The sequence below is a fragment of the Cervus elaphus genome, chromosome 6 (assembly GCF_910594005.1).
Source record: "Cervus elaphus chromosome 6, mCerEla1.1, whole genome shotgun sequence".
NCBI classification, from domain to species: Eukaryota; Metazoa; Chordata; class Mammalia; order Artiodactyla; family Cervidae; genus Cervus; species Cervus elaphus.
The window spans coordinates 37,743,462-37,815,550 of NC_057820.1; the positions used below are offsets into that span (position 1 = coordinate 37,743,462).

Genomic DNA, 72,089 nt, shown 5'->3' on the forward strand with positions numbered 1-72,089 from the left:
ACTACTTGGAAGGACTGATGCTGAAGCTGAAACTCCAGTATTTTGGTCATCTGATATGAACAGGTGACTCATTGGAAAAGTCTCTGATTCTGGGAAAGACTGAGGCAGAAGGAGAAGAGGGCATCAGAGGATGAGATGGCTGAATGGCATCACCAATGCAATGGACATGAACTTGGGTGAACTTCAGGAGATGGTGAGGGACAGGGAGGCCTGCTGTGCTGCAGTCCATGGGGTCACAAAGAGTCAGAGACGACTGGGCAATTGAACAACAAGTAGCTATTGATATATGTACATATTTGGACTGAACATGAGATTGAGTACCAAAGCTCTTTCTTGTTAGATTGTCAATGAAGAAAATGTTTTTGCAAAACAATGATATTTTCTAGATAAGAAATGTTCTAAATGTATATATTAATGCAACAATGATAACATAATTTTACCATTTACTGAGTCCCTGCAATTCCACCAAGAACTCTACAAGAGAGGATCTGTTAGCTTGAACTTTACAAGAGTGAATTTTTCAGCTTGATTTAACAGATGAAGAACCAGAGGGCTTCATTTTGTGACATAACATATGCTTTCCAAACATTACCATAAAACTAATATAAAAGATAATCAAACTGAAACAGCTTGCACAGATTTTTTCCTGATAAATATAAAAAGCAATAATGCACACTTATGACTATATAAGGGAATTCATAGTTCATCACAATCTGTGCACAGATTCAGTATGGTACCTGAAATGGTGTTATCATATTTAGTAAATTTTAGATGATTTGTTTATGATGTAATGTTCTAATTGAAAAGTAATTGGCAGCATATGTATGTTTTGCTGTCCTCTCTACTCCAAATAGGGTAATTTGTGGGGTTCATTGGCTACCTCCTTCATCGGAAATATTCTATTCTAAATCTGATTATAGTCCAGAAGTACTAACTACTCAAGTACAAGAAGATTAGATGCCAGCTTAATTTAGAAAAACAAGGATCTTAGGAAACTAACCTAAACTCTAAGTACCAAAAGTAAGGAGATTTGAAAGCTTATCACATCCATGAAAAATATATCAAGAAAATATATGTGTCAGGAGTTAGGCAAAGAGAAAAACAGACATTCTCAATCCTTCTGCAATTCAAAGGTCTTCCGAACAGAATACATTACACTTGTAAGAGATGAGCATCACTAAGATAAATTAAATTTAAAAACCTGCATATGAAATGGTACTGTGAAAAATGTATATGTACACTTAAGGAAATATTTTAGGTCCTAGAATATAAAGCCATGTGCATCTTATTTAAAAGTTTATGGATATCCACTGTAACTGTTGTTTTAGCAAAAAGATTTTTACTAAATATATCTTAATGCTTCTGAAATCACAGATTTCTAAAAGCAAAATAAAATGAATGCTGTTGCTGCTGTTTAGTTGCTAAGTTATGTCCAGCTCTTTGCAACCGTTGGATTGTAACCCACCAGGACCCCTTGTTCATGGGATTTCCCAGACAAGAAAACTGGAGGGGTGGGTTGCCATTTCCTTCTCCAGGGGATCTTCCCAATCCAGGGATTGAACCTGCCTCTCTTGCTTGGCAAGCAAATTCTTTACCACTGAGGTATCTGGGAAGCCTAGAATAATAAGAACTATAGACTAAGTCCCTTTATATTTCTACTTAAAATATATAGCAAATGAGTTTTTGCCAGGACATTAATGAAATTGTTTTATTTTAATTCCATAAATAATGAAGCAGATGTTGTATTCCTCAAGGCAGAAACAAGTTTTCATAGGTTGTGTCATTCCTATGACATCACAGGTGGTCTGAACTGTATATGGAGGTGAACCAAATGTTTCCCATTTAAAGCTGGCCACAGTAAAGATTTCAGCTCCATCCATGTCATATAAACATGCCTTGGGCAACAGCTCAACAAAAACTTGTAAAAGAGACACCTGTGGTTTTTACATTACGCCCATTTGGTGTAATTAACCAGCTTTATTTTTCATAAGTCAACTTTTTTCATTGTTTTTTAAACTGTCCCTGTAGTGGTCATAAACACCAGGCAGTTTTAATGGGGTAGGATTTTGTTTCTTACAACCCCAGGCAATTTGAAATCAAATCCGTCAGGCCACTTCTAACAAGAAAAAAAGAAATTGAGGGCTCTGGTTAACGCAGCTCTAGTTGTAGGCCAATTCAATCCAAATAAAATAGACGGACATTAGTGAAGTTCCATCTTATACAGTCTCAGTAGATTTACCTTTCCCTTGGAGGTTAATCCCCAGCGTGGCTATTGTTTTGTTTTGTTTTATTTTTTTGCAATATGGTTGGTTCATAACATGCTTTTTTTTGCATGATTATCCTTTAAAAATAACTGTGCATCCAAAACAAAATATAGCTTGAAATAAAATCTCAAAGAATTTCATAAAATTTATGTGGTTATTTTAAAATGTTTATAATATGTTTAAGAATAGCCAATACCATTTTTAATCAGCACAGCACAGTTGCAGATATGATATATATTTAGGAACTTTTTAGCATTATTTAAGGTTTCATCTGATTCCAAGTATATTTTACATTTATTGCTCTGCTTAGTTCTAGTCAGAGCAGAAATGTGTGACTCTTTGGTACATTAGAACAAGACACAAAAAATGTTTGACATGAACCTTTTTTCTTGAACAAAAGACACTCCTAGAAAGTGTGTATAATTTTTCAAAAAGTTTTCAGGAACAGTCTATAATATAAATATAAATTTATATTAATTATATTATATATATATATTATTTATATATATTATAAAATTATATTAACAGTCTATAATATAAATACAGTCTATAATGAAAAGCATTTCAACTATCCTAGGAAACATCCTTATTTATAAGAAATAGCATATATTCTTAAGGAAATAAATAAATAATACATATGATTCTGCCAAATCAATTTCTTCTTCAATGCTATTGTACCACACACAGACTTCCAGTAACAGCACTATGCCTCACAAAGGGGCAAGGGAATAAAGATATATGCAAAGTGTCCCAAATAAGAGTGTATTTAAACACAAAAATTACATCAAGAACCTCAAAAATTATCAACTGTTGACCAAAATGGTTTCAACTTTTCAGAAAAATAATTTCAAATCTAAGAGTTTGCTATAGGGAAAGAAACAGAAACCTGGGCACAGTATGCAAAGTTCACAAAGAAATTCATTGTAGCATCATATGTAATCATAAAGAAAGGAAAACGATCTACATTCCAAACTAGAGGAATGGATACACAAACCACACATAATCTATTCAAGTAAAAAGTTTCCAATCGTGATTTGGTTTGCAGAATCCATTTTGGAAATAGTTTGGCATTCCTTGGGCTTCCCTGGTGGTTCAGCTGGTAGAGAATCTGCCTGCAATGCAGGAGACCCAGGTTTGATCCCTGGGTTGGGAAGATTCCGTGGAGAAGGAAATGGCAGCCCACGCCAGTATTCTTGCCTGGAGAATCCCATGGACAGAGGAGCCTGGCAGGTGACCCAGGGGGTCACAAAGAGTTGAATACGACTGAGCAACACACACACACACACACACACACACACACACACACACACACACATACAAGAATGATCACAAGAGTGTGGTTTATGACAGCAAAGTACTGAAAATAACCCACATGTCATTCATAATAGAATAAAATATTTCTGATAGAGTCAAAAATCATCACTATTGTATGTACCTATAAAAATACTAGCTATAGCTTCCATGTAATACAATGGATTACATATTTAAGAAAATGTTGGGGTAAAAAAGCAGGATACTAACTAATAATACAGTATGATTTCATGATATAAAGATCAAGAAAGCAAAACTATACCATATTATTCAGGGAAATACACATGGGTGATAAGGGTTTCCAAGTTGGCACTAGTGATAAAGAACCTGCCTGCCAATGCAGGAGATGTAAGAGACATGGGTTCAATCCCTGGGTCAGGAAGATCCCCTGGAGGAGGGCATGGCAACCACTCCAGTATTCTTGCCTGCAGAATGCCATAGACAGAGGAGTCTGGTGGGACAGTCCACTGGGTTGCAAAGAGTGAGACATGACTGAAGCCATTTAGCACACAGCACACATATAGGTGATAAAGTGTACATAGAAGTAAGAAAATACTTTTATAAAAGCACGTTTATAAAGACATCTTGGGGAGGGACCTAAGATGGCGGAGGAATAGGACGGGGAGACCACTTTCTCCCCTACAAATTCATCGAAAGAACATTTGAACGCTGAGCAAACTCCACAAACCAACTTCTGATCGCTAGCAGAGGACATCAGACACCCAGAAAAACAGCCCATTGTCTTAGAAAGGAGGTAGGACAAAATATAAAAGATAAAAAGAGAGACAATAGAGTTAGGGATGGAGATCTGTCCCGGAAAAGGAGTCGTAATAAAGGAAGTTTCCAAACACCAGAAAACCCTCTCACTGGCGGGTCTGGGGGAAGTTTTTGAATCTCGAAGGGCAACCTAATTGGGAGGAAAAATAAATAAAACCCACAGATTACATGCCTAAAAGCAACTCCCAGCAGAAAAGTACCCCAGACGCTCGCATCCACCACCAGCAAGTGGGGGCAGAACGGAGAGGAGCGGGCGCAGTGGTTAGGGTAAGGACCGGGCCTGAGTGCCCTGAGGGCAATCGGAGGGAGCTAACATAGCAACTTAAACTGCGGGAAAGAAAGAGAGAGAGAATTAAGTTGGGAAAAGCCCTAAACTTAGGCACTACCCACTGGTTCCCAGAAGGAAGGACTGAGCAAATACCAGAGAAGAGCTAGCCGGCGGACCGACCCATCCCCCACCGGAGGCAGGAGGCAGGGGGAAGGGGAAAGGGGCAAACTCGGCCCCAGAGACGGCATCCCCTACCAAACTGCAAACAGGCTTCCAGTCTCTAACCAAAGACTACCTGAGATTCTGGATGGTCAGCATCCACCGGCTGGGTCACAGCTAGAGTCCAGCTCCCCAGAACAGAAACAAAGCGCACCTCAACAGCGCGCCAGGAAACTGAGGCTGGGACCGCGGAGGGAAGGCGCCCTGCACCCGGGGAGAGTGCGCTCGTCAAGCTCCTGGCTGCCTGAGCTGCTCGGGCGGGGAAGGCACAGAACGCAGGCCCAACCGAGTCTGTGCTTTTGTGGAGGACCCGAAAACCTGAACCTGAGTGGCTTAGGCCTGGGAAGTGCACGCAACGCAGGGCCCGCTCCCTGGAGAGCAGCCTGGAGCCTGAGCAGTGTAGACAGGGTGAAAACACACACCCTCCCCGAACGGGGGCAAACCCAGTGTGGCCGGAACACCGCAAGTGCTCCCCACACACACCAGTGAGATTTGTCTGCAGCGTCCCCCCTCCCCGCAGCAGGACTGAACAAGCGAACCAAAACAAGAGACCACCTCTGCCCGCCTGTGTCAGGGCGGAAATTAGACACTGAAGAGACCTGCAAACAGAAGCCAAATAAACAAAGGGAACCGCTTCAGAAGTGGCAGGTGCAACAGATTAAAATCCCTGTAGTTAACACCGACTACACCGGAAGGGGCCTATAGATGGCAAGAAGTGTAAGCTCAAACAAGGAGTTATCTGAAACTGAACCGAACCCACACTGCCCGCAACAGCTCCAGAGAAATTCCTAGATATATTTTTACTACTATTTTTTAAATTTTTAATTAAAAAATTTTTTTTCTATTTCTTTTTTTACTTTTTCTTTTTCTTTTTTTTAAAGTCCTCTATTACACCTCTATTACTCCTTAATTTTCATTTTTATAACCCACTATAACCTGGCAAAAAAAAAAAAAAAAGACCCTATTTTTAAAGCGAACTCCATATATATTTCTTAAATTTTTTGTGTTTTTGTGGTTTTCTACTATTGTATTTTTAAGAATCTAACCTCTACTCTAGATTTTTAATCTTTGTTTTTCAGTATTTGATATCAATTTTGGACATTTAAGAACCCAAACTTCAGTACCCATTTTTACTCAGGAGTGTGATTACTGGCTTGATCACTCTCTCCCCCTTTTGATTCTCCTTTTTCTCCCCCAAATCACCTCTATTTCCTCCCTCCCCCTTCTCTTCTCAATCCAATTCTGTGAATCTCTGTGGGTATTCTGGGCTGTGGAGAACACTTAGGGAGCAAAGTACAACCTAGATCTATCTCTCCTCTCTTGAATCCCCCTTTTTCTCCTTCCGCTCACCTCTATCTCCTTCCTCCCTCTCCTCTTCTTCATGTAACTCTGTGAACCTCTCTGGGTGTGCCTCACTATGGAGAATCCTTTCACCATTAACCTAGAAGTTTTACCATCAGTGCTGTATGGAGGGAGAAGTCTTGAGACTACTTAAAGAATAAGACTGAAATCCAGAGGCAAGAGGCTTAAGCCCCAAACCTGAGAACACCAGAGCACTCCTGACTACAGGATCTCTTACATTAAGTAAGAGATCATCCAAAAGCCTCCATACCTACACTGAAACCAACCACCACCCAAGAGTCAATAAGTTCCAAAGCAAGACATACCACGCAAATTCTCCAGCAACGCAGGAACATAGCTCTGAGCGTCAATATACAGGCTGCCCAAAGTCACACCAAACCCATAGATCCATCTCAAAACTCACTACTGGACAGTCCATTGCACTCCAGAGAGAAGAAATACAGCTACACCCACCAGAACACTGACACAAGCTTCTCTAACCAGCAAACCTCAACAAGCCAAACACCCAGCCCCACCCACTGGGAGAAACCTCCACAATAAAAAGGAACCACAGACTACCAGAATACAGAAAGGCCACCCCAAACCCAGCAATATAAATAAGATGAAAAGGCAGAGAAATACCCAGCAGGTAAAGGAACATGAAAAATGCCCACCAAGTCAAACAAAAGAGGAGGAGATAGCGAATCTGCCTGAAAAAGAATTTAGAATAATGATAATAAAAATGATCCAAAATCTTAAAAACAAAATGGAGCTACAGATAAATAACCTAGAGACAAGGATTGAAAATATGCAAGATATGTTTAACAAGGACCTAGAAGAAATAAAAAAGAGTCAATTAAAAATGAATAATGCAATAAATGAGATCAAAAACACTCTGGAGGGAACCAAGAGTAGAATAATGGAGACAGAAGATAGGATAAGTGAGGTAGAAGATAAATGGTGGAAATAAATGAAGCAGAGAGGAAAAAAGAAAAAAAAAAATCAAAAGAAATGAGGACAACCTCAGGGACCTCTGGGACAATGTGAAACGCCCCAACATTCAAATCATAGGAGTCCCAGAAGAAGAAGACAAAAAGAAAGGCCATGAGAAAATACTTGAGGAGATAATAGCTGAAAACTTCCCTAAAATGGGGAAGGAAATAGCCACCCAAGTACAAGAAACGCAGAGAGTCCCAAACAGGATAAACCCAAGGCAAAACACCCCAAGACACATGTTAGTCAAATTAACAAAGATCAAACACAAAGAACAAATATTAAAAGCAGCAAGGGAGAAACAACAAATAACACACAAAGGGATTCCCAACAGGATAACAGCTGATCTTTCAGTAGAAACTCTTCAGGCCAGAAGTGAATGGCAGGACATACTTAAAGTTATGAAAGAGAATAACCTACAACTCAGATTACTGTACCCAGCAAGGATTTCATTCGGATGTGAAGGAGAATTTAAAAGCTTTACAGACAAGCAAAAGCTGAGAGAATTCAGCATCACCAAACCACCTCTTCAACAGATGCTAAAGGATCTTCTCTAGACAGGAACCACAGAAACGTTGTATGAACATGAACCCAAAACAACAAAGCAAATGGCAACGGGACCATTCTTATCAATAATTACCTTAAACGTAAATGGGTTGAATGCACCAACCAAAAGACAAAGACTGGCTGAATGGATACAAAAGCAATACCCCTATATATGCTGTCTACAAGAAACTGACCTCAAAGCAAGGGACACATACAGACTGAAAGTGAAGGGCTGGAAAAAAATATTCCATGCAAACGGAGACCAAAAGAAAGCAGGCGTCGCAATACTTATATCAGATAAAATAGACTTCAAAATAAAGGCTGTGAAAAGAGACAAAAAAGGACACTACATAATGATCAAAGGATCAATCCAAGAAGAAGATATAACAATTATAAATATATATGCACCCAACATAGGAGCACTGCAATATGTAAGGCAAATGCTAACAAGAATGAAGGGGGAAATTAACAATAACACAATAATAGTGGGAGACTTTAATACCCCACTCACGCCTATGGACAGATCAACTAAACAGAAAATTAACAAGGAAACACAAATTTTAAATGACACAATGGTCCAGCTAGACCTAATTGATATCTATAGGACATTTCACCCCAAAACAATCAATTTCACCTTTTTCTCAAGTGCACACAGAACCTTCTCCAGAATAGATCACATCCTGGGCCATAAATCTAGCCTTGGTAAATTCAAAAAATTGAAATCATTCCAGTCATCTTTTCTGACCACAATGCAGTAAGATTAGATCTCAATTACAGGAAAAATAACTATTAAAAATTCCAACATATGGAGGCTAAATAAAACGCTTCTGAATAATGAAAAAATCATAGAAGAAATCAAAAAAGAAATCAAAACATGCATAGAAACGAATGAAAATGAAAACACAACAACCCAAAACCTATGGGACACTGTTAAAGCAGTGCTAAGGGGAAGGTTCATAACAATACAGGCTTACCTCAAGAAACAAGAAAAAACTCTACACCTAAAACAACTAGAGAAGGAAGAAATGAAGAACCCCAGGGTTAGTAGAAGGAAAGAAATCTTAAAAATTAGAACAGAAATAAATGCAAAAGAAACAAAAGAGACCATAGCAAAAATCAACAAAGCTAAATGTTGGCTTTTTGAAAAGGTAAATAAAATTGACAAGTCGCTAGCCAGACTCATAAAGAAACAAAGGGAGAAGAACCAAATCAACAAAATTAGAAATGAAAATGGAGAGAGCACAACAGACAACTCTGAAAAACAAAGGATCATGAGAGACTACTACCAGCAGCTCTATGCCAATAAAATGGACAACTTGGAAGAAATGGACAAATTCTTAGAAAAGCATAACTTTCCAAAACTGAACCAGCAAGAAATAGAAGATCTTTACAGACCCATCATAAACACGGAAATCGAAACTGTAATCAGAAATCTTCCAGTAAACAAAAGCCCAGGACCAGATGGCTCCACAGCTGAATTCTACCAAAAATTTAGAGAAGAGCTAACACCTATCTTATTCAAACTCTTCCAGAAAATTGCAGAAGGCAAACTTCCAAACTCATTCTATGAGGCCACCATCACCCTAATACCAAAACCAGACAAGGATGCCACAAAAAAAGACAACTACAGACCAATATCACTGATGAGCATAGATGCAAAAATCCTTAACAAAATTCTAGCAAACAGAATCTAACAACATATTTAAAAGATCATAAATCATGACCAAGTGGGCTTTATCCCAGGAATGCAAGGATTCCTGAATATCTGCAAATCAATCAATGTAATACACCACATTAACAAATTAAAAGATAAAAACCATATGATTATCTCAATAGATGCAGAAAAAGCCTTTGACAAAATTCAACATCCATTTATGATAAAAACTCACCAGAAAGCAGGCATAGAAGGAACATACCTCAACATAATAAAAGCTATATATGACAAACCCACAGCAAACATTATTCTCAATGGTGAAAAATTAAAAGCATTTCCCAAAAAGTCAGGAACAAGACAAGGGTGTCCACTCTCACCACTACTATTCAACATAGTTTTGGAAGTGTTGGCCATAGCAATCAGAGCAGAAAAAGAAATAATAGGAATCCAGATAGGAAATAAGTAAAACTCTCACTGTTTGCAGACGACATGATCCTCTACATAGAAAACCTTAAAGACTCTACCAGAAAATTACTACAGCTAATCAATGAATATAGTAATGTTGCAGGATATAAAGTTAACACACAGAAATCCCTTGCATTCCTATACGGTAACAATGAGAAAACAGAAAGAGAAATTAAGGAAACAATACCATTAACCATTGCAACAAAAAGAATAAAATACTTAGGAGTATATCTACCTAAACAAATGAAAGACCTATATATAGAAAACTATAAAACACTGCTGAAAGAAATCAAAGAGGACACAAATAGATGGAGAAATATACCGTGTTCATGGATTGGAAGACAAAATTGTGAAAATGGCTATACTATCCAAAGCAATCTATAGATTCAATGCAATCCCTATCAGGCTACCAACGGTATTCTTCACAGAACTAGAACAAATAATTTATACGGAAACACAAAAAACCTCGAATAGCCAAAGCCATCTTGAGAAAGAAGAATGGAACTGGAGGAATCAACCTGCCTGACTTCAGGCTCTACTACAAAGCCACAGTCATCAAGACAGTATGGTACTGGCACAAAGACAGAAATATAGATCAATGGAACAGAATAGAAAGCCCAGAGATAAATCCACGTACCTATGAACACCTTATCTTCGACAAAGGAGGCAAGGATATACAATGGAAAAAAGACAACCTCTTTAACAAGTGGTGCTGGGAAAACTGGTCAACCACTTGTAAAAGAATGAAACTAGAACACTTTCTAACACCATACACAAAAATAAACTCAAAATGGATTAAAGATCTAAGTGTAAGACCAGAAACTATAAAACTCCTAGAGGAGAACATAGGCAAAACACTCTCCGACATAAATCACAGCAAGATCCTCTATGACCCACCTCCCAGAATACCAGAAATAAAAGCAAAAATAAACAAATGGGACCTAATTAAATTTAAAAGCTTTTGCACTGCAAAGTAAACTATAAGCAAGGTGAAAAGACAGCCCTCAGATTGGGAGAAAATAATAGCAAATGAAGAAACAGACAAAGGATCAATCTCAAAAATATACAAGCAACTCCTGCAGCTCAATTCCAGAAAAATAAATGACCCAATCAAAAAATGGGCCAAAGAACTAAACAGACATTTCTCCAAAGAAGACATACAGATGGCTAACAAACACATGAAAAGATGCCCAACATCACTCATTATCAGAGAAATGCAAATCAAAACCACAATGAGGTACCATTACACGCCAGTCAGGATGGCTGCTATCCAAAAGTCTACAAGCAATCAATGCTGGAGAGGGTGTGGAGAAAAGGGAACCCTCTTACACTGTTGGTGGGAATGCAAACTAGTACAGCCACTATGGAGAGCAGTGTGGAGATTTCTTAAAAAAACTGGAAATAGAACTGCCATATGACCCAGCAATCCCACTTCTGGGCATACACACCAAGGAAACCAGAACTGAAAGAGACACGTGCACCCCAATGTTCATCGCAGCACTGTTTATAATAGCCAGGACATGGAAGTAACCTAGATGCCCATCAGCAGACGAATGGATAAGGAAGCTGTGGTACATATACACCATGGAATATTACTCAGCCATTAAAAAGAATTCATTTGAATCAGTTCTAATGAGATGGATGAAACTGGAGCCCATTATACAGAGTGAAGTAAGCCAGAAAGATAAAGACCATTACAGTATACTAACACATATATATGGAATTTAAAAAGTTGGTAACGATAACCCTATATGCAAGACAGAAAAAGAGACACAGATGTACAGAACAGACTTTGGGACTCTGTGGGAGAAGGTGAGGGTGGGATGTTCTGAGAGAATAGCATTAAAACAAGTATACTATCAAGGGTGAAACAGACAACCAGCCCAGGTTGGATGCATGAGACAAGTGCTTGGGGCTGGTGCACTGGGAAGACCCAGAGGGATGGGATGGGGAGCGAGGTGGGAGGGGGGAATTGGGATGGGGAACATATGTAAATCCATGGCTGATTCATGTCAATGTATGGCAAAAACCACTACAATATTATAAAGTAATTAGCCTCCAACTAATAAAAATAAATTTAAAAAAAAAAAAAAAACGAACATCTTGGTGTAATGAGAGGATTATGACTGAGAAGGAATATATAGTAGGCTTCTGAAGTGTGAATTTATTCATAAATGTATAGGCATTTATATTTCACAATACAAACATAATGTTTGTAAGTGCATAATTTCAAACAACTCTTGAAGAAATAATTATGTTGTAATATTAGACAGAGTAGCAGGATTCTTTTGCATTTGTGTATGTTTGTGTGCATTCACATATATGCTTATGTAAGTACTATATTTTAATAGATGTATAAATATTTACATACATATTTTAAACTTTGCTATGTAATGGAGCTTAAAAATTACTTATACCAAAAATTAGATGATCAGAAATAATATAAATCTTTAATAATGAATGTGATCTTCCCAGGTCCCTATCCTTAATGGAGCAGGTAAAACTGTATTTACTTAGCTCCAACTCACTTTTTAGTCAAACCAAATATTTTTAAAATGTAATGAATCAGTCTTTCAATTCAGCAACAACTCAGTTTCTCTTATTTCTATTTCTTACCAAATTCCTGTTCCTAGTCAAGATAATGTTTAGTTAGATAACTGTGGGCAACCAGGTGACCTCACTGGCTATGAGAAGCATGTCATTGCATCTATATGTGGATTTAATTTTGATAAATATATTAGAAAAAATTTTGGAGATTTGTGTCAATTTGAAAAAACTCAAAAATGAACTGTATAGCCTAGGTAATTTTTTAAATTAAGAAAAACTTAGGTATGTTATGAATGCACAAAATATGTATCATTACTAGTCCACCATTACATAGGCATAAGGTGAGTGATATTTAATAAAAAATTAATAATTTTATGATTTTATTATTGTTCTGAACTTTGCTTTCATAGAAGTATATTACCATACGTTATGTCTCTCTTTTGTAACTGGAGCCTATCATCACATGTGCTTTTAATGTAACAATGCTTCCAATACTGTACTATGAATATGACTGCAATTATGTATGTCAAAGATTTTGTAATACCCATTCATTAGTCTATAGGTTAGGCTACCATAAAGCAATTATATTGTTGCTAGTTTTTATCAATGCACACATCATTATACTTGTAAATAAAAGTTACTTTTTTTCATATCTTTTCATTTTTGATGTCTAGAATTAGCATCTACAGTATGTTCATCATCATATGAGAAAATATTCATCTATTTACTGATGGAAGATTCATCTTATAAACAGACAACACAAACTTACAGTATGAATAAGTATAGTACAGGATTGTAAATGCATTTTCTCCTTACAATTTTATTAATAGCATTCTCTTTTCTCTAGCTTACTTTATTGTAGGAACACAGTTTACCAGTAGGAGTTTCCTGTATGGCACAGGCAGCTCAACCCATTCTTGACAACCTAGAGGGGTGGGAGATGGGAGGGAGGTTCAAGACTGGGGAGATATGTGTATACCTATGACTGATTCATGCCTATGTATGGTAGAAACTAGCACAATATTGTAAAACAACTGTCCTCCAATTAAAAAATAAATTAAAAAAAGAAAAAGAAAATCAAGGCAAGTAGAACAGTTAATACAATTTTCAAAAAGAATAAAGTGAGAGAATTAAGAAAAGAATACAGCTTATAAAACATATATCACAAAAAATGTTGATTGACTGCTTATGTTATCAGTAAAGCTAAAGTTATATGTGGATTTTTGAATGCATGGGGGTTGGCCCCTAACCTCCCATGTTGTACAAGAGTTAACTGCAGTTTTAAATCAATGCCTTCCTCCCCTCCTCCACTGTCTTCCCCACCCATTTTGAGCTCAGCCCCTGGCTTCTGGCTTGAACTGACCATGATTTAGTCACTGAGTTGTGTCCGATTCTTGAGACCCCATGGGACTGTACCCTGCCAGGCTCTTCTGTCCATGGGATTCTCCAGGCAAGAATACTGGAGTGGATTGCCATTTCCTTCTCCAGGGGATCTTCCCAACCCAGGGAAGATCGAACCCAGGTCTCCTGCATTGCAGGCAGACTCTTTACATTTGAACCACTAGGGTAGCACCAGTTAAGGTAGGAAGATTCTAAACAATTTGTCCTGTAATAGAACAATTAAACAGAATAATAAATTGTTCATGCTTTTCTTTTTAAAAAACAATGAGACAATCAATGTTCTAAGTCCTGGAATCAACATAATATAAAACATACATATTAAAACATGAGAGCTAGCTTCAAAACAAATTAGAGAAATATAATTTAAATCACTAGAATTCATCTCAACCTAACAACCCCTCTAACTCTGTCTTTACTTGTGGTTAAGCCTGTAGCACTTGAAATCCTGTGTTTTTTCCTTTCTAATGTGTCATCATTAGAAATACAATCACCAAAAAAAAAAAAAAAAAGACATCTCTGTTCAACATAGCCTTAATTATCTCAGTGTAAAAGCAACAACAAAAAATAGCTAACCAACAAAAAAATCTAATTTAAAATCAATCAAGGAAAGAAAATACAGTCTTTACCCTAGCTCAGAAGGTTTTTTCCATTATTTCCTAAATTTCAGATATAGCTTTGTTTAGGATAGACCACTTTTTTTAGGTATAATTTGCATTTTTGATGTTGAAAGAACTTATTCAAAATTTAAGTATTATCATATTTATAAATATAAAACTAAATAGATCAATGCTAAAAAGAGAGGAGGTAGAGTATTAACATGATCATTATCTGTAATTAAGCAGTTGTTTTTAACCCTCACAAACAGATTCACATGAGGGCAGTAGACCACAATGAAGCCTGGAATATAGAAAGTCACACAAAGATACACCAATAGGAAATGCATATTCAATGCTGGAAACTTTTCCCTTGGCAAGAGACACAGCCTCGTATTTTAGAAACCACAAGTAACCTGGGTTACTGGTATCTTCCTCATGAACAGTAAATCTTTTCTTTTTATATTTCAACATGCCAGTAGGAAAAGACTGTTTTCTCTTTTCCTCCCCTATAACAATTCATAAAGGATCTAGTCTCATAGAACTCTCAAAGTAAGCAAGATTCTAGTTCCACTACTTTCCTATATATATTGACTAAGATGAAAGATACCCCCGGTTAAATGAAAACTCCTGATGTGGAGAGACAGGAAATGGAGTAGACTATCAATTTAAATTTACCATTTTTAAAGCATTTGGATAGAGTTAGTCACTCAGTCGTGTCTGACTCTGTGCGAACCCCTGGACTGCAGCCCGCCAGGCTCCTCTGTCCCTGGGATTCTCCAGGTAGAAATACTGGAGTGGGTTGACATTTCCATCTCCGCTTTGTCGTTGTTGTTCAGTTGCTCAGTCACATCCAGCTCTTTGCTATCCCATGGACTTCAGCATGCCAGTCTTCCCTGTCCTTTACTATCTCCCGGAGCTTGCCCAGACTCACGTCCTTTGAGTCAGTGATGGCGTTCAACCATCCTGTTCTCTGTCATCCCCTTCTCCTGCCTTCAGTCTTTCCCAGCATCAGGGTCTTTTCCAATGAGTCGGCTCTTTGCATGAGGTGGCCAAAGTATTAGAGCTTCAGCTTCAGCATCAGTCCTTCCAAAGAATCCTCAGGGTTGATTTCCTTTAGAGTTGACTTGTTTGATCTCCTTGCTGTCCAAGGGACTCTCAAGAGACTTCTCCAGCACCACAGTTCCAAAGCATCAATTCTTCAGCTCTCAGTCTTTTTTATGGTCCAACTTTCACCTCCATACATGACTACTGGAAAAACCATAGCCTTGACTATATGGACATTTGTTGGCAAAGTAATGTCTCCACTTTAAGGAATGACAACTCATTTACTTAAACATTAAGAGAGAAAAAAGGTAGAAATAAACCATTTTAAATATCAGGCTTCTGAATAATCTGAGAAAAAAGATTTTTGAAGTATTTATATATGTCTCCATTATTGTCAGGACTTGAAGTGATAGAAATTTTACCACTTACTTGCCCTTGCCTCTTCCATAGTCCATATATGATCTTCAGCACATCATCAATATTTGTTTTCTATTACTGTTGTAACAGATTACTACAACTTGGCTGTTTACAACAGCACACAATTTTTTTTTTCCTCACAGTTTCTGTAGGGTCAGAAATCTGAGAAAGGTCTCACTGGATGGAAACCAAGATGTCAACAGGAATCTGTTCCTTATTGCAGGCTCTGGAGAAGAATCCAGTCTAAGCTCGTTCATATTGCTGTCCAATTTCAGTCCATAAAGTTGTAAGATTAATTCCCTTTCTTTGCTTCTGTCAGCCAGAGACACCTTAACTCCTAGAAACCTCTCTTTAGCCCTCGTTGATGGGACTGTTACATCTCAAAACCAGAAACAGCACAGTGAATCCCTCTCATCTCAGGCTTGGGACCTCTCTGTTTTCACCTCGTGTTGTATCCCATTTACCTTTTGCTGCTGTTGCATCTTCGATTCCAACCAAGGAAATTTTTCTCTCTCAAGAGCTTACAGGATAAGATTGGATCCACCCAGATAATCTGAGATAATTTATCTATTCTGAAATTCATTTATCTATTCTGAAATCTAAATTATATTTGCAAAGTCCCTTTTGCCATGTAAGAACATTTTCAAAAGTTTCAGTTTGGACGTGGGCATCTTTGGGGAGTTATTATTAAGCCTGTCACCTCATTTGACTGAGAGGAGGCCCTGAAGGGAAAAGGGAAACATGAAAACAACAACAACAAAAGGAATAGACTATAAAGTGATTTTTAAATTTTTTTCTGAGGCTATTTTCATCAATTTCCTTAATGTGCCTTATGTGTTACAAGCTCATTGCTGCATGAATGTTTTTACTCATGCTCTTTGCTTAGCTGCACACCTCTTTTACGCACTGCCTATCCAAAAAAGGAGAAGAGGGTGTCAGAGGATGAGATGATTGGATGCCATCACAGATGCAATGAATGGACATGAACCTGAGCAAACTTCAGGAGATGGTGAGGGACAGGGAGGCCTGCAGTGCTGCAGTCCATGGGGTAGCACAGAGTTGGACACAACTGGGCGACTGAACAACATTCAAAGCATAATCTATCCTCAGTTTTTAAGAAGACCCTTCTTCCTACAAGAGAGTACCAATATTTATTCAAAGTATTATTGACTTTTTTATTTTTCAGAATCCCTAAGCTTTTAAAAACTGAACCATTAGCATGTACTAATGATGGACTACTATAAATCTCACCACCTCCAAGTAATGTATGTTATGGTTAAGAGCATGGGTTCTATAGCAGAGTGCTTAGATCATATGCCAGATTATTTCCCAGATCTACCACTTAATAGCTGTATACGCTTAAGCAAGTTAATAAATCCCCTTGTGCCTCAGTTTCCTTCTCTGTAAAATAGGAATAATAATAGCAACAGCATGGGTTTAAGTGAGTTACTATACATAGAGTGCTTAGAATAAGTGTCTAGCATATAGCAGGTACTCAGTATATGTTAACTTTGATAACTATTGGAGAAGGAACTGGCAATCCACTCCAGTATTCTTGCCTGGAGAATCCCTCAGATAGAGGAAACTGGTGGGCTACAGTCCATGGGGTTGCAGAATCTAACACAACTGAATTGACTTAGGAGGAGTTGATTACTATTGTTAATACCTGTTTAAGTGATTTGAAAATATATCTAATTTTTAGGTTATATTCAATAAGGCTCCAAGATCCTTAGCTATATATAATTTTCCCCTATATGATTTTGTGTATATGCCAGTAAAATATAGGTGAAAATTAATAAAGGTCACACACATATTGATGTTAATAATAGTCATTGTGTGTGTGTGTATTAATCGCTCAGTCATGTCCAACTCTTTGCAACCCCATGGACTGTAGCCTGCTCAGCTCTTCTGTCCACGGAATTTTCCAGGTAAGAATACTGGAGTGGGTTGTCATTATATACATTTAAACTTATCACAATAAAATGTTCTCTGTGCATTAATTACACTTTGAATGAGAAGTTATACTTACTTGTTTTAAAGTGAGGAAATTTTAATTGATTGTCCTAGACTTCTATTTTCAAACAAAATAAGTGAGCATACACAGATTTTATTTTGGCTTAAATCATTAAAATCACTGCAGCAAAAGATAGGTGACTAGTAGCTGCAATGTAAGGCAGTGTAGAAAGTCCACGAGAAAATAGAAGGAATGTAGATCATACCCTCCCAGGAATCTTAGGTTCGTGAACATTTTAACAACTTTATCTACATTTGTAATAACTGTTTTTTAAGTGATGTGTTCTAAAATGAATTTTATTTCATTCTATTTAGAAAGCTAAACTTTAAGCAAAATATCATTATTAGGAACAATGGCAGAATATGCCACTTGCTCATACATTCAACTATTACATATTGAGTTTAGAGATAGTACCGAAAAAAAAAAAAAAAAAACCTCATATTTTATGGCAAGACAAAAAAATTAAACAGCTTTCTCTGCCCTGTGGCCTCCTCTCTCATGACACTATGCACTGTGTATTCACAGTATGCATCGACCAAATCTCCCCCATTGGCAGAAATACCTGCTCAACCATAAAGCAAACACTCCCCTAGCACCAACAAAACAACTTCTTAAAAAATAGCATTCCTTCTTGATCTTATGAGGACCACATAACACTTAGATCTGGATTGTGTAAACAGTCAATAACACATCATTTAATGTACAGCCCTCTGTCTCAAAAACCTTCAGAACTGTGCCTTGACTTCAAATTGGCACAACAGTTCTTAGAGGTTTCTGAGATGCTCTTCCTTAGTTATTGCTCTCAATCTGGCTGGAATAAAATTTTCCATTTCTCTCATAGATTGATTGATTAATTTTTCATTGAGGTAACTTCAAACACTAATCTTGGAGGCAATGTTAGGGGTGAAACGATTTTATCCTTGTTTTTCAGAGACTCTAAGTGTTGTCCTAAAGGCCACACAGCTTGCTATTGATAACATCCAGATTACAACTCTGTTTTGACACACTTCACCGCCCATAGGGTTTCAGTATAAGGTACTGTTGCTCACTAACTGTCCTAATTTGTTCAGCATCCCCCATCCAGTGTCTAATAAATATTTGTTTCACTTTTTGAGCTTAAGAAACTTGTGTTGAATAACTGAATACATGAAACATATTGTTTATTAGATTATTAGACTATTCATTTGAGAGCGTCCAAAGAAAGAATTTGATAAAATCATGCATTTTAACTAGAACAGTAGCCCTAAAATGCTTTTGGCTTCAAGTAACATAACTACCATCAGTGACATAAACATATGGTTTTATTAATAAATCTTGAAGGACAAGAAGATCAGAGGTTAATTCAGTAGCTCAACCACATCGGACCTCTCAATCGTTTATGATTCTCCTATCTCTTTCCTCACGATCATCCAAAGCTGCTGCAAATCTCAGTCAAAAATAACTGTGTTGAAAGGCAAAGGTGGGAAGGAAATGAAGGGCCCCCTTATGCACCATCCTTTTTAATTAGAGAGGAAATTTTTGTCTAAAGTCCCTCAGCTGTGTTATTCTTACTTTTTTTTTTTTAGCCAGAACAGGGTCACATGCTCAATCCTAAACCAGGTGAAGAAGTATAGGATTTGTATAACTGACTATATCAATTACTAGCCATGCTCTGTGCAGCACACAGCCTTCCCCTAAATGTGAATAAAATCATCATCCTGTTTGCAAAAATGAGAAGAATGGCTAATTGGTAGGTATCCAACAGCTGCAGGTGCTATTTTCTTAGTGTTCTCTCTCTGCCACATACTAGGCAGACTGCTGTACATTTTTTGAACATCTTAGAGATGAAACACACTTTCAATAATGCAATTGCATAGACATCATGAAAAAATACATAACAATGATAATAAGAATTCACACAAGACAATGTAATAGGTATTTTTGTTTTACCCATTCATCAATGAATAAAATAAGATTTAATTACCTCACCTGATATCAGCAAATCTCAGCAGAAAAGCTGGGACTCAAGCTTATGTCTTTCTGACTCTGAAATTGGAGTTCTTAATATCTAAGATACACTATCTAAATGTCACTGGAGGACTGCCATTTATAATAATTGAGATGAATTCTTGTTCCATGCATTTCCCTTCTTTACTTTGTAACAGTTTTAATATCAGCTGCTGCTCCTTTGGAATCAGAATTAATATCTATAAGAACATAATGTTGTGCAAAGTATTCGTGCATTATAAACACCAACATCTAGTTTCTGCCTTCTTGGAGATAGCAAGTCTAACGGGAAAAGACAGCAGGGTGGGTGGGGGTAGGGTGGAGCATTTCACTTTCAAAGTCAAAAGGAAAAAAGAACTGAGCAATATAATTCTCCCTCCCTGTGTCTCTCTCTCCCTCCTTCCATAACTCTCCTTCTCTCTCTTCCCTTTTTCAGACATATACACACACACACAGCTGTATGCATGTGACCTTGACCCATAGACAGCCTTCATAAAATCTAAACATAATGTATGAATCATTGTCTTAGAAATGAATAAACACCCATCTCTCTAGGCTAAAACTATAAATATACTAGTTTTATTAATATCAGCAAATGCCTAGAAAGTGTCTAATAAAAACAAGGTATCTTTCAATCAATGATAGATTAATTAAATTTAATATGGTAGGATTGGAAAAGTCACGGTAACTAATTGCCCTTACAGTCAGTGAATGCCTCTGACTGTGATATATAGTATCACACTTCAGTATTTTAGCTAAGGCTTTTGTTATTAAATTACCTTGAAACCTCAATGTTGGAGGTTATAGAGCTCATTTACTATTTATCTGTATTCTAAGATAGAGGGTCACCTTGTCTTTTAACATTTAGTTCTTATATTTTGCATGTGTCTGCAGCTAATGATATCAACCTTAAAATAATGCAATGATGTTACCTAATGGAACAATAGTAATCAATCCCTACAAATACCTGGAGAAATTAAAAATATGCCCCAAAATTGATTGATTGCCCAAGCTACATCTTATCACCCAGTAGCTAGTAAGCATAATTTAACTACATGATGAGTGCTACCTATCATCTCCTTTCTGGTTTCAAATTTAGCAGTCTAAGAAGAAGCATTGTTCATTTGTTTGTAAAATGTCACTGACATAAACATTAGCCCTTATATAAGGATAAAAAAATCCATCCATCTTCTAAAAGCTCTGTGACTTTCACAGAGAGTCATTATTTACCATCTTCCCCTAAAAGCACTTCTAATGCTGAAGAATTATGCTTGTCCCACACAGATGTGGTTGTGTACAGTTCTCTCTATGCCAGTTCATTGCTGGGATAATATCAAGCATTTATATTAGGGCTTCACAAATATCTTGATGTATCCAGAGGTGAAAAGAAGGACAAAAACCAAAGAGGTAGAAAGCATATCTAATATGTACAAAGTGAAGTACTATCTTAGAGTCTTCAACAAAGTCTATGTTATAAATGAGATCATCTCAGAATAGGAGTATTGGGATGGCAGTAATAGTTTCATGGTATCAGAGGTAAATAAAAACAATTACCAAAAATACTACTGTAATTATTGAATGTCTATTATATGCCAGGCACAGGTACACCAGACATGCAAATCACTTTAAGATAGAAGTGGGCTATCTGCTTCCATAAACAGACAGGATGTGCACATGCTTAGCAGCTCAGCTGTGTCCGAGAAAGCAGAGGAATTGAAGAAAAACAACTACTTCTGCTTCACTGACTATGCTAAAGCCTTTGACTATGTGGATCACAACAAACCATGAAAAATTTTTAAAGAGACAGGAGGACCAGACCATCTTACCTATTTTCTGAGAAAGTTCTAAGGGGGCCAAAAAGCAACAGTTAGAGTGGGACATGGAATAATTGACTGGTTCAAAACTGGGAAAAGAGTACAAAGCTGTATATTGTCACCCTGCTTATTAACTTCTATGAAAAGTATATCACGTGAAATGCTAGGCTGGAGGAATCACATCAAGATTGCCAGGAGAAATAACAGCCCCAGACACACAGATGATACCACTGTAATGGCAGAGACTGAAGAGGAACTAAAGAACCTCTTGATGAGGGTGAAAGAAGAGAGTGAAAATGCTGGCTTGAAAGTCAATATTAAAAAAAAAAAAAACTAAGATCATAGCATTTGGTCCCCTCACTTCATGTCAAATAGAAGGGGCAAAAGTGGAAGCAGTGACAGATTTTCTTTTCTTAGGTTCCAAAATCACTGTGGACAGTGACTGCAGCCATGAAACTATAAGACACTTGTTCCTTGGAAGGAAAGCTATGACAAACCTAGACAGTGTATTAAAAAGCAGAGTGTATTAAAAAGCACTTTGCCAACAAAGATGCATATAGTCAAAGCTATGGTTTTTCCAGTAGTCATGTCTGGATCTGAGAACTGGACCACAAAGAAGGCTGAGAGCCAACTAATTGAAGCTTTTGTACTATGGTGCTAGAGAAGACTCTTGAGAGTCCCTTGGACAGCAAGGACATCAAACTAGGCAATCCTAAAGGAAATCAGCCCTGAATATTCATTGGAAGGACTGACACTGAAGTTGAAGCTCCAATCCTGTGTCCACCTTATGAGAAGAGCTGACTCATTTGAAAAGATACTGATGCTGGAAAAGACTGAAGGCAAAAAAAGAAGAGAGTGGCAGAAAATGAGATGGTTAGATAGTATCACTGATTCAATGGACATGAATTTGAGCAAACTCTGGGAGATAGTAAAGGACAGGGAAGCCTAGCATGCTGCATTCCATGGGGTTGAAAAGAGTCAGATACAACTTAGCAACTGAACAACAATGAGAAAATAATTGTAGCCTGTCATTCTCCTCTGTCCATGGGATTTTCTAGGCAAGAATCCTGGAGTGGGTTGCCATTTCCTACTCCATGGGATCTTCCTGACCAAGGGATGGAACCACCCACATCTCATGTCTCCTGCATTGGCAGGCAGTTTCTTTACCACTGAGACGCTTAGGAAGACCCCAATATGGTGGATAGTAACTACTTGATCCTAGAGTAGGAAATGTCAACCCATTCCAGAATTCCATGGGCAGAGGAGCCTGAGGGCTACCATCCATGGAGTTGCAAAGAGTTGAACATTACTGAGCATGTGAGACCACAACCACCACTAACCACTTTATATTCTGTGGCCATACCATATGGTCTTTATCTCAACTGCTTTTTTTCTACCCTTGTAAAGGGAAGCAACCAGTCGCTACAAATGGGTATGACTGTATTCAAAGAACTTGGTATTGGGCCAAAATTTACGTTACATTTTCATTTACACAAGTTTGAAATATTTCATAAATTCAATTGTGATTCCTTCATTAACCTATGTATTTAGAACTAGCTGTGTTATTTGTAAATGTTTTGAGGTTTTCCAAGTCATCTTATTGATTTCTAATTCCTATGGGATAAGAGAACATACTGTATATGATTTGAAATTATTTTTATTATATGTGTCAAGTGTATAGCATTTTAATTCAACACCTGTATATATCACAAAATGATCATTACCACAAGACTAGTTACCACCTATCACCATTCAGCTGACCCCTTTAACCCACTTCACCCAATCTCAAATCCCTTCTCCCTGACAATCACTAATCTATTCTCTGTATCTATGGATTTGGTTTCATCTTGTTTATTCATTTGTATTATTTATTTTTTTATTCTACATATGAGTGAAATAATATGCTGTTTGTATTTTTTTCAATGAACATATTTCACTTAGCCTAATACTTTCAAGTTATCTATGTTGCCCACTATGGTTGGATTTCATTTTATAAACAACTGAACAGTATCCCATTGTATACAGATTTTTTTTTTTTCCTTTCATCACTTTAACTACATCCTGATACTCCTTTCTGGCCTGCAGAAGTTCTGCTGAAAGATCAGTTGTTAACCTTATGGGGATTCCCTTTTATGTTATTTGTTGATTTCCATTGCTGCTGTAAAATTTTTTTTCTTTGTGTTTAATTTTTGCTACTTTGCTTAATATGTGTCTTGACATGTTACTTTGGGCTTACACTGTATAGAACTCTCTGGGCTTCCTGGAGTTGGATACCTACTTCCTTTCCCATGTTAGGGAATTTTTCAAATAAAATCTCTTCAAATAGTTTCTCATACCCTTTATTTTTCTCTTCTTCTTCAGATGCCTATAATTTGAATGTTGGTGCATTTAATGTTGCAGTGGTCTCTGAGACAATCTGCATTTATTTTCACTTTTTTTCTTTATTCTGCTCTGCTCCAGTTATTTCTACCATTATAAATTTCAGCTCACTTATCTACTCTTCTGCCTCAGTTATTTTGCTATTGGTTCCCTCTAGTGTATTTTTCATTTGAGTTACATTGTTCATTGTTGACTGTTCCTTAGTTCTTCTTGGTCCTTGTTAAATATTTCTTGTATCTTCTCAATTCTTGCTTCCATTTAATTTATCTGTGCCTCCATTTTATCCCTTAGGTTTTGAATCATCTTTACTACCATGACTCTGAATTCTTCTTCAGGTAGACTTTCCATTTTCTTTTTGCTTGTTCTGATGGTTTTCTTTTATTTTTTTAACCACACTCCTTCATTTGCTGCATGTTTCTCTGTATTTTCCTTTTGTTTAATTTATTGTTTTGGGGGTCTCCTTTCTGCAGACTGCAAGGTCATAGCTCCTCTTACTTATGGAGTTTGTTCCCCGTGGGTAGGGTTGGACAGTTTTCCTGGTAGCTAGGATCGGTACCTATGTTCTGGCTGCTGGAGCTAGCTCTTATCTTTCTAAAAGGCAGTATCACACCCAGTGTTATGTTATGGGGTGTCTGTGAGCTTGGTATGACTTTCAGCAGCCTGTATGCTAATGGGTAGGCTTGTGTTCATGTTCTGCTAGTTGTTTGGTGTGAGACATCAAGCATAGGAGATTGCTGACGTTTGGGTGGGGCCAGGTCTTAGTGAGTGTTGAAATGGAGGCCTTTGAGAGAGCTTTTGCTGATGAGTATTCTATGAGGTCAGGAGTTCTCTGGTGTTTCAATATCCTGTACTCTGATCTTCCACCTTAGAGCTTCAGGCCTGATCACTTTCTGGAGCACCAAGTCTCCATAAGCCACACAGCATAGAAGGGGAAAAGAAAGAAATAAAAAAGAAAACAAGATAAATAAATAAATAAGAAAGAGAAAAAATTCAAACAAACATACAAACAAAAACAACCAACAGAAAAGCCCCAAGACAAATGGTAAAAACAATATTAATCAGACAGGAACACATAAAGAAACACAAACTTACACTCACAAGAAGAAGAAAAGAAGAAAAAATAAAGAGAGGAAGTAAAACAGAAGACAGCAATCAAACCAATAAATCCATAAATGAAAATAAACACTAAAAACTAGAGTAGCAAAAACAAAACTAGAAACATGGGAGGAAATGCAATATAATGGAAAGTTAGTGTAGAAATAGGAGAAAATAAATAAAATTAATTTAAAAATAAAGGGATTAAAAAGAAGAAAAAGTAAGTAAAATAAAAATTAAAGGATTAATAAAATGCAGCAACAATTTAACAAAACAAAAAAGCATGTATGTATAGAGTGGTAGGAAGAATATTTGCCTGTGACATCAGTTGTCCTTGTCACACAGTGAGCTCTAACCAATCTGCCTACTCAGAAAGTCCTCCAGTGCTTTTCAGAAGGTCTCTGGGCTTGCTGTGGGCACCTTGGGGTCAGTTCTGAATCAGATCTGGCCTTAGTCCAGCTTGTGAAAGTGAAAGTGGCTCAATTGTATACAACTCTTTGCGACACCATGGACTATACAGTCCATGGAATTCTCCAGGCCATAATATTGTAGTGGGTAGCCTTTCTCTTCTCCAGGGGATCTTGGACTTGCTTCCAAAGTTCACATTTGCTCCCAAGGTCCACAGTCTTAAGCTAATTGCAGGGACTTAATCTGCTGCGCCTGCAGTTGCAGGAGTGGATTCCGTTCCTCTTCTTTGGTCATGCAGCCCTTGGTACTTCACTTTGGTTTTGGCCCTGCCTCTGCTTGTAGGCCATCCTTCAGCATTTGTTCCCTGCCCATACCAGAGGAGGTGAAGGCCGAGGCTTATTAGAGCTCACTTGCTCAGTGGCACTGGGGAGAGGAAGGGTATGGCAGCCACAGTTGGGATGGGCAGTGGCTATATAGACTTCTGGAAGTCCCTACAGTCAGAGGTGGGCCGTGTACTCCCCCAGGCTGTGGGTTCCTTGGAAGAGCCAAGCTGCAGAGGCTCCCAGGAAGTTGTAGGTGGTGACCTGTGCCTGTTCACAGCTTCATGGCCACTGCAGCAGCCATCACACCCACCTCTGGGGTCACAGACCCCAGGCCCACCTCCCCCCCAATTTCTGGCATTTGTGTCAGCCTTGGCTGTGGCACGTCCACAAGCAGCCAGACCATCCTTCCTATGGCACTCGTGAAGGCAGGGTCTGCAGAGTTAGAGGGTCCCCACGACAATGGTCTCTTGCCTTTCTGGCAAGTCCAGGCTTTTCCCTGGCCTCCCTCAGCTGTGTTATACTAGCCTGTTCAGAATACTTTCATGTCAGTCAATCTCAGTCCTCTCCCTAGGGTCTGGCCCCCAAAGCCTGAGACTCAGCACCCAGACCTCACTCGCCATGGAAGACCTGCACACCACATCTTGACTGAAGTGCTGGTTGGCAACAATATCTACGATGAATTCTCTCCATTTTGCAGTTTGCCTTCCGAGAACCTGTTGCTGCATTCCCTTCTGAGGTTCCGAAGCTCCCCACTGTCCTCACCCTGATGGGGTGTCTGAGTGTGCAAAAACTTTGCCTCCTTCATAGCTCCTTCCTTGAGATGTACCACCCGTCTGGTTTCCTTTGTCTCCACTCCCTCCTGCCCCCCTCCGTTTTTCTTACTGCTCTTTCCCTACTGCTTTATATGGAGATTATCTTGCCTTTTTTGGAAGTCTGAGGTCTTCTGACAGCATTCAACAGGTATTCTGTAGAAGTTGTTCCACATGCAGCTGTATTTTTTATGTATTATGGGAAGAAGATGACCCTCATGTCTTACTCCTCTGCCATCTTCAACTCTTCCTCTGTTCTACATATAAACCACATTTTCTTATCCATTCATCCATTGACAGATGATTAGGTTGTTTCTATATTTTGACTAGTGCAAATTATGCTGCAATGAAGATAGAGGTGTATCTATCTTTTGAATTGGTGTTTTTTTATTCCTTTGAAATATACCCAGAAGTGGAATAGCTGGGCCATATGGTACTTAAATTTCTAATATTTTGAGGAAATTTTGTACTGTTTTTAAAAGTGACTGCACCAATTTACAGTCCCACCAACATCATTTGAGGGTTTCCTTTTCTCCACATTCTTGTTTTTGTTTTGTTTTGTGTTTGTCTAGAACTTATTATATCTCTAGGAAGTTCCTGTCCAATAGGAGCATTCATGATCATAAAAAGTGCAAAGTTGCCCAATTTTTGGAATGTGAATTCAGGGCTCTACATTTACCTTACTTTATTTTATTTTACTGGTTTTGGGCCATTGTTTAGTAACTTTTTCTAAATACATATCAAAATGCCTAGGAGTCATCAATAAAATGACTAAACTTACATTGTATGAATGAGATAATTTCAAATATTGTTTTTTAACATTCACTATTTTCCCTCCTAATTGTATTCCTATAGAAGAAATAGCTTATAATTATACTCACGACCAAAATTATCTATAGAAAATTAGTAGTTTAGACCAAGACATACCAATTCAGACTTTTTCCTAGGTTGTCACTAATTCTTGTCATATTATTTAAGCATTGCTGCAAAATACATACCTTGTCTCTCTTTTTCTAAGTTATGTGTGTGTGCATGTATGTGTATTTTCATTGAATAAATATATATATGTAGGGTCATTGAGTATATATATATATATAATATATAATATGTCTACTATGCCTTGCTGTACACTAGAGATTAATAACCTAAAAGTTAAATTTTTAATAACCTAGTGACAAAACTGATAGCTCAGTTTGTAAAGAATCCACTTGCAATGCAGGAGACCCTGGTTTGATTCCTAGGTCGGGAAGATCCACTGGAGAAGGGATAGGCTACCCACTTCAGTATTCTTGGGCTTCCCTGTGGCTCAGCTGGTAAAGAATCAGCCTGCAATGTGGGAGACCTGGGTTCAGTCCCTGGGTTGTGAAGATCCCTTGGAGAAGGAAAGGCTACCCACTCCAGTATTCTGGCCTGGAGAATTCCATGGACTGTATAATCCACGGGGTTGCAAAGAGTCGGACACGACTGAGTGACTTTCACTTTCACAAAACAAGAATTATATGATTCCACTCATAAGAGGTGACTAACGTAGTCAAATTCATAGAAACACAATGTAGAATGGTAGTTTACCAAGTGCTGGGTGGAGGGAGTAGAAAGGGAGTTGTTGTCTAACAGATATAGAGTTTCAGTTTTGCAAGACGATAAAGTTCTGAAAATCTGTCTCGTAACTACATGAATAAACTTAGCACCAAGGAACTGAAAACTCAAAAACTAGTTAACATGGTAAAAAACAAATAATAGGGTAAATATATGTGCATATAAACATGGACAATAACCATATAAATAAATCCCATTGAGGGTGGGCATTTTTTTCTGTTTTGTTCACTAATGTAGGATCCACATCCAGAAAAGCACAAAGATACGGTAGGGGCTCAATAAATAAATTTTGAGTTATAAACATATTTCTTAGCACCAAAAAAGGTACAAAATAATATATGCCAATCTTTATTTAGCTTGTGTGAGTGTATCTGTGTTTGTATTTGTATAAATGCACACACACATACATAGACTACTCTATTATAATCAGAATAGAATAGATTATGCTGCTGTAACATTCATAAATAAAAGGTGTTATTTCTAAAAAAAAAAAAAAGTTATGTTTTCTAGAATTTTTGTGTAGCTCAGGGTTCCTCACCTCCAGAAGTGTGAGAAATAAATATTTGTGTTTTAAGCCACACAATCTGTGGTATTTTATTATCACAGCCTGAACTAAGACATATGGCAAGCTACCTAAGATCTTGTTTCAAAACGTCATTAAGAATCACACCGATGATATTCTTGAAAAATTACCATGGTGGCTTCTCCAGTGTAGACCATGGCTAAAAATGGGAGATAATGTCATTGCAATGAGTTCCATGAGAATCATGAAGTCCAGAGCTGACACCAAATAGCCACACCTAGCAGGCAAGATAATGAAGCTACTGGTGTCATAACGGAGAGCAAGGGTAGAGCAGTAATCAGAACTCTGTTGGTAGGCAGGCATGTCTGGTGGTTTCTAAAATCAACCTAGATAAAAAGCTCAAGAATGTTTCACTGTTTCAATATATATGAAAAACCTATAGATCAGATCAACAAGGCCTGATTTCAGCAATCAAAATAGAGAACTAGAACCTTTAAGTCAGTTCAAAGACTCAGAGCTCCTTGAATGAAGAAAACGGGCACCCTTCAGAAAGAAATAAGCAATAACATCACAAGTGCTTGCTATAAGTTTTGTTTGACAAAAGACCTTGCTGCTATTAACCAAGAAAGCTGTGGATTTAGAAAAGAGAAATGTCCAGACTTTTCAGGATTTACTTGAACCAGGCTCTGTATTACTTTTATATTGCCACCATAACAAGTTATACGAACTTACGATTTTAGAAGTCAGAAGTCTGAAATGGGTCTTATTGGGCTAAAATCAAGATGTAAGTGGAACTTCCTACTTTTTTGGAAGCTCTGGGGAGAATATGATTTCTTGTCTTTGCAGCTTCTAGAAGCTGCCTACACTTCTTGGTTCCTGGGCCCACTTCTGTACCTTCAAAACCAACAAAATTGGTCAAGTGGTTCATACCACTCTCACACAACTGTCTGATTCTTTCCTCTGCTTATTATTCTATTACTTCTACTATTTTCCTATTTCTACTTAGGACCCATGTGATTACATTGGGCCCTCTGGATATTCCAGTATAATCTTCCTGTATCAAGGTCAGTTAATTAGAAACCTTTATTCTGTCTACAATGTTATTTATTTTTTTTTAACACATTCAAAGGTTCTAGAAAGACATGAGCAACTTTTTAAAATTTTTTTGGCAGTGGAGGAAGAGGGGGGAACATTATTCTACCACCAAGTTGTAAACTAACCATTTCTGGCCACATCAAATATTATGGTGATCCAGCAGTGGATGTGGGAATTTATGAAGGTCAGTAATAGAGTCTGGTCTTAAAGTGATCTTAGCAGACCAGCTAAGTCATGACACTGGTTTCCTAACCCATGAAGTATGTGTTATCTGAAAAGAAAAGGGAGTTTGGGATTGATATATTCATACTGGTATATTTAAAATAGATAACCAACAAGCACTTACTGTATTGTATACAGAACTGTGTCCAATATTCTGTAATAACTCAATGGGAAAAGAATTTGAAAAAGAATAGATGCATGTATATGGATAACTGAATCAATTTGCTTTTCACCCAAACTCATATGACATTGTTAATCAACTATACTCCAATATAAAATAAAAGTTAAAGAAAAAATGAAAACTTCTGAAACTATACTTCCAAACCCAAGTAATAATGAAAAACAATGCCCCATTTTTGGGAGAACTATAAAGATTAGAGTTAACATTAAGGACTTGAAAGATGCACAGGTGAAATAACCTCTTATGTCCATTATTTAATGTGCTTCTTTGATCTAAGGAAAGAAGAAAAGGGCCTTACATTTGCTGGTTCAAATTTAGTCTCTACTGAAACAAAGCAACACATGCTTTGGTTCAATTAAAACAGACATACACATACACATTTACTTTACATATATTTGATTTACATTTATATACATGACAGTCAACACAAATTAAATAATATGTAGAATAGACACATTTTTCTTTTCTTTTTTTTTTTTCTTTTTTTTTTTTTTTTTTTTTGGTGTTAGTAAACATTATAGTTTCATCCAGGCATTACTGGATATCAACACCAGGTTACGAAGATGGAACTTCTACATTTCACCCACTGAAGTTGTCAGCCATTTATTCCAATTTAGAATTTAAAAAAAAAAAAAAAGTCCAAAGCAAAGTAATTCCTCAGAGTTCTGAATACACTGGATATACTAAGTAGATTTAGCTCTCTATGTAAGTTACAAAGTGAAGTCAGGACTTACACAGTTGTCTCTTTTTCCCCAGTGGTTCTAGAAGACTCTTGGGGATGGGGCTGGGAAAGAATTTCCATTCAAAGTGGAAATATAAATTTAAACTCTTAGTTATATCATTTAACTCTCCTTTCATGTAAGATTTTGAAACCAAAACATCTTATTGCTGATAGAAACTCATCAATTGGTTTCACAGTTTGGGCTCCTGAGACAAACAACTCATGATTAAATGGTGTGAGCATTTTCCTTGTAATGTTAAATAAAACAATTCCAGCAATGAAATTAGCAACATTTGTCAGTAGTTTGCATGAGACTATTCTTCTTGCATGTATAAAAAGTGGAAACAGTAGTAAAATTACAGGGCAAACCATAGCTTGAGAACAGCTTAACATAACCACAGTTTTAACAGTTATTAATACAAGTGTTAGGGCATAATATAAGCAAAGATTTGATGCCCAAAAGGCATTCTTACAATAATATTTAATATCTGCCTGGGGTTAAAATAAAGTGATATAGAGTATTAGATTTATTATTCCCCAAAACATCAACTGCCAGAGGATGTTTACCAAAGAAATTGTCCACTCTTAAATCTTGAAGTTGTAGAACAAATAAACCCCTAGGATGACAGAATAAGATCATTTCACATATGCAGTTTTCAAAGATTTCTTTATACTTTTGAATGTCTAAGATAAATATTCCAGTATTTCTCACCTTACATTGTTTCACTTTTCCCATAAACATTTTACAGATGCTAATGTGATTGATAGTCACCCTTAAAATAAATGTTGAATTTCAAAAAGGCTACATCATAAGAATGATGTAACTCAAAATAATCACAAATATCTGGAAGTGGACTTCAGTGTATTAGCACAACACACTCCCACTTTGAGACAACCATTTCAATTGTGTCTAAAAGTCTTTTTAAAAAGAAATCTAAGTTTACAAAGGGGAGCTTAAAATTTGCAAACTATTTTGATAGCACTAAGACTTAAATTTATTTAAATAAAATATATGTAACTAGTAACACTTCGCTTTTGTTCACCTTGCTTACCTCCGGGCATGAAACCAACTTTTGGTAAAAATAAAAAATGCATAGCCTAGAGAAATGCATATTGTGCAGTCAAAGAGGATTAAGACAGATAAGAACTATCCTGGCTCCTAAGGTCTACCTTCCTCACTTGTAGCAGCCAGAGGGAAAGAAATGTAAAGCTATCATCAATGACTACTGTGACTTTCATATAGTTTGTTGGTACTGTTCCTGCCTACCTAGGGCCACTATTTAGCTCCAATCATTAGGCTGAGCAATGCAGTTCTGAACCTACAATAAGCAAACTAGAAATATCTGGTTGTCTCTAGCTGGATACAGAGCCCAGAAAAATTCTACTCTGAGGTGATACAGGTTTAAACATTTGAGAAGGCAAGTTTGGAAAGGTGAGAAAATTTACAGAATGGAACATATGGCTACAGATTAGATGAAGACTTGGCTTGGTAATAGAGACTGCATTTATGAACCAGCCCTAAGTGAATATAGTTCAGGTCTTTTGCTTTATTGGCACTAGATGGCTAAACACCTTGTTTTTCCTCCAATACCCATCACTATCAGATAACAGTAAAACCACCTTAAAGTTAAATTTTTAGAATGAGATAATTCTTCACTATTGCTTTGATCAGGTTTGGAAGTAACTCCCCCTTCTTAATTTGGACCTGAACAAGTGACTTAAACTTCTAAACTTCTAATTCCTCACATGGACGGATAATAGTTATCTAAGGATTAAAATAACATCTACCATCTGCCTTGCACAGTGTTTGGTATATGTGCATTCCATATGGGGTAATTATCTTTATCACCTGCACACATAATTTTATTAAAGTAATGGCACTTGTGGTTTAATATATGTCATTAGTGGTAACTCAGTCAATCAAACTGCATATAACTTCCTTCCTACACATTATGTTCTTTAGCATCTCATCCTTTAGCAAATCTACTGCCAACTACAAACTGGCACTTACCAATGGCACTGCCTTTGAACAAAGGTATGTGCCATGAACCCAATGCTGCTATAGCCTTTGACCTTCAACAACCCCTGAGGGGGTTAAGGGTGGAGTGAGGCACTCTGTGCTGCAGGGAATCTGGTGGAACAGGTCTTTAGATAGTTGGATGTTTTTAGGAACAGATTTTATGACCTCCTCCTTGCATCTTCTCATATCTAGAGAAGCACTAAATCCCTTCATGGTGACATCAGATCCTTAGGACTAATAAAAAAAAAAAAAAAAAAAAACTTTTGTAAAATGAGTACTTCATGGTATTGAAACTTCCTTCACCAAAACCTTAAATATTGACCTTAACTACCGCTGCTTTGGGTTTCCCTCGTAACTCAGTCGGTAAAGAATCTGCCTGCAATGCAGGAGACCTTGATTCAATTCCTGCGTTGGGAAGATCCCCTAGAGAAGGAAATGGCGATCCACTCCAGTATCCTTGCCTGGAAAATCCCATGGACAGAGGAGCCTGGCGGGCTACAGTCCACAGAGTTGCAAGAGTCAGACACGACTTAGCGACTAAACCACAACCATTGCTGCTTTGGAGCAGTCTCTCAGAGCTATCTGAGATGCTGCCTCCCGGGCTGCAGCCCTCACTGTGCCACAAATAAAACTTAACTCACAACTCTAAAGTTGTACATCTGTTTTGAGTCATCATAAGCATTCAGTTAAGTAGTCTCTCAGTTGTGTCTGACTCTTTGTGGCAAGCCAGGCTTCCTTGTCCATTGCCAACTCCTGGAGATTGCTCAAACTCATGTCCATTGAGTCAGTGATGCCATCCAATCATCTCATCCTCTGTCATCCCCTTCTCATCCTGCCTTCAATCTTTCTCAGCCTCAGTCTTTTCCAAGGAGTCAGTTCTTCATATCAGGTGGCCAAAGTATTGGAGCTTCAGTATCAGTCCTTCAAATGAATATTCAGGACTTACTTCCATTAGGATTGACTGGTTGGATCTTCTTGCAGTCCAAAAAACTCTTAAGAGTCTTCTCCAACCCTACTTTTTGAAAGCATCACTTCTTCGACACTCAGCTTTCTTTATGGTCCAACACTCATATCCATACATGACTACTGAAAAATCCATAGCTTTGAATAGACGGACCTTTGTTGGCAAATTGATGTCTCTGGTTTTCAATATGCTGTCTAGGTCGGTCATAGCTTTTCTTCCAAGGAGTAAGTGTCTTTTCATTTCATGGCTACAGTCATCATCTGCAGTGACTTTGGAGCCCAAGAAAATAAGGTCTGTCACTGTTTCCATTGTTTCCCCATATCTGCTTGCCATGAAGTGATGGGACCAGAGGCCATGATCTTTGTTTATTGAATGTTGAGTTTTAAGCCAGCTTTTTCACTCTCCTCTTTCACTTTCATCAAGAGGATCTTCAGTCCCTCTTTGCTTTCTGCCATAAGGGTTATTGATCTCCAGAGGAGGGAAATTCAATTCAGGGCATATCTGAGGTTATTGATATTTCTCCCAGAAATCTTGATTCCAGCTTATGCCTCAGCCACCCTGGCATTTTGCATGATGTACTCTGCATAGAAGTTAAATAACCAGGGTGACAATATATGCCGTTGATGTACCCCTTTCCCAATTTGGAACCATTCTGTTGATCCATGTCCAGTTCTAACTGTTGCTTCTTGATGTGCATACAAATTTCTCAAGAGAAATCTGGTATTCCCATCTCTTGAAGAATTTTCCACACTTTGTTGTGATCTACACAGTTGAAGTCTTTGGCTTTGTCAATAAAGCAGAAGTCAATAAACCACAAATGGTAGAACAATTATACCAAAGAAATTCTCTTTGGTTAAGAAAGTTCTAGGACCCACAACAGATTTCCCTACCTGGGGATCTGTCAAAGGGACTGAGAACCCCCAGGGGATTTGACTTTGGAGGCCAGTGGAATTTGATTACAGAAATTCCACAGGACTGGGGAAACAGACTCTTGGAGGGCACAAACAAAACCTTGTGCGCCCCAGGAGCCAGGAGAAAGGAGCAGTGTCCTCATAAGAGACTGAGTCAGACTTGCCTGTGAAAGGTTGTTGCTGAGCCATGAAAGAAGCCAGGATTTTTGGCCTCCAGAGGAGAGGGATTCAATTCAGGGCCAGTGACAAGGCTTGATCACTCAGAGCTTTTGTGTAATAAAGTTTCATTAAGGTATAAAAGAGATAGATAAAGCTTCTTACATAGACATCAGAATGGGGCAGAAAGAGTGCACCCCTGCTAGTCTTTAGCAGGAAGTTATATACCTACTAGTAGGCTGCTAATGAGAGAAAGGAAATGTCTCAAAACTCAGAGAGTGACCAGGCCCCTCACACACAGCATGCATTTTGAGTTAACATTGGCACAAGGTGAGTCATCTGGGCCATAAAATGATTGACATTAATCTTTAAGAAAGACAGGTTTCCAAGCAAATACATAGCCTCATTAACTTAGGTTAAGAGAACATCTGTGTGAGTAAAACATACTGGTTTGCTGAGTAAGACATACTGGTTTGTCAAGTTAGTCATGTATGGATGTGAGAGTTTGTCTATAAAGAAAGCTGAGTGCTGAAGAATTGATGCTTTTAAACTGTGGTGTAGGAGAAGACTCTTGAGAGTCCCTGGGACTGCAAGGAGATCCAACCAGTCCATCATAAAGGAAATCCAACCTAAATATTCATTGGAAGGACTGACACTGAAGCTGAAGTTCCAATACTTTGGTCACCTGATGTGAAGAGTTGACTCATTGGAAAAGACCCTGATGCTGGGAAAGATTAAAGACAGGAGAAGAAGGGGAGGACAGACAATGAGATGATTGGATGGCATCACCGACTCCATGGACATGTGTTTGAACAAGCTAAGGAGTTGATGATGGACAGGGAAGCCTGGCACGCTGCAGTCCATGATGTCACAAAAAGTCAGACTCTAATTGAGCAACTGAACTGAACTGATTGGGCTTGGAAAGTCATTACTAAGATCTGATAGAAATTAATAATGAGGAAATCATCCCAAGGCAGAAATCATAATGGAAAAAATTATCAAACTGAAAACAGTAACATAAAAATCATAATACATTACATCCAAACTTAAATAATTCCAGGAATGTGAAGTTGGACTGTTAATTTTTTTATGATCTCAATACATTTAGAAATATTTAATAAAATTCAAATTTTGGTAAACTGAAATGGAAGGAAACTGCTTAATCTGATTAAATTTCTATACAAGTAAAATCCTATAGAAAATATCATAAAAAAATCATAAAAATTAGTGTTTCTCTTGAGATCTAGAAAAAAGCAAGGCTACTCTATACATTACTATTTTTAGTTAATTTAGTTTTGTGGGTTCTAAGCAGTAAAATAAAATGAGAAAGATAAATAAAAGTTGTTGAGCTTGAAAGACAAAGCAAAGTATCTTACTATTCACAGATAAAATGATTGTATACATTGACAATCTAGAAAAATATTTAGACTATTAGTATTCCTAAGATTTAGAAAAATGCAGGATATATTTAAATATAACATAAAATCAACTATATTTGTATATACCAGAAAAAACACAATGTTGTCTTTAAATGATTTAAATAAGATAAAATGTCAAGTATCTAGGAATAAACATAACAGAAGATGCAGAAAGCTCTATTAAGAAAACTATAAACCTATATAGATAGAAATAAAAGAAGCCCCTAGAACAGTAGGTTACAGTATGTTCATGTATATTAGACCTAATTTTTTAAAGCTGCCCATTCCCCCCCCCCCCCAGGTTTTACAGATATAATATATTTCCCAATAGCATAGTGTGTGTGTGTGTGTGCGCGCGCACGTGTGTGTGTGTGTGTTTGAAGAACAGGAGAAGCTAAATCTGACTTTTAAATAGAAAGTTTCAGAGCCAAAACCTGCAAAGAAATCCTTGGGGGAAAAAAACAAACAAGTAGTACAAATTACATTTCCAGATATTGAGACTTATAAAGCTATATAAGTAAGTGTGCTATTGGAACAGGTATAAAAGAATGGAATAGAATGGAATAGAATACAACATAACATAATAAACAGAATAGAATAGAACATAGCCTAGATAATGAGTCTTGGGAATATTTAAACGAACATTAGTTTTAATAACAGCAGCACTGCAGGGTAATGGAGACAGGATAGTATTTTTAACATGTGATTCTGGGAAATTAGTTATTCTAAAATAGAAAAAAAATTGAACCTTTACTTCACAGTCTACATAAAAATTTCCATGGAGATTATGAATATTATATTATGAATAAGACAGAAGTGATAAAATCCTTCAGAAAAGTAATATGAAAAAAACTTCATATTCTTGTATAGGAAATAGTTTTTAAAATAAGTTACAGAAAGCACTGACTATAAGGGGGGAAAAGATAAATGGATCATGTTAAAAATAACCTAAATCAAATCTCTAATGATTATACAGTGGAAGTGAGAAACAGATTTAAGGGACTAGATCTGATAGACACAGTTCCTGATGAACTATGTACAGAGCTTCATGACATTGTACAGGAGACAGGGAGCAAGACCATTCCCAAGAAAAAGAAATGCAAAAAAGCAAAATGGCTGTCTGAGGAGGCCTTACAAATAGCTTGGAAAAGAAGAGAAGCAAAAAGCAAAGGAGAAAAGGAAGGATATATACATTTGAATGCAGAGTTCCAAAGAATAGCAAGGAGAGATGAGAAAGCCATCCTCAGTGATCAGTGCAAAGAAATAGAGGAAAACAATAGAATGGGAAAGACTAGAGATCTCATCAAGAAAATTAGAGATACCGAGGGAACATTCCATGCAAAGATGGGCTTGATAAAGGACAGAAATGGTATGGACCTAACAGAAGCAGAAGATATTAAGAAGAGGTGGCAAGAATATACAGAAAATCTGTACAAAAAAAGATCTTCACAACCCATATAATCACAGTGGTGTGATCACTCACCTAGAGCCAGGCATCCTGGAATGTGAAGCCAAGTGGGCCTTGGGAAACATGACTAAGAACAAAGCTAGTGGAGATGATGGAATTCCAGTTGAGCTATTTCAAATCCTGAAAGATGATGCTGTGAAAGTGCTGCACTCAATATGCCAGCAAATTTGGAAACCTCAGCAGTGGCCACAGGATTGGAAAAGGTCAGTTTTCATCCCAATCCCAAAGAAAGGCAACGCCAAAGAATGCTTAAACTACCACACAACTGCACTCATCTCACATGCTAGTAAAGTAACGCTCAAAATTCTCCAAGGCAGGCTTCAACAATACGTGATCTGTGAACTTCCAGATGTTCATACTGGTTTTTGAAAAGGCAGAGGAACCAGAGATCAAATTGCCAACATCCACTGGATCATCGAAAAAGCAAGAGAGTCCTAGAAAAACATCTCTTTCTGCTTTATTGACTATGCCAAAACCTTTGACTGTGTGGATCACAAGAAACTGCGGAAAATTCTGAAAGAGATGGGAATACCAGACCACCTGACCTGCCTCTTGAGAAACCTGTATGCAGGTCAGGAAGCAACAGTTAGAACTGGACATGGAACAACAGACTGGTTCCAAATAGGAAAAGGAGTACGTCAAGCTGTATATTGTTACCCTGCTTATTTAACTTCTATGCAGAGTGCATCATGAGAAACCCTGGGCTGGAGGAAGCACAAGCTGGAATCAAGATTGCCAGGAGGAATATCAGTAACCTCAGATATGCAGATGACATCACCCTTATGGCAGAAAGTGAAGAAGAACTAAAGAGCTTCTTCATGAAAGTGAAAGAGGAGAGTGAAAATGTTGGCTTCAAGTTCAACATCAGAAAACAAAGATCATGGCATCTGGTCCGATTACTTCATGGCAAATAGATGGGGAAACAGTGGCATACTTTATTTTGGGGGCTCCAAAATCACTGCAGATGGTGACTTCAGCCATGAAATTATGAGACACTTATTCCTTGGAAGAAAAGTTATGACCAACCTAGACAGCATATTAAAAAGCAGAGACATTACTTTGTCAACAGCGGTCATATAGTCAAGGCCATGGTTTTTCCACTAGTCATGTGTAGATGTGAGAGTTGGACTATAAAGAAAGCTGAGCGCCGAAGAATTGATGCTTTTGAACTGTGGTGTTGGAAAAGACTCTTGAGAGTCCCTTGGACTGCAAGGAGATCCAACCAGTCCATCCTGAAGGAAATCAGTCCTGAATAATCATTGGAAGGACTGATGCTTATGCTGAAACTCCAATACTTTGGCCACCTGATGGGAAGAACTGACTCATTGGAAAAAATCCCAGATGCTGGGAAAGATTGAAGGCATGAGGAGAAGGGGATGACAAAGGATGAGATGGCTGGATGGCATCACCAATTCGATGGACATGAGTTTGGGTAGACTCTGGGAGTTGGGGATGGACAGGGAGGCCTGGTGTGCTGCAGTCCATGGGGTTGCAAAGATTCGGACACGACTGAGCGACTGAACTGAACTGAACTGAAAAATAAGAACATCAGTTCATCAAATGACTTTTTGAAAACTAATTAAAGTAATGGGATATCAAACCATAGAATGCAAGTGTATATATCTGCAATCCAAAAATTTTTAAAGGGCTAACATTCAGAATACAAAGAGCTTTATTAATATAAATCTGTTAGAAAAATACACAAAATTAAGCAGCTACAAATCACATGAGGGAATGACCTACACAAGAAAACATCAGAAGACAAAAAGCAGAAAGGCATGTACTCTTTAAGAACTGAGTCCCTTCCTCTGAGGCCCCTGGTTCCCCAAATCCTCTGGTTCCTGGCTGTCTGGATACTGGATGCTCTGATCCTCCAGCTCGCTAAAGTCTATAATGTGGCAGAGGTGGTTAGTGCTCAGTATTTTGTGTGTTGGGCTTCCCTGGTGGATAAACTGGTAAAGAATCTGCCTGCAATGTGGGAGACCTGGGTTCAATCCCTGGGTTGGGAAGATCCCCTGGAGGAGGGCATGGCAAACCAATCCAGTATTCTTGCCTAGAGAATCCCCATGGACAGAGGAGCCTGGAGGGCTACAGTCCATGGAGTCACAAAGAGTTGGACATGACTGAGCAACTAAGCACATTTGTGTGTTTGTTTGCTTTCCCCAGTCTTTTCCTATAGTTAAGTTGCAGCTATTTAACCTGTTCTGGTCAATGAACCATAAGCAGAAAAATGAATGTTCTTTTCTTCCCAAGGCAGTTCATCACTGGTATTCCTCTTCTTCCTTTCTACAGCATCTAAAGTGCCAATTATACCCTACAATGAAAAAAAGGCTGCTTGACTTGTATCTAACTTTGCATAAGAAAAAAATAACTGTAATTTTGTAGTTTAAGTTTTTCTGTGGTAAGCCCGAGTGGATATCTGCCATAATTTATATGCCAAAAAACATATAATACATTTGTTGGATATAAATATGAGTATATAATCTTATATCATGTAGTCTTTTAATGCTTCCTGCAAAATAAAGGAGGGTTCTTTTCCTTAAATATATCAAAGGAAATAAAAATAGTCTAGTCCAAAGACAAAAACAAAATATTTATTTTCTGTGAAAATATTTATCAGAATCTCATTACTTTCACAGACCAGTTCTAGTTGATCTTGTTGCTGTGCCGACTAATCCGAAAATACAAATGTCTTCATCTCACTATTATACATTTATGAGAAATGAAAAACTCCTGCCTAACTCTCAGACAATAGAAACATAAGTCCTTTGATTTAAGCAATGATAGTACAGTTTGTTGTCAACCACAATGCACATCTCAAAAGATAAACTAGAAATGTAGGATGAAAGTATAAATCAAAATTTAAAAACTACTTGAAAGACTTTGCCTCTCTTGTATGTTAAAGCAGATCTCATTTTGGGGACTACGATTTTCATCAGAAAACTTAAGTTTCCATATATTTCCTAACAGCATTTTATTCTCAAAAATGGTACAACAAAAATGATTCTACAAATAATAAGTTCTAGAGAAGACATGGAGAAAAAGGAACCCTCCTACACTGTTGGTGGGAATATAAGTTGGTGCAGCCACTATGGAAAAGCAATATGGAGGTTCCTTAAAAATCTAGAGTTACCGTATGATTTAGCAATGCCAACTTGGACCTATATCTGGAGGAAACCCTACTTTGAAAAGATACATGTTCACCAACGTTAACTGCACTACTATTCACAGCAACCAAGTCCTGGAAACAATCTAAATGTCCACTGACAGATGACTGGATAAAGAAGGGATATATATGTGTGTGTGTGTACATATATATACACACACACACATATAGGTATATACCTATCTCAATGATTCCTGAAATCTGTAAAAACTGTCTACCTCTCCAGTGGGTCACTATCCTTGTCTAGACTTACCTGGACCACTGAAAGCTTTGTTCTCTGCATCTGTTTTCAGCTGTGCCTTCATCTTACACATTCTCCACAATGAATCAAAGTTTTCTCTGCAAATCCAAAGTCTGATCATGCCTGGCCTTCAATAACTATCCATAGGTTTCTATTATTAAAATTCAAGTATATATCATTGCCTGATAGATTAGCTATGTTTCTGTTCTTACTTCTTATTCCCTTAGGATTCTATCAAAGCAGACTTCTTTTAGTTATTAAGCATATTATCCTTATTATACATCTTTGCACTTACTGCTAATTTTACCAAGAACTTTAATCCTTTGTCCCCTCTCTTTTGGGCTTCCCAGGTAGTGTTAGTGCTAAAGAACCTGCCTACCAATGCAGGAGGCATAAGAGACTCAGTTTCCATCCCTGAGTCAGAAAGATCCTCTGGAGGAGGGCATGGCAACCCACTCCAGTGTTATTGCCTGGAGAACTCCATGCACAGAGGAGCCTGGAGAGCTACAGTCCAAAGGGTTGCAAAGAGTCGGGCACAACTGAAGTGACTTAGCACACACACACCCCTCTCTTTTAGCATAGCTCCCAGCCTTTTTTCAACAACTTCATGTCATGTACTTATCTCTCCCAGGAAAAATTTTCTGATCTTCAAGCTTGAGTTAAAATAACTTTCTAAAATACACCTATAGCTCTTATAGTTCCCCTCCATTATCCTTACCATGGAATACTGTAATTGGCAGTGGCCTCACTGTCTTATTCAACTATCTCCATTGCTTCATAAAGATACAGACACTTGCAATATTTAATTAGAAGATTAATGAGGTCAAAACTTTTGTCAGTCTACAATTGAGAACTATCTGTATAATAAAAGGAAATGCAAAACCACCTTTTTTTTTTCTAAAACTCTTTGTAAAAGTAATTCTCAATTAAAATCTCCATTACCTTGAATAAGGAAGCTATGATTCAATTTTTCCCAACTTTTTCATTCTAGATGTTTAATAAAGGACACAGAAACTAATGTTAACAATATTCTAAGCATGATTAGTAGCAATGTTGTGAAACTCTATATGATTCTATTAGCATTATTTGGCAACATTGCCCCTGATGGACAAGCTATTATCTATTGTAGCCCAAGTTGTCTCATTTTGAATGCCTATCTTTATCCAATTGCTAGAGCCAAATCTTTTTTTATTGTTGTCTCCCTTATAGGGTGATTTGATAGCTTAGTTGCAAATACAATTTCTTCCCAAGTTATCCTATCCATTCTTATTCCTTTCTATTATCTTGAGACTCCAAAAGACTAAGCAAAAAGGTGAGGTGCAAAATTCACTGTAACTTTTAGAAACAATGAGTCACATTGTTAAATCTTTTGGTGGAACTTTGGAAATGTATCTGTCTTTCCAATTAACTCTGATTGAAGCCTGATTGATGAAGGATGTGGTGAGAATCTGTCAATGACATCTCATGTAAATACACATGTAAGTGTTTAAGATGTGTCACTTGAAATTTTCCGGCAGAGTCTCAAAGTTTATCTTCTAAATTGTTTTGTATCATTTATTACCATTGTATGAAATGAACCCACAGTTTGCTTTAGGGCTCAAGGACAACTGTATAAACACTCATGTAATCAAAGCACACTGCATCAGTTGGTTTTAGTTAAAGAGAGACAAAACATTCAATGATTAAGGAAGTTAAGTATACAATACAGTAAAGATTTTAATAAGCTAAGTGATCTCTTTGAAATTAAATACCTTTTAGTACATTCCAGGAATCAGTAATTTGCTTAGATTTGTACCTTTATATTCTACTTTATTTCTACTCTGAAATCTCATTGATGGTGCTTTACATATATGCTGCTAAGAGCATATTCTCTACCTTTTGTCTCTGAACACATTAATGGTTCCCAAAGCATTCTGGGACATTCCTAAAGTCCTATCAGGTATCAGCATTCTTTTATTTATGTAAATGTTCCTTAAATTTGATTTTCAATTTATGATCTTATTTAGTCACCATGATTTAATTGGCCCATTTTCATTGGGGAATTGAAACAATACGTAAAAATTTCATAGTTCTCTCAACCCTGAAAACCAGTGTGAGAAGATGCTACCAGTATTATAAAGGGAAACTATACCAATATATTTTAAAAGGTCACTGAAAAATCGATGTAAGTTGTCAGATTTGGTCCTGAGATATTCACTGCTCATATTCAGTATTGAACTTCTAGCCCATCAAACCAGATATTTTAAATGCAAATAGACATTGCAAATTTGCTTGAGATCTGACAATCAAATTTCCCAAGTCTGTTAGAATATCAGAACCATTTGGAGAACAAAATATATTCCTGGTTCCAACCTCAAAACATTCTGAGTTAATAGACTGGAAAAGATGCTCAGAAATCCATATTTTTTAAATGTTCCCATAAGAATATATATTGTTTTTTGTTTGTTTTAGTAACATTTACATAAAGAGTAGTAAACTATATGCAAATGGCTACAGCATAACTTTTTAATACACACATAACCAAACACAAATGCATACAGGCAGGACATGTGCCAACTTTTTAATGGTTACCTCTGAGGAGGGAGGGAAGAAAATGGGCTTTGAAAAGAGAATTCTTTAATTCCAACTGTGATATTGTTTTTCCCTTAAAAAGAAAACATTAATGAAAATAATGGCAAAATGTTAACTCTCAAATTTTGATCGTGGGTCTACAAGTTATTTGGAGAAGGCAATGGAACCCCACTCCAGTACTCTTGCCTGGAAAGTCCCATGGACAGAGGAGCCTGGTAGTCTTCAGTCCATGGGGTCCCTAAGAGTTGGACATGACTGAGTGACTTCACTTTCACTTTTCACTTTCATGCATTGGAGAAGGAAATGGCAACCCACTCCAGTGTTCTTGCCTAGAGAATCCCAGGGACGAGGGAGACTGGTGGGCTGTCATCTACAGGGTCGCACAGAGTCAGACACGACTAAAGTGACTTAGCAGCAGCAGCAGCTACAGGTTATTGTTGTTTATGTTATTATTTTTTAACTATTCAGAACATTTTATAATTTAAAAAAAAATACTATCCCCAGGTAATATAGATCACCATTCACGGTTGAGAACTACTGAAATAAAAACTGAGCAATGTAATTTATCATCCCAACTGGGACACTGTTTAGATTTAAAGAGAGAGCCATTAATAACTTTACCAGAATGAGAGGCAAACTAGAATGTGTGGTTACCTTAGGAATAAACTACTTTAAGTCCCACTTAATGCATGAACTTCTTAACAGCAAAATTTATTTTCTATCATTTTCTCTAACCTCCTTCTTTGTAAGTTATCACAGAGGTTATTGATCTAATTTCCCCAAATTATTATCCGTTTTTCACTGAAGCACTTTAGGGCAATATGTAAGTTTCAAAAGAGTCATAATAAATAGTGGAAATGCAGGACATTTTTTTTTTTTAATTTTATTAGTTGGAGGCTAATTACTTCACAATATTTCAGTGGGTTTTGTCATACATTGATATGAATCAGCAATGGACTTACACGTTTTCCCCATCCTGATCCCCCCTCCCACCTCCCTCTCCACCCGATTCCTCTGGGTCTTCCCAGTGCACCAGGCCCGAGCACTTGTCTCATGCATCCCACCTGGGCTGGTGATCTGTTTCACCCTAGATAATATACATGCTGTTCTTTCGAAACATCCCACCCTCACCTTCTCCCACAGAGTTCAAAAGTCTGTTCTGTATTTCTGTGTCTCTTTTTCTGTTTTGCATATAGGGTTATCGTTACCATCTTTCTAAATTCCATATATATGTGTTAGTATACTGTAATGGTCTTTATCTTTCTGGCTTACTTCACTCTGTATAATGGGCTCCAGTTTCATCCATCTCATTAGGACTGATTCAAATGAATTCTTTTTAATAGCTGAGTAATATTCCATGGTGTATATGTACCACAGCTTCCTTATCCATTCATCTGCTGATGGGCATCTAGGTTGCTTCCATGCAGGACATTTTTGAAATTAATGTATCTCTAAGATGCAATAGTTAGTCAAAAGTATTTAATGAACAGTACTTCCAAGTAAGGTATCAGGTCATATGAGGTTAAAAACTGAAAACATGCAGTCCTTATCCTCAAGAAATTTATATTTCAACTAACTCTATAGATAAAATACAGAAAGCAAACCAAGAATACAGATTCTATAATTGTGTAACAAAAGAATGAAACGTAATAACTATTAAAAAGCCCGGGACTAACGGATAGTAAAGTTAATTTGACCAAAACACAAAGCTCAATCTGTTTTAGTTAGAAAGTTTTATGTAACTATACATAGAAGTCCTCCCCAAAAGTACTTAATGAAAAAAGCAATTTATTGGCTCAAAAAGGTGAATAGTTCAGATGTGGCTGAATCTAGGACTCAAGGGATAGAATCAAGACCCACTGTACTTTCTTATGTTCTAAGTTCCTGCAAATTTTTGGCTTCATTTTCAAATCACCTTTCCTTTTAGCCACTAAATTACTTGCAACAAACCCCAAGTTGTTACCTGGGGAGCGGAAAATAAATTGACTATTTCCTAGGCCTTTAAAACAGAAATTCTAGAATTTCAAGCAGAAATTTCAAATGTAACTAGCCTGACTTGAGTCAAATACATTTCCCTGAATTAGCTATTGCTGAAGTTGAAACTTGTAGTTGTCTAGATTGGTTTCCCCTAAATCCTATGCTCCACTGAATCATGTAATCCAAAGTAGACAGGTTGTTATTACCAGTAGGTGGGTCCCTAAAGCAAAGTGAACGTATTGTAGCCATCAGAAAGGAAGATGAATGCTGGGTGGACAAACAGGAAGAAAAGAAAGAACTGAAAAACAAAGAGAAAGAAAAGGCAGGAAGGTATGAGGGAAGAAGAGAGGAAAGAGGAAAACCAAATTGCAAACAGAGAAGGGGAGACAGAAGAAGGGAGGAAGGGAAAAAAGATATAAAATACTCCACTAAGAGAGTGGTGTATAGGTAAATGTTTAACAATCAGCTTTCAAAAAATAAATAAGCAAACAAAACAAAATCTAAGACTTTTTTTGTACTGTTTCACGATTTTTATGCTGCAAATCTTCTCACCATGATGATTTCAAGCTATTAGGTCACTAAACATAGAGTTTAGTAAAGAGGCACAATAGTACTGTTCAGTTCAGTTCAGTTCAGTCGCTCAGTCATGTCCGACTCTTTGCAACCCCATAAATTGCAGCATGCCAGACATTCCTGTCCATTACCAACTCACGGAGTTTACAAACTCATGTCTGTCAAGTGGGTGAGACCATCCAGCCATCTCATCCTCTGTTGTCCCCTTGTTCTCCTGGCCCCAACCCCTCCCAGCATCAGGGTCTTTTCCAATGAGTCAACCCTTCGCATGAGGTGGTCAAAGAATTGCAGTTTCAGCTTCAGCATCAGTCCTTCCAATGAACACCCAGGACTGATTTCCTTTAGAATGGACTGGATGGATCTCCTTGCAGTCCAAGGGATTCTCAAGAGTCTTCTCCAACACCACAATTCAAAAGCATCAATTCTTTGGCGCTCAGCTTTTGTCACAGTCCAACTCTCACAACCATACATGACTACTGGAAAAACCATAGCCTTGACTAGACAGACCTTTGTTGGCAAAGTAATGTCTCTGCTTTTTAATATGCTGTCTAGGTTGGTCATAACTTTTCTTCCAAGGAGTAAGCATTTTTTAATTTCATGGTGGCAATCACCATCTGCAGTGATTTTGTAGCCCCAAAAAATAAAGTCTGACACTGTTTCCACTGTTTCCCATCTATTTCCCATGAAGTGATGGGACCAGATGCCATGATCTTAGTTTTCTGAATGTTGAGGTCTAAGCCAACTTTTTCACTCTCCTCTTTCACTTTCATCAAGAGGCTCTTTAGTTCTTCTTCACTTTCTGCCATAAGGGTGGTGTCATCTGCATATCTGAGGTTATTGATATTTCTCCCGGCAATCTTGGTTCCAGCTTGTGCTTCATCCAGCCCAGCATTTCTCATGATGTACTCTGCATATAAGGATAAGCAGGGTGACAATATACAGCCTTGAAGTACTCCTTTTCCTATGTGAAACCAGTCTGTGGTTCCATGTCCAGTTCTAACTTTTGCTTCCTGACCTGCATATAGGTTTCTCAAGAGGCAGGTCAGGTGGTCTAGTATTCCCATCTCTTTCAGAATTTTTCACAGTTTATTGTTATCCACACAGTCAAAGGCTTTGGCATAGTCAATAAAGTAGAAATATATGTTTTTCTAGGACTCTCTTGATTTTTCCATGATCCAGTGGATGCTGGCAATTTGATCTCTGGTTCCTCTGCCTGTTTGAAAACCAGCTTGAACATCTGGAAGTTCACAGATCACATATTTCTGAAGCCTGGCTTGGAGAATTTTGAGCATTACTTTACTAGCGTGTGAGATGAGCACAATTGTGCGGTAGTTTGAGCTTTCTTTGGCATTGCCTTTCTTCGAGATTGGAATGAAAACTGATCTTTTTCAGTCCTGTGGCCACTGCTGAGTTTTCCAAATTTGCTGGCATATTGAGTGCAACACTTTCACAGCATCATCTTTCAGGATTTGAAATAGTTCAACTGGAATTCCATCACATCCACTAGTATTGTTCGTAGTGATGCTTTCTAAGGCCCACTTGACTTCACATTCCAGGATGTCTGGCTCTAGGTGAGTGATCACACCATTGTGATTATCTGGGTCGTGAAGATCTTTCTTGTACAGTTCTTCTGTGTATTCTTGCCACCTCTTCTTAATATCTTCTGCTTCTGTTAGGTCCATACCATTTCTGTCCTTTATCGAGCCCACCTTTGTATGAAATATTCCCTTGGCATCTCTAATTTTTATACAGAAATACATACTCACACATGCAGTGATACAATCAACATCAATAACCTCAAAAGCAACAGTAGTATTATGTACTAAAATAAGTAAAATTGATGTTTTCAGTAGTTATTTAACTTTGCTTTCAATGTGAATTATTTGCTTATAAGTTTATATAAGATTATTTTTGATAATGTCTGTATTTAACAAACATCTTACAAAATCCCTGAAATTTAAAAATATTGGCTATTCCAAGTTGATATAGTGTGTCCCCAGTACCACACTGAGAGAATGTCTTTCTCAATTTCTTTAACCACACACACACACACACACACACACACACACACACAAAATAGCACTCACACAAAGCAGACTATGCTTGTGCACTGGTCTCCACTAAAGATTTGCTGGCAGATAGAGGGTTATCATTAAAACATGAGAACTTCAAATCAACCATTATATATCTCTATCCTTAGAAATATTACATCCTAGGCACTTCACAGTTTTTATCCTCTCATTTCACCTCAGAAGGCACTTCCCCTTCTTGTATTCTCTGAGTTCTCTCTTATCTCAGTTAAATTTTCATAACCCCTAACCACTGCATCTGCAACAATCCTTCTTACTCTCTTATGAAGAGTTATTTCATGATATTGACCCCTACACCCCCTCAAAAAAAAAAAAAAAAGCCTGCAGGTGTATCATTATATTTGCAAAGCAAATGTGGAAGAGTTCATAAAACTACAGTCTGTGGACCACCTCCTAAAAAAAAAGAAAAGAAAAAGAAACAACCCAAGTTGTTTAAAAGGCTGATTCCTCCATCATGAAACATCTTTGGGGAGAGGACCTAGATACTGCCTTGCTTATTAAACACTGCAGGTGTTTTTAGTGGACATAAAAGTATAATACCATCAGTAATAGGCTAGACAGAACTAACAGGCTCTCTACCGGAAAGAAAATCTTCATCTGTGCATGTATTTTTTCCTCATCTGTATTATGTGCTGTAATGCCATTCTCCCCAAGGTCTCCATGACCACGTGAATAACCTACAGAACCTTAGAGACTCACATAAAAGAGAGCTCTTTTGACCCTCATCTACCTTCAGAACTTTTCCTGACCTTGATTTAACCTGCTCCAGTTAAGTTTAGCTGTTTCCTTCCCTGACAATTAGAGTGCTAGGCCCATCATCTCAGTAAGTTATTGATTGCTTTTCCATCTATTTTTCCTAATAGGCTGAAATCTCCTTGAAATTCAAAACTGCTTCCTAGGCATCTGAATCACCTTATTTAGCATAATGCCTGGCAATATGCATTCCATCGCTGATTCAGTGATGAAGCAAATAAAGGCAGAGAGAAGAGGAGGAAAGAAGGGGAATGGATGTGATAGACATCAAATAAGATAGAAAAGTATAAAAGAAAATGAAAGAAGAATATAATAAAATGGAGGTGTCTGCCTTAAGTTCTCACTTGGGCTTGAATTCCTGTTTCATTGAATAATATATTATTTTGTTCTTAGATAATTCAGACCTTTAAAAATAAAAGACCCTGAACTTTTATTAAAATACAAATTTCTATTACTGCAGGTGTCCATCAGACTTTCAGGTTTTAGCCTTATTTGTAACTTGCAAACTTAACAATAACTGCTCAACAAACTTACTTTTCATGTGTTCACACGCATTGCACAAAATAATTCATGTCCAGTAAGTGTAACATGTACAAGTCAGGTGCAATGAAGTACCAGGATGCAGACAAGAAGAGCTGAATTTCAAACTGGTTTAGATTACCCATGACCTCTGTGAATCAAGAAATAGAACCCTTTTACTTATTTTCTGTGTAGACATTTACTCATATTCCTTTAAAAATAAATAAATAAATAAAATGTTAGCTACAGGCATACCTCAGAGACATTGTGGGTTCAACTCCAGACAACCACAATAAAAGAAATACCAATAAAGGGAGTAATGCAATTTTGGGGTTTCCCAGTGCATAGAGAAGCTATGTATACACTATGCTGTAATCTATTACATATGCAATAATCTATTACAAATGCAATATTTTAGACATATTGTCTAAAAATGTACATACCTTAATTAAAAATACTTTATTGGTAAAAATGCTATTCAGAACTGAGCCTTTAGTGAGACGTAGTCTTTTTGCAATAGGAACATAAAAAAAAAAATCACAGACCACAATAATAAATATAACGAACAAGCATGAAAAATTGTAAAAATTATCAAATTTCCACTGGATCATGGAAAAATCAAGAGAGTCCTAGAAAAATATCTATTTCTGCTTTATTGACTATGCCAAAGTCTTTTACTGTGTGGATCACCAGAAACCGTGGAAAATTCTTAAAGTGATGTAAATACCAAACCACCTCACCTACCTCCTAAGAAACCTATATGCAGGTCAAGAAACAATAGTCAGAACCAGACATGGAACAATGGACAGGTTCAAAACTGGGAAAGAAGTACGTTAAGGCTATATATTATCACTCTGCTTATTTAACTTATATACAGAATACATCATGTGAAATGGTGGGTTGGATGAAGCACAAGCTAGAATCAAGATTGTTAAGAGAAATATCAATAACCTCAGACATGCAGATGACACCACCCTTATGGAAGAAAGCAAAGAAGAACTAAAGAATCTCTTGATGAAAGTGAAAAAGAGAGTGAAAGGCTTAAAACTCAACGTTCAAAAAAATAAGGTCATAACACCCAGCCCAATCAGTTCAGTTCAGTCGCTCAGTCATGTCCGACTCTTTGCGACGCCATGAACCGCAACACATCAGGCCTCCCTGTCCATCACCAACTCCCGGAGTCCACCCAAACCCATTTCCATTGTGTCGGTGATGCCATCTAACCATCTCATCCTCTGTCATCCCCTTATCCTGCCTTCAATCTTTCTCAGCATCAGGGTCTTTTCAAATGAGTCAGTTCTCCGCATCAGGTGGCCAAGTATTGGAGTTTCAGCTTCAACATCAGTCTCTCCAATGAACACCCAGGACTAATCTCCTTTAGGATGGACTGGTTGGATCTCCTTGCAGTCCAAGGGACTCTCAAGTCTTCTCCAACACCATAGTTCAAAAGCATCAATTCTTCTGCACTCAGCTTTCTTTATAGTCTAACTTTCACACCCATACATGACTACTGGAAAACCCATAGCCAGTCCAATCACTTCATTGCAGTGAAGTGAAACAATAGAAAGTGTGATAGACTTCAGTTTCTTGGGCTCCAAAATTACTGCAGATAGTGACTTCAGCCATGAAAGGAAAGACACTTGCTCCTTGGAAGAAAAGCTATGACCAACCTAGACAGCATATTAAAAAGCAGAGACATTACTTTGCCAACAAAGGTTCATTTAGACAAAACTATAGCTTTTCCAGTAGTCAGGTATGGATGTGAGATTTGGACCATAAAGGTTGAATGCTGAACAATTGATGCTTTCCAACTGTGGTGTTGGAGAAGACTCTTGAGAGTCCCTTGAATCTCAAGGACATCAAATCATTCAGTCTTAAAGAAATCAGTCCTGAATGTTCATTGGTGGAACTGATGCTGAAGCTGATGCTCCAATACTTTGGCTACCTGTTGCAAAGAGTTGACTCATTAGAAAAGACCCTAATGTTGGGAAAGATTGAAGGCAGGAGGAGAAGGGGATGACAGAGAATGAGATGTTGAATGGCATCAAAAGCTCAATGGACATGAGTTTGAGCAAGCTCCAGGAGACGGTGAAGGACAGGGAAACCTGGCATGTTACAGTCCATGGGGTTACAAAGAGTCAGACAAGACTGAGCAACTGATCAACAGTCAATTGAACTTTAGAAATCACAGGCAAACAAAGACAGAATAGAGCCCAATTTAACATGTAAACACAGTATTTTGCACCACAACCAATGATACTAGAAAGTACCACATGAACAAATGTTTCCCAGTTATTCAAATAGAAACAATTGTAGGAAATATGAGGCCACATAGAGTGACCAGCAGTTGAGATGTGCCAAAATCAAAGGAATAGCAACACAGCAATCAGAATCACAGTCACAATGGGAACTGCAATTTGGATTCAGCAAAACAATCTTATCTGTCATATTAAATTGATGTTAGTCTGAATTTTATTGGTTTTGCAGATATGCTTGCATTTCATGTGTAAATTTTATTTTACATTTAAAGTTGAATAAGAGAGAAAAGCGTGAAGAATTTATCCCCTTTTTTAGGTTAGATACACAAACAGCAGTATAATAAATCTATGCAATAAGACTAGCAAGCCCTAAGAATATAAATTATTTTTTTCCTTTACAAAGAAAGACTGATTTAGAATAAAGTGCAGTATCGATGTGTCACCTCTTTTGTTCAAAAGGACAAATGCCAAGCTTCAATGCTACATGTGATTTTGGTAAGAATTTGATGAGATGTGCTCACATCAGAGTCCTCTCTCCCATATTGGTTCGGATTTTTTTTCTGCTTAGTTTTTTGTGTGTGCATGTGTTCTCAGTAGTATCCAACTGTTTGTGACCCCATGGACAGTAGTCCACCAGGCTCCCCTATCCATTAAATTTTCCAGGCAAGAATACCAGAGCAGGTTGCCATTTCCTTCTCTGGGGGTATCTCCCCAACCCAGGAATCAAACTGTGTCTCTTGCATCTCCTGTGTTAGCAGGCAGATTCTTTACCACTGAAACACTTGGGAAGCCCCTGCATTATACATATTTCTTCCTAAGGAATGCTTAGTGATTAAGAGTGTGCCCTATAAGCCTAAGTTGAAATCTTGACTACTCTTACTCCGTAACTGCAGTAGAGACTTGTCAGATGTTCACCAATCCATTTCCTTCTGTGAACACACAGGACAACTATATTATCAAAGTTTCTTTATACTAAGTTGGACCCACATGAGTGGTATGGTCAATGGTTAGGAGGGAAACAATGCCCATCATTTTGAGTAGTGGTCATTATCCCCCTTAAGCAATCCCTTATTCCCCTTATCCCATCACACATGGATTATGTCTATGATGACCTTGAGAACTATGTGTTCCTAATGTGTTGACTATAGTGTTATAGCAGCAATATAGAAGCAACTTGGGTCATCGCTGTGAGGAGGGCTTCCTAAATAAACTATGTGAGACTATTCATGAGCAAGAAATAGACTTGATAAACCTGTATTCTGTTAACCTCTAAGAATTTTTGGTGCTTCTTTGATAGGTAGCATGGCCTCAACTCTCCTGACTAATAGAATAACCACACAGGCTTGGACAAGTTAACCTCAGTGATAAGTTTCAGTTTCCTCATATGTTAAACTGGAGGAAAACATCTATCTCATAAAATAAATGTGAGAATCAAATCAAATAGTTCAGGTAAACCTGTAAAAAAAAAAATGCTTGATGCTGAGTAAGGATTACTATGAGCCTTTCTCCCCCTTCCTCTTCTGTAGTTCAGTTCCTATTTCCAACACTTTTTAATTGCTTCATACATAGTCAATGTTAAATGTCTACATTATTTATTTTTACTTATTTTTGGCCGTGCTGGGTCTTTGTGGCTGCACGGTCTGTTCTCTAGCTATCCTGAGCAGCAGCTATTTGCTAACTGCAGTGTGTGGGCTTCTCACTGTGGGGGCTTGCCTTATTTCACAGCACGGGCTCTAGGGCACACTGGCTTTAGTAGTTGTAGCTCATGGGCTCAGCATTGCCGTCCCCCAGGCTCTAGAGCACCCATGGGTGGTAGACTCAGCAGTTGTGGTGCACAGACTTTGTCGCTGCATGACATGTGGGATCTTCCAGGCCCAGGTATCGAACCTGTGTCCTCTGCAAACACAGGTGGATTCTTTACCACTGGGCCACAAAAGAATCCATTTTTAAAAAATAATGTGTTTTATTGATAAATCTGATCTCCTCACAAAATTGAAAAGTCCTCTCAAGCTCATCTTTGGTTTGTGTTCAAATTGTATTGTTTCTCTGGCTTCATAACAATTATTAAGAATTCACTGCAGCAATAATACAGGTATGTTTTTTGTAATTCCTTATTTCCCTTGGATCTCCTCTTTCTCCATTGTTCTCTACCCTCGAGCATTTACAACACTGATCTACATTTGAAAAGAGTCATTAGAGTTGATTAAACTTAAATTTAATACCTTAATTTAAGTAATTTCATGTAGAATGAGTCTCCCTGTGTCATCTATAGGATTATTCTCAAACTATAGAAATTTCATTTATCTATATGCTAAATAATTGTAATGAATCTTATTCTCAATCAGCAGAGAGAAGGATGAGCATATGAGAGCATATCTTTCCTTTGCCTCACGGTCACAGACTGATGACATGTTTTTTGTCCTACAGTTAAAATGACATGCATTCAGCTCTTCATTATGCTGCTGCATCTTCCTTCCAGCAGTCACTGCTGCTCTCCTTTGGGAACTATTTTTTTGCTTATTTACATACTAGCCCCTACACCAGGTGTTTAAGGACAAAATTCAAACTTACTCTATTAACATCTCTAGCAAATGCCTTAATCACGGAGGAAACTGAATTATTGAATAAATATATTAACTCATTTGTCTGTGGATTTCCAATATGCATCCTGCTATCCCAGTTTCCATAGCAAGTTAAGCTCAGTATCAGATGAAAATCTGAGATATAAAGTGAGGGTGATAAATTAACAGGAGAGCAGGAATTTGCTCAAATGCTCAGGAAGGAATCACAAATACTGCAGCATACTGTCCAGACAGGAATTGTCTAGACAAGGAAAGAATAGGAAAATCAAAATGCTGAAGTCTTAAATTGCTGAATTTACCAATAAATTCATAAATCAACATAGAATACAATTCTGGGAGATATCTTTTAATAAATAATTACTTTTTTTTATAAGAAACAAGTGGACTGCTGAATGAGGAGACTTGTAATCATAACTGGACAATGAGAAAAGTATACTGCAAATGTAACTTCCTATCTTCAATCAAATTTTTAAAAGAGCAACTAGTATTTAAAAATTAAACAAACATTGTTAATACTACTGTATTATATATTTGAAGATTGCTAAGAGTAAATCTTAAAAGTCCTCATCATAAGAAAAACAATTCTTTTGTAGCTTTGTATGGTGACAAATGTTAACTAGATTTTCTATGTGATCATTTTGCAATATACAAAATTATCAAAAATAATATAAAATGACAATAAACTCATCTACTAATTAAAAAAATAAATAAGCTGAAGAGATGATGAAGGGTTTTATAAATGGTCAGATTATGTTCAATTTTAGGATGATTTATAAGCCATCTCTTAATGTTTTTTTTTTTCCTTCAAACTGATTCTAATTTAACTTTAAAGTTCATCTGAAGAAACTGTCAATAATAGAACCAGAAGTATTTCCTTTTTATGTTTGTAAGATTACATTAACATGAATTTTTCTTTTTATAACTCATTCATCAGGGATGCATTCAAATAATCAAAGATAATCTTTCATCATATTTTTTCTTGCTTATGTTAATCTATCATACTAGAACCAGGGAAGAGTAGTGTGAAAAAAATAGGTAGGTAGATAAATAGAGCATAGAGATGTTCCAATTTGACAAACTTAATCTTATCCAATAATGAAAAGAATCACTATGGATAATTCAGTCATGTCTATTTTCTTGATAAATTTTAATCTTTCCGGTTTCCTTTCCATTTCCATATTACTACCAGATGGTATCTGCAGCGCATACAGAAAGTGGGACCTTAAATAACTTCCAGTGCTGGGAGTACCTTCATGCAATCTACAGGAGTAAGATCTTGTTCCATGTCTGGCTCCTCTGATTTCAATGACGATCTCCTCAGGACACCAGGTATAGTACTGAGTTTCAATGCTGAAACCTGAGGTTTGTTAACAAGTGGGGTGAAGCTTAGACAGATTAGAACATGTGATCACCGGCACCCCCATGCCCCTTGATTCAGTACTTGCTGGCACAGTTTTAGTACTGGTATAACTTTCGTTTCAGCTTCAGGAAAACTGATCATTCCTAAAGACCTTAAGAGCAGGATTACTCCCCACCTAGCAGGGATTCCCTTTGGCGACCTGCCCACTCAGATTCAGCAATTGCCTCAACTCTCCTTGGGTCATAGAAAAATTCCCAAGTCCTTCACACTACATGAAATCCAGGGTAGGCTTGGGAGTGGTATGTTGGTGTGCAAACTGTCTGACTCGCCAGTGCCCCATGCTGCCGGGGAACAGAGAGCTGGTCTCTTCAAAGAGCCCCATATGGAAAATGAAACGTGACCCAGAGCAGGAAGATCATGACAAAAATGCCTCACTGGGTGTTTTTCTTCTAAATCTGATTCTTCCTACAATTCTAAGAGGGTTAAATAGTGCTGGTTTTCTGCTCAGTCTTCCCCTAAAGCCAAGATTTCCTGTGTGCGTGTGTGCATGCATATGTGCATGTGAGTGTGTGTGTGTGTGTAGCCTGCCAGGTTCCTCAGTCCACAGAATTCTCCAGGCAAAAATACTGGAGTGGACTGTCATTTCCTTCTCCAGGGGATCTTTCCAACACAGGGATCAAATCCACATCTCTTGTGAGATTGCTGAAGCTGAAGCTCCAATACTTTGGCCACCTGATGAGAGGGACTGACTCCTTGGAAAAGACCTTGAAGCCGGGAAAGACTGCAGGCAGGAGGAGAAAAGTACATGTGTCCACCTCCAGCAATGAAAATTTCTGAGAATATAAGTCCCTTCAACTTTTATTCTCTGCCCAGATGACTGTATTTCTTGGATTGAGTTAGCTCCATATTTATATATTCTTTAAGTCTCATTCTGATCTTATTTGCATTGCCTCTCTAGGTCTGAGAGGAGTGAATGAAGTGGGAGGCTAGGTGACCAGCAGAGCAGTAACTCTCCCCAAAGCAATAACATCACAAAGTGTTCTTGCTTTCCATTCAGTATGATCCTTTATTTTGTATCCTAAATATGACCAAATGATCCAAAGTTGTGAACCATTTCCTCTTGTAGATTCTGTATATGGCCTTTTTCTCTACATTTACTTAGGAGTCTGATATGTATCATTATTGACATCTCATTTAAAATAAAGCAGAAAGTATAATTTTATAAGCACAAACTATGTCCCAAAGAATTCAGTGATAAATCAATTTATTCACTGCTCTCACATAGCTTATAATCTGATGCAAGTCAGACAACAAAAAGCAAAGACTACAGTAAATAAATGATCTCACATAATGATAAATCATATGACTTTTTCTAAGAGACTTACCTCCAATAACATTTTGTTTGTCATGAACACATTGTTTTGTTTCCAGTGTTTCATTAAGAAACATAAATAGGTTTATATTTTGGGCTAAAAATGCAACTCTGGGGGAAAAAGCAAGCAAATTCCTTGTTCTAATGATGGAGTGGAGTGGAGAAAACAGACTATTGAAGTAGAGAAAACAGACTACTGGAGTAAGTAAATAAATAAAATAATTTAAGATTATGAAAATAGTCTAATGGAAATAAAGAGTATTCTGCAATAGAGAAAAACCACAGATGAGAAATGGGTGGTGATGAGGCCTACTACAGCTGGATGGTCAAATAAAGCTTCTCTTAGGAAGTAAAACAGAAGGTAAGACTTGAAGGATGAGGAAATACAAGTTATGGGAGAAACAGGAAATTTGTTTTCCAAACCCAGTAGAACAGGAAATATGAAGACTTTAGGATGAGAAAAGTCTTGAAGAGATCAAGGAACTAGAAGGCCAGTGTGACCAAAACACAAATAGCAAGAATAGTTCAAGATGAGATTGGATTCTAGAAACTTCTGCCAGTACAAATTATTTGGAAGGTATGTAACATTCCTTAATGAAATCTAGATTGAAAGTGTCTCCTGTGATATTCACATTAATACACATAAAATATGTTAATTTCAATCAGAGAGCTAATTAGTGTCTGGCTCGATTTGTCAATGATCTTCCAAATTATACCTTGAAAGAAATAGATCCAATTTCAGGAGTATGATAAAATTCTTTGTTGAACAAAGAAACTCTAAAAACCCTTAGGGTGAAGAACTTTTTCTCTAATGCAGTGTGCTGGAGAAAGACAGCCAACTGTGCTCAGAGTGAAGTTAGCTGCCAAAGCTCAAAAACTTAAAAAAAAAAAAAAGAAAAAACTTTGCAATTTGCAGAAGTAAAGATTCTACTATGAAAATTTCAGAAGGAAAAACTGCAAAGCTCACAGTATAAAGCAATTAAAACTAGGCTTCCAAAAACTCTGCACATTTATTCAAGCAAACAGTTATAGACAATGCTTATAAAATAAAATCTATCTGGGAGAATGAGATTTTCAAAGACAATGCCTCATACTAAGAAAGATCCCAAAGCATATTAAGTTTCACTATAAAACTGAATCCCAGCTTAAGTTTGTAAATATTTTGGAACTGAGCCTAGAACAAGCTTCACATGAGTCCCAAGGTGGAGATTCACACATCTCTTTAAATTTCTCTCTGACTTGAGCAATTGCTCTTCTGGGCCAAATTTCTGGACAAGAGGAAGACATCTTGAGCATCAGTGCACCTCTTTTTCTCTCACACAAAATTATTTACTTCCTACTCTCAGCTCCCTTGATATTTTGAAAGTATCTGTTACTTTGCTTCTCCTATTTGCAATCCAGTTAGTTAACCTTGTGTCTGCCCCTCAACTTCTCTTCCCTCCCCTTCCACCTCTACCAAAAGACAGACTTTTAGGCTTTTTGTATTTGGAAATCAGTGTGGTGGTTAAATGTATGTATTTGACTTGGTTAGATGCTTCATCCAATGCCAGACTTGATGTTTCTACAAAGGTACATTGTTTTTAGGTGTTCAGTTCAGTTCAGTCGCTCAGTCATGTCCGACTCTTTGTGACCCCATGGACTGCAGCAAGCCAAGCCTCCCTGTCTGTCGCCAACTCCTGGAGTTTACTCAGACTCATGTCCAATGAGTCAATGATGCCATCCAACCATCTCATCCTCTGTCATCCCCTTCTCCTCCTGCCTTCAATCTTTCCCAGCATCAGGCTCTTTTCCAATGAGTCAGCTCTTCGCATGAGGTGGACAAAGTATTGGAGTTTCAGCTTCAACATCAGTCCTTCCAATGAACCCCAGGACTGATCTCCTTTAGGATGGACCAGCTGGATCTCCTTGCAGTCCAAGGGACTTGCAAGAGTCTTCTCCAACACCACAGTTCAAAAGCATCAATTCTTTGGTGCTCAGCTTTCTTTATAGTCCCACTCTCACATCCATACATGACCACTGGAAAAACCATAGCCTTGACTAAACAGGCCTTTGTTGGCAAAGTAATGTCTCTGCTTTTTAATATGCTGTCTAGGTTGGTCATAAATTTTCTTCCAAGGAGCAAGCATCTTTTAATTTCATGACTGCAGTCACCATGTGCAGTAATTTTGGAGCCCCCAAAAATAAAGTATGTCACTATTTCCACTGTCTCCCCAGCTATTTGCTATGAAGTGATGGGACCAGATGCCATGATCTTAGTTTTCTGAATGTTGAGCCTCAAGCCAACTTTTTCACTCTCCTCTTTTTAAGGTGTTATTAACATTAAATCAGTAGACTTTGAGTAAAATAGATCATCCTCCATAATGTATGTGAGCCCCATCCAATCAGTGGAAGGCCTTAAGAAAAAATAAAATAAAAAGACTGGGGGGCCTTAAATAGGAAGGAAGCATGCCTCCAGACTGTCTTCAAACTGGAAGTGAAACAGCAAATCTTCCCTGGGTCTCTAACCTTCCACGATTCTATAAAGATTTTGAACTTACTGCATGAAATTCTTCCTTAAAACCTCTCTCAGTAGATAGATATACAGACAGAGATAGATAGGTAGATATAAGTATATAAGTAAATATAAACATATATATATACACACACACACATTTATGTGTGTGTGTGTATATTTCATTGGTTCTGTTTCTATGGAGAACTCTGAATACATACTGTAAATTTTGATCTAATGAATGAATAAGCAAATGAATAAGTCAGTAAATCAGTCAATCTAATAAAATATGGAGAATTTGAGTTGAAAATGATTAAAAATAAAGGGGGATACCACAAGTAAATATAATTTCATATTTCTCCTAACTGTATTTGCAATTTCAGATTTCTCCAATTCAAAAAAATTTTTTTAAATTATTATTTGCTGGGCCTAAAAATTAAACAGTGATGTTTATGCCTTGTTTTAAACTGAGCTCCAGAGAAGTGCAGATTCCTTGGTGCTGTTTGTGTTGGAGAGAGGTGGGAGGGATTAGGAAAGTCAGGGTTTCATCATCAGAGGAACCAAGCCAAGGGCCAAATCTCAGCAGGGCCCATGCAGTTGTTTGGTTGGGAAGAAGCCGGTATGAATAGCACAATCCTCTGACAGCCTCCAGGTTTTACTTTTATACACTTCCTCTACATTTATCGTTTTAATAACTATCCTGTCAACATACTACTTCTGAAAGTGTTGATATGTGGTGCTTTTGGGAAAGGCACTCAGGAGAACAGCAAATCAGCTCTGCTTGTATCTGTCATTCAGACTCGATATGACTGGGATAAACTTCTGTTGTATGAATCCATGTTTTTCTAGATTCCCCCTTTCCCCTGTCCATTTAGCAATAGTACCTAGTGAGGGTGTGGGAGCAGGTGGTAGTTGTGGTGGAAGCCCCTACTTGTCTAGGTAGGGTCCTCAACTGAGCCAGTTTTAGACCCACCTGAATGGAGCCTGGGACAAATGATATCCCAGGGAAGGAAGGATTCCATTTGTTTCAAACTGTTTTATACTACTAAACTAGATCAGTGATGTCTGGATATATATTTTTTATCTTAGAAAATTTCAAATTCCATTTAAAAATCATCCTAATTAGATGAAAACATAATCTATTTAAATGTGCAGCTATTTCCTAAATTGTCTGAATTCACCTTAGCAAGCAGAACCTTTTTAACCCTTTAATCATATATACATTTTAAATTTGATTTGAGGACTAATGTAAGGATGAATGCATTCCAGCATAGACTGGAAAAATTTCCATGTAAGTTAAAGATATTTTTGTCAAAAAAAAAATAAAAAAATTTAAAAAAAAAGATATTTTTGTCATGTAGTTTACAGCAGCAGCATATGTGTTTAAACATTTACACTCAAAGAGGCCAATGAAAATGACCTATTCACAACAGAATTGTTTGTTAACTTCTTAGTTTGTGAGTCATTTAAAAAAAAATGTACAAAGTTAGGGACCCAAAAAACATGTTTCATAATAATAAAAAAAATTTTAAGACTTTTGTTTTTTTCATCCTTATTTACTTTGATTCCAACTGTCTTTTATTTCCAAATTTCTTAAATCTGTATTTAATATTTACAACAGTAGAAATCTATTCCTTGTAGACATTTAAGCAATGCATAAATTAAGTAGCTGTTCTAAAATCCCTAGCTTTAAATTTCCTCTCCACCCACGAACAAGTCTTAACAGACTGATAAATTTCCTTCTGTAACAGTAATACACACTCACACGTAAGGCATTTTGTTGCTGTTTTACCAAAATATAATTGTACTTTTCAAATTATTCTCAAATCTTTTTGATTTTTAAATTTATAGCACAATAGTCAACAGCTATAGAGATGTCTTTTTTTTTCACAACAGTTTCTTAGTATTATTTGATATTGCTACATGACAATAATGATAAACACCTGTGCTTAGTCGTTTAGTCATGACTGAGTCTTCGCAACCCCATGAACTGTAGGCCACAAGGCTCCTCTGTCCATGGGGATTCTCCAGGCAAGAATACTAGAGTGGGTTGCCATGCCTTTCTCCAGGGGATCTTCCCAACCCAGGGATCATACCCCTCCAAATCTCTTACATTGCAGGCAGATTCTTTACCCACTGGGCCACCACAGAAGCCGATGAATACTGGAGTGGGAAGCCTATCCCTTCTTCAGGGGATCATCCCAACCCAGAAATTGAATCAGGGTCTCCTGAATTGCAGGTGAATTCTTTACCAGTTGAGCTACCAGGGAAACCCTGGTAAATATCTTCGGGCATTCAATTTTTTTGCCAGTATCTTTTCAGTAAACCAATGTGTTAATGTATTTCTATCTATCTATAAAAGGGAAAAGTGAAAGTGAAGTTGCTCTGTTGTGTCTGACTCTTAGCGACCCCATGGACTGTAGCCCCCCAGGCTCCTCAGTCCATGGAATTTTCCAGGTAAGAGTACTGGAGTGGGTTGCCATTTCCTTCTCCAGGGGATCTTCCCAACCCAGGGATCAAACCTGGGTCTCCCGCATTCCAGGCAGACGCTTTACCATCTGAGCCACCAGGGAAGCCCTATACATATACATATATATGTGTGTGTGTGCGTGTGTGTGTGTGTGTGTGTACACACAAGGAGATCACACCAGTCAATCCTAAAGGAAATCAGTCCTGAATATTCATTGGAAGGACTGATGCTGAAGCTGAAACTCCAATACTTTGGCCACCTGATGCTAAGAACTGAATCACTGGAAAATACCCTGATATTGGGAAAGATTGAGACAAGAGGAGAAGGGCACGACAGAGGGTGAGATGGTTGCAAGGCATCACCGACTCGATGGACATGAGTTTGAGCAAGCTCTGGGTGTTGGTGATGGACAGGGAGGGCTGGCGTGCTGCAGTCCAACGGTAGCAAAGAGAAGGACACAACTAAGCGACCGAACTGAACTGAACTGAACTGATATATATGTGTATACACATATTTACAGCTGCAACTGTATCTAACTAGTATCCACATATGGATATTTACTTCTATGTGCAATATCCCCAAAAGTAGTATCTCAGTTTAAAAAAAAAAAAAAAAAGGTAGGTAGTTAATTTATTCTTTTAATATTAAAAAGGGAAGTGAAGTGAAGTCACTCAGTCATGTTTGAATCTTTGAGACCCCATGGACTGTAGCCTACCAGGCTCCTCCGTCCATGGGATTTTCCAGGCAAGAGTATGGGAGTGCGTTGTCATTTCCTTCTCCAGGGGATCTTCCCTACACAGGGATCGAACCCAATCTCCCTGCATTGCAGGCAGACGCTTTACCATCTGAACCACCAAGCAAAATTTTAATGTTGAAGATACAGACAATTTATATTTCTTAAAACTATAGCAATGATTATTTCTATTAACACTGTATGAGTAGCCATTCCTCACATTCTCACCAGAATTAGACGTTGTTGTTCTATTTTGCCTTTCAAAATCAAGCGTAAAGTAATAATAATGGAGACATTAACCAAAAATGCTTTAGGTTGCTGCCATGACTTGTTTGGCTGTTAGGTTTCTAATTTAAACTGATTACTGAAATATTTTGTCTATTTGAGAAGAGACTGGTCTTTTTCTGATCACTTTGAGAAATTCATTATACTATGTATATTAATCTGATGTCACATGCATTTTACATATTTATTGTGTTACTTGCTATGTAATATTTTATGGTAGATACTTCTGATACCAAAATAACATAACAAAATAAAACAATAAAATTAGTTCAATATAGTTGTGTCTACTTTCCCTAAATTATTTTTCTTATTTTTCCACATTAATTCTTCTCACTTATCAAAATCATACAAATTTTCCTCTAATGCTTCAGGTGCTAAAAGATATTTAATATATTTAAATGCTCAATCCAGTGAATGTAAAACACTTGATTCTAAAATTATAAATTTAATGTTATCATATTGTGACAAAAATATTTAATTGATTAATTTTTTAAAATTATAATCTAGTTTAACTAAGAGCTAGATTCAGCTTCAGCATCAGTCTTTCCAATGAATATTCAGTGTTGATTTCCTTTAGAATTGACTTATTTGATCTCCTTGCTGTCCAACCATGATAAATCAGACTTTGGTAGTCCATATTTGAAAATAACATTTATTGCATAATTTACTAGCAAAGAGTAAGGGAATATGTCCATTTGAGATGTTAAGGTATTCCTTATGCTTGAATAAGTCTGAATTGTTGGTAAGTGAACAACAAATAGAGCATTATATTCAAAGCTGTTTTGGAAATTGGAGCAAATTGAAATGAAAATAGATACAATCTTCCCATCATTCAGTGTTAAGGAAAATACCACCTATTATTGGCTCTTTCCTTCTATCAGTACTTTACATAGCAAGAAATTCTCAACCTTTTGAATCATCCTTTTTTGGAGAAGCTTATCAACTCCTCCCAATCACAGATACTTCTGATCCCTGTGTTCTTCCAAGATTTCTCTTTTATGTACACTTTTCTTTGCTTTTGGCTTTTGCTAGCAGCTTAAGGTGGCTCAACTTATTTCACTTTCTGCTGTATCTGATCCATCCTCAAATGTTATTCAACTTCTATGGGAAGAAAATTTGAAAACAACCAGGCTTAATACATCACCCCACTTTCCCATTCAGTGCAGACAAAATTGTGGATGTTCAGAAAATGATAGCTACTGTATCATTTTGAAGTGACTAGAAAAAAGAGTTGCCTAAATCTGATGTTCAGAAGCCATAAAGGAAAACAGCAAGAAATTCAACTACATAAAAACCAAGAACATATGCCTGTTAAAGACTTATAAAGTGAAGCGAGTGAAGCCACTCAATCATGTCCGACTCTTTGCAACCCTGTGGACTGTAGCCTACCAGGCTCCTCCATACATGGGATTCTCCCGGCAAGAATACTGGAGTGGGTTGCCATTTCCTTCTCCAGGGGATCTTCCCCAGCCAGGGAAGCCAGGGTCTCCTGCATTGCAGGCAGACGCTTTAACCTCTGAGCCACCAGGGAAGCTTGGACAAAGACTTATAAAGAATAATTCACAAATAAAGGGCAACTTTAAAGAAATACTGTTCGTGCACATATGCTGAGAGAGAATAAAATTCTTTAATGTAAAAGAAGTCTCTACAAACAAATTTTTAATAGAAAAATATATAGGATATAAATATGAAATTAACAGAAAAGCATACTGATGACAGTGTGTATGTTATTTTGCTAAATCCTATGAAAATAAAATGAATAATCATTTTTTCAAATATCATAATTGAAAAATGACTTTAAAGATTATTGTGAGTGTAAGTTAGTGAAAATTTTAGACACACCTTGGAAGTATCTATAAAAATTTTAAGTGTAAAAAGATATTTGGCTCAGGAATTTCAATTTTGAAATAAATAAATAAATAAATAAATAAATAAACTGAGGAAAAAAAAAAGAAATTTAGCCTAGAGATGAAAATCACACAAATATGCAAAAATATAGGTATAAATATTTTCATTACCAAATTATTACCAACACAGAAATCTAAAAACAGCCTAATTGTCCACTGATAGGTTAAAGAAATAGCAATTCATTGAGGTCTTTAAAGGAACTGAAAAATTAGGTTCCTTACCCTTTCCCTTATACTTTATTCCTTAACAGATTGATATTTGAGTGCAATATTGTTAGCATCAGGCTTCCCAGGTGGCTCAGTGGTAAAGAATCCACCCGCCAATGCAGGAGACATGTGTTCGATCCCTGGGTTGGGAAGATCCCCCGGAGAAGGAAATGGAAACCTACTCCAGTACCCCTGCCTGGCAAATCCCATGGACAGAGGAGCCTGGTGAGCTACAGTCCATGGGGTCAAAAAACAATCAGACACAACTTAGCAACTGAACCAAAACAACAATTGTTATCATTAACATCAGTAAGGGGTAAGTTAGGGCTGTGCTCATTTGCTTCAATAGTGTCCAGCTCTTTGAGATCACCAAGCTCCTCTGTCCATGGGTTTTCCCAGGCAATAATAACAGAGTGGCTTGCCATTTCCTTCTCCAGGGGAATTTTTTTTTGACACAGGGATCGAATCCACAACTCCTGCAGCTCCTGTTTCACAGGAAGATTCTTTACCACTTGAGTCACTTGGCTCTATTGGATAACTAATGTCAGCAAACTCTCCTGTGACAGCTTACGAACTGACCTCTGAAGACTTACGGTATCAAGATGTAGAAACTAACTCACATTCTTTAGAGCCTAATGAGTTCTTCCCAGTTTTACCTGCCAGAAAGGCCTTTCTGTTAGGGAGAACTGGGCAGGAGTGGGAGCAAGGCAGAAGGAGATTAGATTTTACAATGTTGATCATCAAATCATCAAATCTTCCTGAATATTAAGCTTTTTAAGAGCTCATATTTAATGATAGAGAATAATTTGATTGAAGAAAAAAGTAATTTACTTAATAGAGTGGCACTTTTTGAACTTTAGGAAAAAAAAAAAAGAGGAAATGGAGAAAGAAATGTAAAAGTTTATGTATGTATATAGACATAAACATATCCAGAAAGACACATGAAAAAATTTAACAGAAGCCATTTGTAGGAAGAGAAGTATGCAAGAGATGAATATGACTAAGAGAAAGCAGAGCCTATGTCTAAAGAGAAAAAACTAGAAGAAAATAAAATAATAAAAGTAAAATTAAAGGAAAAATCAAACCCTAAAGTAAATAGGAGTATGTTATACTAGTATTGAAATAGATGAACAAAAATTAATCTTTGAGTTTTTCCTTTCCTACTTCTTTAACCTATCCCCCCCCGAAAAAAAAAAAAGCTAATGGATTTTTAATTGTTATCCATCTTCCACAAATCCTAGTAAAACTGAACTGATTTATACTTAAGTTTAATAGACAAAGAATTTTTAGAGAGCATTAACTATTGGATTCTTAAATAAAGGGTGAATTTTTCAGGCTATTTGTACCCAAAAAAAGGGTGCTATCACTGTCCTATATGCTTACATAATAGCCACTTGAAGTGGTTGTGACTTTGTATTTTTCATCCAATGATATAATTTGTTTAATACTTAGTCTTCCATGTAGTTAACCTGAAACAGTAAATTATACTATGAAAACACAAAAGATCAGATTGTCAAATCTGGGTCACGTGAATCAGAAATCTGACCCAGTAAGACAGTTTTATTAACAGTTTTGATGAAATGAATAATCTCAAAGCACATGCCAACAAAGAGAGATACATAGAACTGTTCCATAATTTAAAAGCTTTGAATTTTGTTTACTATAACTTATTATAGTCAACGTGGTCCAACCTGCAAAAACCACACCATAGTATGAACCATTTCAATAGTATTATCATTGGTTTGTTTGCTAAAATTTTTGTCATTAACATGTTGAAGGAAGATTAGACTGGATCAACTTTCTTCTTTCTCAGAGAAGTCCCCTCTAAAAGGAGAGAGTTGATCACAGACCTGTTTAACCATTTGCATGCCAGATTCTTGGATGGAATCCTGCAAAGATTCCTTTGCAAAAAGAGAGATATGCAAATATAAGCAACTCAGGAATAGGTATACACAATGACTGATTTGAGATACAAAGAGAGAGAGAGAGAGATACATGCTACTCAAATTAGATAGCAGATCTCCTTTTTAACTATTAGTGTCTTAAAATATATGTATTTACTAATCTGTAATTTTGTACTATCTTTTACTACACTAGGATCATAGCTAAGACCAAAGAGTTGGAGTGCATTAAATAATAGTGCACTCTCTAAGAGACAGTGCAATTTCAGAATTTATACATGTTTATCAATGACTAAAGCTATATTTCTTTCTGTTGCAGGAAGGGGGACCACTTCCAGGGCCTGAAACTGGGCTCTTGTCTAACACTAAGAAAAAAATTGTCCAAGGAGACACATGTGCTGACAGAACAAGAGACTTTATTGGGAAAGGGCACCTGGGTGGAGAGCAGTGGGGTAAGGGCACACAGGAGAGCAGCTCCGCCAGGTGGCTCGCAGTCTTGGGTTTTATGGTGACGGGATTAGTTCCTGGGTTGTCTTTAGCCAATCATTCTGATTCAGAGTCCTTCCTGGTGCTACAGCCCTTGTTCAGCCAAGATGGATGCCAGAGAGAAGGATTCTGGGAGGTGATCGGACAGGTGGTGTCTCCTTTTGACCCTTCCTGAACTCTTCCGGTTGGTGGAGGCTTATTAGTTCCGTGTTCCTTACCAGGACCTCCTGTCGTAAAACAACTCATGCAAATGGTTACTATGGTGCTTGGCCAGGATGGAAGGTTTCAGTCAGTGTGCTTCCCTTAAAAAATGTCTACTCTCTGTTTGGTCCAGTACTAGAGTACTATGCTAAACAGTATAAACAATTGTGACTGACTAAAATCATCATTAAAGGTGGTAAGTATAGTCAGGCAAAAACACATTAACTTAGTTAAGGTAGTTGTTGTTGTTTTTAGTCACTAAGTCAAGTATGACTCTTTGCAACCCCATGAAGCCTGCCAGATTCCTCTGTCCATTGTATTTCCGAGGCAAGAATACTGGAGTGGGATTCCATTTCCTTCTCCAGGGGATCTTCCTGCATCTTCTGCATTGCAGGCAGATTCTTTTACCACTAGTGCCACCTGTTAAGGTAGTTGAATGTGGTAAATGTAGTACATTGTTAATATAATTAAGCATTTTGTAATCACTTTATAAAATATAGCCTTTACTGCTACTGCTAAGTCACTTCAGTCGTGTCAGACACTGTGCGACCCTTTACTACAGATGTCTATTTCATTATGCTCCTAGGATTTTATGTTTTCTTTATGTGTGTACAATATAGTGAGAAAACATCTGGCAGTAGAATTGTTCAAGATATTTGTTAATAGTCAATAAAAGGAAATCAATACTTGAACGACTTTTGGAATCCAGGTGTCAAAGCCCAGTGAAAACTTTAAAAATTGTAATTTCATTTACATGCTTCTGGCAGAGCCAGTGCATTCATAGCTGATGCTGTTGCTGCTAAGTCGCTTCAGTCATGGCTGACACTGTGCGACCCCATAGACGGCAGCCCACCAGGCTCCCCCGTCCCTGGGATTCTCCAGGCAAGAACACTGGAGTGGGTTGCCATTTCCTTCTCCAATGCATGAAAGTGAAAAGTGAAAGTGAAGATGTTCAGTCATGTCCGACTCTTAGCGACCCCATGGACTGCAGCCCACCAGGCCCCTCCATCCATGGGATTCTCCAGGCAAGAGTACTGGAGTGGGGTGCCATTGCCTTCTCTGGTATTCATAGCTGCTACCCACCAAAAGGTATGCAAATCACCAACTGCCAGATGAAAGGACCATATTTCTAAAATGTGTTCTTTGAATATTATTAATAAGTGCTAAGCTCTTCTTGCTTTTCTTAGTAGAGGAATTAGTTTATCTGCCTTCAAAAGCATGATTATACATGTCTTCCAAAGCATTACTCATCTCAATTCAAACTTTGGAAAAGTTTAAATTCAGTTAACTCTTGTTTGGCCTAATTTTTTTTCCTATATTATACACAGACTTGAACTGCCATGTGACTTTTTACTAATATGACATATTAAATTCAAACATGAGCTCTTGATTACTATGTCAATTAGTAAAATATATCTGGGTTTTAAAAATGGACTGAATCATCTTAATTTGCACATAATCCATTAAGTAAAAACTGCTATTCTAATTAGTAATAATGTAACTAATTAAGGTATAAAATCTGATTGGTACTTTGAAATTTAGCTTAATTGGTAATTGCTAATCTAATTAGCAAATGCAATAAACTTCATGAAGTGTTTCATCTGGGAAAAGAGAATAATGCAGTAATGCCAACAAAAGGAAAGAATAATAAAGAATTCAAATTGTGTTCACCTAACCACCTAGGACTCGATCTTGTAAACAGGATGATGACTCCAAATCTGTCTTGAGGTCCAAGAACTATTATGGGGTTCAGCATTTTGCTATTTGAAGAACATACCCAATATGCAAATCTGTGCTTGACAGTAACAATAACAGTTAAAGTTTATTAATAAAAAAAGATGTTGGAGAGCGGCCATTCTCTGATACAGAATAGCTATTGGGAAGCTCTCTATAAAATTCTTTATACAGGTCTTAAAAATTCTAGTACTACCATTCTTATGAAACATATGGCATTAATAGTCTGTAACTATTATGTTAAACAAAATATAATAGATTATATGTGCTCTTTTCAAGTGATAGGTTGCATATCTGTAGTGAAGGGGAGAAATATTCAGTGCTTACAAATTCTTATTTAAAAGCCTCTTTACTTAAACTTCAGGCTTGATTACTTGCTCTTTGATCTAGAAAGTAATCCCTATTTGAGACAGTGAAAGTGTTAGTTGCTCAGTCATGTCCCAGAGAGTAAATTATCAGAGTCTCGATGGTACAGAATTGAGAAGACAAAGTTTCCATAGCAGAAAAACACTTACTCATTTATTCATTTCTTTACTGATGGCTTACTATCCACAGCACAGTGGTAATGTTGCTGGGAAAGCAACACAAAGCAAGAGAGAAAGCTCTCGCCTTCAGTGACCTTATGTGGCAGTGGTGCAAAAATAAAACAAACCATCAATTAAGGCATAATAAGATGTTAAAAGGTGACAAACAGTAGGAGAAAAAGGAAGCAGAGTGTAAGGATTGCTACTTTAGGTAGGATGGTTGTGATAAGCCTATCGTGAAGCAGAAAACTTAGTGATTTGAGGGAGAGAATCATATGAATTTCTGAGAAGAACGTTCCAAAGAAAGCAAGTGTCAAACGTAAAGGCCCTTTTATGGGAGGGCATTTGATTTGTTAATAGTATTTGTGAAACAAATCATTGAGGAAATTGGTGTGCCTATAACAGATAAAGGAAGGAGCATGATAGAGATGCACAAGTAGGAAGTCAAGAAATACCTGGAGTAACAGGCAAATTTGGACTTGGGGTAGAGAATGAAGCAGGGCAAAGGCTAACAGAATTTTGCCAAGAGAATGCACTGGTCATAGCAAACACCCTCTTCCAACAACACACGAGAAGACTTTACACATGGATGTCACCAGATGGTCAATACCAAAATTAGACTGATAATATTCTTTGCAGCCAAAGATGGAGAAACTATCTATACAGTCAGGGAAAAAAAAAAAAAAAGACCAGGAGCTGACTGTGGCTCGGATATTGACTCCTTATTGCCAAATTCAGACTTAAATTGAAGAAAATAGGGAAAACCAGTAGACCATTCAGGTGTGACCTAAATCAAATCTCACTTACAGGAGAAGTGAAAAATAGATTCAAGGGATTAGATCTGATACTCAGAGAGCCTGAAGAATTATGGACAGAGGTCCATAACATTGTACAGGAGAGAGGAATCAAGACCATCCCTACGAAAAAGAAATGCAAAAGGGTGAAATGGTTGTCTGAGGAGGCCATACAAATAGCTGAGAAAAGAAGAGAAGTGAAAGGCAAAGGAGAATAGGAAAGATATGCCCATTTGAATGCAGAGTTCCAAAGATTACCAAGGAGAGAAAAGAAAGGCTTTCTTAGTGATCAATGCAAAGAAATGAAAGAAAACAATAGAATGGGAAAGACTAGAGAGATCTCTTCAAGAAAATTATAGATACGAAGGGAACATTTCATGCAAAGATGGGCTCAATAAAGGACAGAAATGGTATGGACCTAACAGAAGCCGAAGATATTAAGAAGAGGTGGCAAGGATACAAATAAGACCTATACCAAAACAGACCCAGATAACCACAATGGTGTGATCACTCACCTAGAGCCAGAAGTCGTGGAATGCGAAGTCAAGTGGGCCTTAGGAAGCATCAGTATGAACAAAGCTAGTGGAGGTGATGGAATTCCAGTTGAGCTATTTCAAACCCTAAAAGATGATGCTGTGAAAGTGCTGCACTCAATATGTCAGCAAATTTGGAAAACTCAGCAGTGGCCACAGGACTGGAAAAGGTCAGTTTTCATTCCAACCCCAAAGAAAGGCAATGCCAAAGAATGCTCAAACTACCACACAATTGCACTCACTTCACACGCTAGTAAAGTAATGCTCAAGATTCTCCAAGCCAGGCTTCAACAATACATGAACCAAAACTTCCAGATGTTCAAACTTGGTTTTGAAAAGGCAGAGGAACCAGAGATCAAATTGCCAACAACTGTTGGATCACTGAAAAAGTGATTGTGTGGATCACCACAAACTG

The 72,089-nt window shown here is 37.4% G+C and overlaps 1 long non-coding RNA gene and 1 other non-coding gene across 2 annotated transcripts; one reads left to right on the top strand and one right to left on the bottom strand.

Annotated features, from left to right (window-relative positions):
* Window positions 1–16,073: 16,073 nt before the first annotated feature.
* LOC122696182 lies at window positions 16,074–35,306 on the top strand. The gene is made up of 3 exons (XR_006341703.1): window positions 16,074–16,084; window positions 28,012–28,017; window positions 35,142–35,306. It is a non-coding gene; the product is annotated as an uncharacterized LOC122696182 (long non-coding RNA).
* Window positions 35,307–62,400: 27,094 nt separating this feature from the next.
* On the bottom strand, window positions 62,401–62,472 carry TRNAS-GGA. The gene has a single exon. It is a non-coding gene; the product is annotated as a tRNA-Ser (tRNA).
* Between the last annotated feature and the right edge of the window lie 9,617 nt (window positions 62,473–72,089).